We start from the raw sequence: 72,089 nt of genomic DNA on the forward strand, positions 1-72,089 counted from the left end.
CAACCAAACATTGTATGTTAGATTTCAGTACAAAAATAAAAGATTAAGCCTGTTGACTGAAAAAAAAAAAAAAACCTAAAAGTCGAGAATTATAATTTATTCAGCAGTTATTCTGAGGACTTCAAACCCAGGTTTTGACCTCTTAAAGACTTCTAAAAGACTGTTCCAATGTGTTAAAAGAAGAGCTAGGATACATAGGAGTTTTTGCAACGAAAACTAGGTAGTCAGAATATCAAAAGATTCTTATTTCAAGAAAACCAGGTTGCCAGGGGAAGGCTGGGGCAAGGAATAGTTAGGGAATTTGGGGTGGACATGTCCACACTGCTATATTTAAAATGGATAATCAACAAGGACCTACTTAGAGCAGATGAAACTCTGCTCATTGCTATGTGGCAGCCTGGATGGGGGAAGAGTCTGGGGGAGAATGGATACATATATATATGGCTGAGTCCCCTCCCTGTTCACTGGAAACTGTCACATTGTTAATGTGACACATTGTTAATCAGCTATGTCACATTGTTAATCAGCTATGCTCCAAAACAAAATACAAAGTTTAAAAAAAAAAGGAAACCAGACATCTCAAGTTAATGAATTTAGTGCTTTTCTATGTATGGGGAGATGCAAAATGTGGGCTTATCAAGATCATTGCTTTGATATGCACCTCAGCTATCTGGGGCCACCATTCCATGCTTTCTCATTTTGAGTCTCCTTCAGTTCAGTTCAGTCGCTCAGTCCCTGCAACCCCATGGCCTGCAGCACGACAGGCCTCCCTGTCCATCACCAACTTCCAGAGTTTACCCAAAGTCATGTCCGTTGAGTCCACGATGCCATCCAACCATCTCATTCTCTGTTGTCCCCTTCACCTCCTGTCCTCAATCTCTCCCAGCATCAGGGAGGGTCTTTTCAAATGAGTCAGTTCTTTGCATCAGAAGGCCAAAGTATTGGAGCTTCAGCTTCAACATCAGTCTTTCCAATGAACACTCAGGACTGAGACTCCTTAGAATGCATCATTATGGGTGGATGAAGTGACTGACTGATAGACGAAGGGGCATCCTCTTTCCATCCTGAGTTTCTTCAGAGCTCATGTGGCAGGTGGGGGGTGGCTGTAACGTGATAGCTTAATCGCTGCAACATCCTTTGTTTAGTTATGTGGCAGGCAACATTTTTCACTCTGAGTCCATTTATTCACTTATTCAGCTTCTCTTCCTCTGTGGACTCCAATAAGATTATAATTAAGCATTATTTTAAATCATAAAAACACAATAATTAAAGAACAAGAGAAAAACAATCCAAAACACATATTTCAACACATTTCTGGAACATGGAAGCATGGAAAGAATATTTTGTGCTAAAGCTGTAGCCCAAAATAAAAGAGAAGGGAGCTGCAACAGATCTGGAAAACCACTTGCTGAGCAGAAATCCCTAGATGCTTCAGATTAGAGACTGCAGGCAGAAGAAAGGGCAGGAGAAAATGGAACTGAGAGCAGGAAATTCATTGAAGCCCTGTATGTAAAACTATCAGATACCTATCTGCTCATCTAGCAACCCAGAGTCAAGCATTTCACACTTATGCCAGAAAACACCACCTTCCTCTCTCTAGTATTTGCCAAAAGAAAAGGCAACTGGTGGACTTCCCTGGTGGTCCAGGGCTTAAGAATCTGCCTTCAAGTGCGGGGGGGATATGGGTTAGATCCCTGGTCAGGGAACTGAGATGCCATATGCTGGGGAGCAACTAAACCTGAATGCCACACCCAGAGAAGCTCGTGGGCCACAATAAAGATTCAGCACAGCCAAAAGTAAAAAGACAAGGCAGCTGGCTCACCTCCTTCCAGTCAAGAAATCTCTTTTGCACAAGATGATCACCATCAGTCTTATAACTCCCTCCACTGTACATATAAATGGACTAGTGATGAGCAGCAGGAAATAGAGCAGAGGCTGCAGGTAATGGAGAAAGTCCAAGAAGCATAGAAAAATGTCCCCTAAACAAAGCGTTTTCAAGAAGCAGAGAGAACTTCAAATACAACTTTAGTGTCCCTAGGTAGGTCTTTGTATCCAAAGACCAAGAACACAAAGTTATGAAAAAAGAACAACCAAATAAACAAAAGTGTGCATTCAGAAATTAACTGAATTATCCCCCCCCAAAAAAAAGATTTCAAAATTTGAAAGATAAAGCACAGGCTCTTTTCAATAGGTTAAGAGCAAAAGGAAACAAAGAGAGGAAAATGAGAAAAAAAAAATCATCAAAACCAAAAATCAATGTAAGAAGTCCAGTTGTTAGAAATTCTAAACAGAAGACATCATTGCATGCCATGTGTTCAGTTGTGTCTGACTCTTTGTAACCCAGTGGACTGTAGCCCACCAGGCTCTCCTGCTCATGAAAATTTCCAGGCAAGAACACTGGAGTGGGTTGCCATTTCCTCCTTCAGGGGATCTTCCTGACCCAAGTATTGAGCCCACATCTCCTGTGTTTCCTGCATTACAGGCAGATTCTTTACCTGCTGAGTCAAAGAGAAGTGAAGTCGCTCAGTCGTATCCAACTCTTTGCGACCCCATGGACTGTAGCCTACCAGGCTCCTCTGTCCTTGGGATTTTCCAGGCAAGAATACTGGACTGGGTTGCCATTTCCTTCTCCAGAGTCAAAGAGAAGAGGGGGATTATCAAAGAATTAAAACAAGAAAAATTTCAGCAGTGAAAGCAGATACACAGCTTGAATCTGGTCAGGTCTACCTGCTACCAATAGAATAAATTCAAAAAGAACCATATTATTATAAAATTTCAGAACTCCAAGGGTTAAAAGATATTAAAAGACTCTAGAGAAAATTAGAATCAGAAGCACTGATGGTTTTGTGTTTGTTATATAAGCAACACAAAATAGTAGAGTGATGCCTCCAAGGTTCTGTGGGAAGCTTTTTTTCAGTTTAGAATTCTCTATCCAGACAAACCATTAATCAAGTGGGAGGGAATGATAAAGAATTTTTCAGGTAAAAGCACTGACAAATTTACCTCCATATACCCTTTCTTAGAAAGCTACTTGAGGAATGGTGACAGGTATGAGACTAATGTGCGGTGAACCTTCATCACTTATAGCAAGCCATCACTACAAAGTGTGGAGGCTGATAAGTCTAAGAAATGGCATATACGGGGTCTATTTGGAGACATGGACCTAGCCACCAGAATACCTAAAAACTGAAGTTATAAAAGTGTTATCTTCTAGAGAATGGATGTTAGGGGTGAGGGTGAAGAGATAAACCCTTCAGTACTTTTTAATTTTTTTTAACCATGTGCATATATTAATTTGAAGTAATGTTTAAATGTACTGCCAGGGGCCCAATTAAAATTTGTGTGTTATGTTCACTGATATTAACTCCATGGACTGTGCTAGGCAGAATAATGGCCATACAATGAGGAACACCTTCCTTCTCTTTGGCTCAGTGGGTAAAGTATCCACCTGCTACTGCAGAAGACACAGGAGATGCTGGTTTGACCCCTGAATCTGGAAGATCCCCTAGAGGAGGAAATGGCAACCCACTCCAGTATTCTTGCTAGGAGAAGCCCATGGACAGAGAAGTCTGATGGGATACAGTCCATGGGGTCATAGCCCAAGGTCCTTAAAAGTAGAAGAAGGAGGCAAAAGAGAGTCAGAGGTAAGTCTGACCATGGAAGAAGAGTCAGAAAAAAACAATCTTGCTGGTTTGGAAGATGGAGAAAGATGCTCAACAAATACGGGCGGCTGAAGAAACTGGAAAAGTCAAAGAAATTGGTTCTCCCCTGAAGACTCCAGAAAGGAGTGCAATCCTGATGACACCGTGATTTCAGCCACTTAAGACCCATGTTGTACTTCTTTTCTACAGAACTGTAAAATTATAAATTTTCATTTTATGTCACCATGTTTGTGGTAATTTGTAACAGTAAAAATAGAAATCTAATAAATGGACTTACACAGGAATCAATTTCTTTTGGTGTTCACCAATCTTAAACTTTTACTTTCTTTTCAGCTTTTAGCATCAGAACTTAAAAGGACAGGAGAACAAACCCTTTGTTTTATTTTTGTTTTATATTGTAGGGTGAAATAGAATAGATACACTGGCTTCTTTCTATTTATCCCTAAAGTTTTGTACATTTCCTTTTCTAAATCTTAGTTACACCTCAGTATCTTCAGAGACTGGAGAAGGAAAGGGTAACCCACTCCAGTACTCCTGCCTGGAAAATCCCATGGATGGAGGAGGGTGGTAGGCTAGAGATGATACTGAAATATCCTTAGTAATGATGTTGCTTAGTCACTAAGTCGTGTCCAACTCTTTTGTGACCCTATGACTGTATCCTACCAGGCTCTTCAGTCCATGGGATTTCCCAGGCAAGAACACAGGAGTAGGTTACCATTTCCTTCTCCAAGTGATCTTGGATCAAGGGATCGAACACATATCTTCTGTGTCTCCTGCATTGGCAAGCAGATTCTTTACCACTGAGTCACCTGGGAAGCTCCTATTCTCAGTAATAAAAGCCTTATATATCAACATTTCAAAATATTTCTCGGGTTATTCTTTCTGAAATTTTATGCTAGAGTTTTATTTTTCTGTTCAGATTTATGAAATGTGCATACAAACATACACAAAAAAGACCCAGCAAGTGTTCTAAATTTCTAACCATACCACTAAATTTTTGTGTATCATCTTTTAAGTTACAGACATTTTATCATTCTATTAGTGTGTGTTTAGCCTGTTATTTCAGGATATTTCTAAAATGTCACCTAAAGTGTTCATTGCCAAATTCAGACTTAAATTGAAGAAAGTAGGGAAAACCACTAGACCATTCAAGTATGACCTAAATCAAATCCTTTACAACTATACAGTGGAAGTGAGAAATAGATTCAAGGGATTAGATCTGACAGAATTACAGATGGAAGTTTGTGACATTGTACAGGAGGCAGTGATCAAGACTGTCCCCAAGAAAAAGAAATGCAAAAGGGCAAAATGGCTGTCTGATGAGGCCTTACAAACAGCTATAAAAAGAAGAGAGGTGAAAGGCAAAGGAGAAAAGGAAAGATACAGCCATTTGAATGCAGAGTTCCAAAGAATAGCAAGGAGAGATAAGAAAGCCTTCCTCAGTGATCAAGGCAAGGAAATAGAGGAAAACAATAGAATGGGAAAGATTTTCTCTTCAAGAAAATTAGAGATACCAAGGGAACATTTCATGCAAAGATGGGCACAATAAAGGACAGAAATAGTATAGACTTAACAGAGGAAAATGTATTAAGAAGAAGTGGCAAGAATGCGCAGAAAAACTATACATAAAAGATCTTCATGACCCAGATAACCACGATGGTGTGATCACTCACCTAGAGCCAGACATCCTGGAATGCAAAGTCAAGTGGGCTTTGCATCACTACAGTAGGAAGCATCACTACAAACAAAGCTAGTGGAGATGATAGAATTCCAGTTAAGCTATTTCAAATCCTAAAAGATGATGTTGTGAAAGTGCTGCACTCAATATGCCAGCAAATTTGGAAAATTCAGCAGTGGCCACGGGACTGGAAAAGGTCAGTTTTCATTCCAATCTCAAAGAAAGGCAATCTCAAAGAATGCTCAAACTATGGCACAATTGCACTCATCTCACACGCTAGCAAAGTAATGCTCAAAATTCACCAAGATAGGCTCCAACAGTGCGTGAATCGAGAACTTCCAGATGTTCAAGCTGGATTTAGAAAAGGCAGAGGAATCAAAGATTAAATTGCCAACATCCATTGGATCATCGAAAAAGCAAGAGAGTTCCAGAAAAACATCTACTTCTGCTTTATTGACTTTGCCAAAGCCTTTGACTGTGTGGATCACAACAGACTGTGGAAAATTCTTAAGGAGATGGGAATACCAGATCACTTTACCTGCCTCCTGAGAAATCTGTATACAGGTGAAGAAGCAACAGTTAGAAATGGACATGGAACAACAGACTGTTTCCAAATCGGGAAACAACTACGTCAAGACTGCATATTGTCACCCTGCTTATTTAACTTATATGCAGAGGATATCATGTGACATGCTGGGCTGAATGAAACACAAGCTAGAATCAAGATTTCTGGGAAAAATATTAATAACCTCAGATATGCAGATGACACCACCCTTATGGCAGAAAGTGAAGAAGAACTAAAGAGCCTCTTGTTGAAAGTGAAAGAGGAGAGTGAAAAAGTTGCCTTAAAGTTCAACATTCAGAAATCTAAGATCATGGCATCTGGTCCCATCACTTCTTGGTAAATAGATGGGGAAATAGTGACAGACTTTATTTTGGGGGGCTCCAAAATCACTGCAGATGGTGACTGCAGCCATGAAATTAAAAGATGCTTGCTCCTTGCAAGAAAAGTTATGACCAACCTAGACAGCTTATTAAAAAACAGGGATATTCCTTTGCCGACAAAGGTCCATCTAGATAAAGCTATGGTTTTTCCAGTAATCATGTATGGATATAAGATTTGGACTATAAAGAAACCTGAGTGCCAAAGTATTGATGCTTTTGGACTGTGGTGTTGGAGAAGACTCTTGAGAGTCCCTTGGACAGCAAGGAGATCAAACCAGCCCGTCCTAAAGGAAATCAGTCCTTATTGATTTCATTGAATATTCATTGAAAGGACTGATGCTGAAGCTGAAACTACAATACTTTGACCATCTGATGAGAAGAACTGACTCATTTGAAAAGACCCTGATGCTGGGAAAGATTGAAGCCAGAAGGAGAAGGGGATGACAGAGGATGAGATGGTTGGATGGCATCACGCACTCAATGGACATGAGTTTGAGTAAACTCCTGGAGTTGGTGCTGGACAGGGAAGTCTGGTGTGCTGCAGTCCATGGCATCTCAAAGAGTTGGACACGACTGAACGACTGAGCTGAACTGAACTGAAAGCGTTCATTGGATTTCGAATCTTAACGTGGATCTCTATTCAAAACCTAGCAGGTTGGTTTGATTGTTTCAAGATAGTTTTTGGTGCCCACCAGGAAGCAGGCACTTTGACTTATAACCCTGAGAGTGAGAAATGAATCTATACATTCCTCTCTCTTTCTGTTACTCATTTGTTTGGGCACATTTCAGAATCAGCACGATGTGGGAGCCTAAGAACTAAACCGAGGGGCCAGACATCTGAACTAAGGACTTACCTGAGTAACCAATCAGTTGTGGAACCTTGGCCAAATTACTTCCTTCTTTCAGAGCACAGGTTTTTCTCAAATTCTCAAGTGACAGGAGATCAGATCTGATATCCAGGATGGCCAACTGCCAGTCTCTGGCCTGGAGCAGAGATAAGTTGTCTGTCAACCAAGATTCAACCAGGGGAATTACCCATTCACAGGTCCTTGTCCACACAAAACTCAGCAATGGTGATGGAATTGATGCCACAGACCCTATTCTTTTACAGACTTTTGCTGCAATCACTTTTATCTGGACTCATTAAGTTCTGTCTACATGCAGAGAACAGTCAATGAAAACAACTAATACACTGAACAGCATAAGCTGGAGAGATTCCAATTATTCACCCATTGCAGTTTACCTTTCAAAATCTTCCTCCCTTTCACATATTTCAGAAGTTCCAAGTCCACATTTCCCCCAGTGACCTGATTTTGCAAGTGAACTATATAGTGCAGGCTACCATTCCTTTTGCTAATCACACTTTCTACTTTTCAAAGTATTATTCTAGCACTTTATTCTAAGTTAAAAATAAAAGATCGAGTTTTATGAAACAAATTTAAAATATTTTCCAATGAGCCGAAATACACTCAAAACTTGCTTAAGGAAAATTTCCTTGAGGAATAAGAAGATTTTAAAAAGTGCATTGTTGGGACTTGTCTGGTGGGAAGACTCTATGCTTCCAGTGCAGAGGGTGCAGGTTCGATCCTTAGTCAGGGAACCAAAAGTCCCACATGCCATGCAGTGGGGCCAGAAAAACAAAAAGAAAAATCGTGTTGTTACAAATACTGAAAGCTATCAAAGCCTGCCCTAGAACAACTATTTACATTTTAGGTGTAAACCTTCCAAGATGGAAAAACACAGTGTTGGTTGCAAACTGGCCCCCATAGAGAGAGGGTAAGGAGAAACTAAGGCAGGAGGCAGATCACTCCATGTCAGTTGATGGCAGCTTTCAAAAGCAAGAGAATTTATGGATGAGGTTTGTCTTGGGTGGCCAAAAAATAAATAGAAACCCACAGCCAGCTGCCAGAATCTTGGAAGTTTCCACAGAACTCTTAGCAAAGTTCCATCACATGTCCAGTCCATATGGTTCAACAACACATTACTGTCTCAAGACTGTGAACTTGAAAACAGCTCCTGCTGTGGGGACCATGCGCAGAACATACATTCCCAAGACAAAGGTGGGGGTGAGGACCCTCGAAATGCCAGGATCCAGCTCACAGGCCAACTTGTGATCACATACTCTCCACGACTTCCTTCAAGACCCATTGAAACAGTAATCAAAATAATCACAAAGTCCTCTCTTTTTCCTGAGTACATTTCAATCAGAGGACATGAGGACTACAGAATCTAGGCAGAGAAATACACAATCTTCTTTCTGGAAGAAAAAGTGTTGAGTTCCCTGCTCATCTCTTATTCTATGACTATGGTTCAGAACTACTTAGTATTCTGAACTAAGGTTCAGAAGTACCTTCAAATAGAGTCCTTTGTTTTCTAGTGGCCTTTTCATTATGAATGCTTCTTGGAAATCTATCCTTAGCTTCTTATTCTATTTTTGATTTCAATCTATTTCCTTTGTTTTCTGTTCTGTCAGCTTTCATTTCTCTGTAAACATAAATACTTACATATCTTCTTCCTCCTTCTTTGGTGTTCTTTTGTATTATCTGCTCATCTCTTTTAACTAAACTACATGTACCTAAAAGGAAAACTCCTGTATATTTAGGAGTTCATTAAGGAAATAGAAAATACTATAAAAGTTAGCACAAACTCTGTCCTCACAAAACTTACAATACAGAGGAAACAGATAATAAACAAAAATAATGATGTTGGCAAGTGCTCTGAAAAATGAATCATCAAGTGTTGCAGAAATACTTTGTTGGGGTGCTAGAAACTGGTCGAAGTGGATCAGAGAATTACATTTGAAATCTTCCATGTCTAAATCATCATCTTGAAAGCTACACTCTGCCCTGCAGTTAGAAATGTCACAATTCCACTTGTCCCTTAAGTTCTGAAATACAGGGATAACGTCTGACCTGTCCTTCATTTTTCATATATATTCATTGCCATACCCTACCATTTGCTATTATGTAAATACTAAATGGAAATACTATGGATATGATTCAGAAGAAATTTGACTTTGTCTTCATGGACAAAATTCTAAAATATTTAAGTTCAATCTCTATAAAGCACTTAGAAAATAACACATGTAAGATTGTAAAGATATCCCTTAGCATGTTATAGTTAGGCAGATTCCCTGGTTGCTCAAACACTAAAGAATCTATCCATAATGCAGGAGACCCAGGTGTGATCCCTGGGTGGGGAAGATCCTCTGGAAAAGGGCATGGCTACCCACTCCAGTATTCTTGCCTGGAGAATCCCATGGACAGAGGAGCCTGGTGGGCTACAGTCCATATAGGGCTATAGTCGCAAAGAGATGGACTTGACTGAGCAACAAACACTTTCACACTTTCATTTTATAGTTAGCTGGTTAGGGAATAAAATGCAAAAAAGTAATTTCTTTAAAATAAGCCTTGCAAAAAAAATAAAATAAAATAAGCCTTGCAAGCAGGCAGTCCTGTTTTTGAATAAGCCAAATGCTCAATTTGTATTTTCTAAACAGCAACTAACTTATTTATAAGACTGATTAGCATCTCAGACAGTTTACCACTATAATATCAAGTTTTCCTTGGTATCAGTTTTGGTCCTATTATAATGTGTCTATTTTTAGTGAAGCCATAACAGAACATTTTTGATGATCCTTTCCCCTAGAAACCTGAATAATTTTATCTGATTGCCTATGCCATTTTTCATCCATGACACCATTTTTAACATCCAGCAACAGCATTTTCAGAAACAAACAAAAAAAAGAGTGATTAAATGAAAAGAAAAGTAATTCCTCCTTTTCTGACATAATTACAGTTTTAGTTCTCTATATCAAGTACTCTAGACATTAAGCTTGGGTATCACAGCAAGGTCAGAGGCTTTCCTAAAGACTCCATTTGGTAATGATGTGTTTTCATTCAATTAACACAAAGTAAATTTATGGTTTGGGTATATAACTACTAATCTTTTCCTTCTCTAAACTGAAATTATCTTTGCTTCTCTGTGGGGGGAAAAGGTGAACTTTGAGCTAGATATATCTAGGTTTTAGGCCTGGTTCTGTCATTTACAGGCCATATCCATGGGCAAATTATTTAGCCTTTCTGAGCTTACTACTATAATACAGAGGTCATAAGACTTTACAGCAATGTTTCTCCAATTCTGCACTATCAACACTCTGTTTCAGTTAGTTCTTTGTTGCAAGAAGCTTCTCTGTGCCTGGTAGGATATTTATCAGTATCTCTGGCCTCTTCTAGATGCCATATATCCCACTGTTGGAACAATCTAACTTCTTTCCACATTTGCTTCCTGGGAAGCAAAATTGCCCCTCTTGAGGACCACTGTTTTACTGGATTAATAAGTGGGCTAAATAAAATTATTTATGGGTAATCTAGCACCTTTTGACATATAATATAGGCATAATAAAGGCTTCCCTGGTGGTTCAGTGGTAAAGAATCCACCTGCAATGCAGGAGATGCAGGCAACGCAGGTTAGATCCCTGGGTTGGGAAGATCCCCTGGAGGAGGGCATTATAACCCACTTCATTATTCTTGCCTGGAGAATCCCATGGACAGAGGAGCCTGGCGGGCTACAGTCCATAGGGTTGCAAAGAGTTGGACACAACTGAAGCGACTGAGTACACATGCACGCATATATGCACAATAAATATAACTGTTCAATTATTGATAGGTTTGGATTCTCAATAAGAATAATAACAACCATATTGTACTATATAAAAGCAAAGAATGAGAAATCAGAAATGAAAATTTTTTTTATCGTCAGGGAAAATATTGGCCATTGTTCAGAAAGGAAATAATTTAATATAAGTTTGTTTAGATTTATAAGGTTTTGGTTGTGCCTGTTTGAGGCATAGGGAGCGGGGTCCTGAATAAGCTAAAGCATTCACAATTCAACAGATATCAATGTCAACACTAGCTGGCATTTTTTTCTTTAATCCTCTGAAAATACAGCCTTTGGAATCTCAAACTAAATTCAAGCCTTAATTTCCACGTATCTGATAATGTAGAAAAGATTTTGCATTGGGAGACAGATCTAGGTTTAAATCTCAGCTCTAACTTTTAGATATGCTAAGACGTTGGGAAAATTTTTAACAATTCTGAGTTATTTCCCCATATGCAATTTAAGGAATAATAATAATACTAATTAATAGTGCTTTGTGAATACTCTGTTTTATCTGTCAACCTAAAATAGATTAGTTTTCAGCTTTCAAATAGATCACTTTTCATTCCAATCCCAAAGAAAGGCAATGCCAAAGAATGATCAAACTATTGCACAAAAGCATTCATTTCACATGCTAGGAAAGTAATGCTTAAAATCCTTCAAACTAGGATTCAACATTATGTGAACAGAGAACTTCCAGATGTACAAGCTGAGTTTAGGAAAGGCAGAGGAACCAGAGATCAAATTACCAACATTTGTTGGATCATATAAAAACCTAGAGAATTCCAGAAAAGCATCTACTTCTGCTTCATTGACTATGCTAAAGCCTTTGACTATGTGGATCATAAAACTGTGGAAAATTTTTAAAGTGATGGGAATACCAGATCACCTTACCTGCCTTCCGTGAAACCTGTATGCAGGTCAAGAAGCAACAGTTAGAACCAGACATAGAACAATGGACTGGTTCAAAATTGGGAAAGGAGTATGTCAAGGCTGTATGTTGTCACCCTGCTTATTCAACTTATATGAAAAGCACATCATGCAAAATGCCAGGCTGGATGAAGCACAAGCTGGAATCAAGATTGTGGGGAGAAATATTCATAACCTCAGATATGCAGATGACACCATCGTTATGGCAAAAAGTGAAGGGGAACAAAAGAACCTTTTGATGAAGGTGAAAGAGGAGAGTGAAACATCTGACTTAAAACGCAACTTTCAAAAAAGAAAGATCAGGGCATCCCGTTCCATCCCTTCACGGCACATAGATGGGGAAACAGTGGAAACAGTGACACACTTTATTTTTGGGGGCTCCAAAATCCCTGCAGATGCTGACCGCAGCCATGAAATTAAAAGACGCTTGCTCCTGGGAAGGAAAGCAATGACAAATCTAGATAGCATATCAAAAAGCAGAGACATTACTTTGCCTACAAATGTCAGTAGAGTCAAAGTTATGGTTTTTCCAGTAGTCATGTATGGATGTGAGAGATGAAAAATAAAAAAGGCTGAGCAATGAAGAATTGATGCCTTTGAACTGTGGTGCTGGAGAAGACTCTTGAGAGTCCCTTGGACTGCAAAGAGATCAAACCAATCAATTCCAAAGGAAATCCACCCTAAATATTCATTGGAAGAACTGATGCTAAAGCTTAAACTCCAATACTTGGGCCACCTGATGCAAAGAGCTGACTCATTTGAAAAGACCCTGATGCTGGGAAAGGTTGAAGGCAAGAGGAGAAGGGGATGACAGGGGATGGCATCACCGACTCAATGGACATGAATTTGAGCAAACTCTGGGAGATCGTGAAAAACAGGGAAGCTTGGCATCTGCAGTCCACGGGGTTGCAAAAAGTTGGACACACCTGAGCGACTAAATGACGACAATATTAATAATTGATAGTGCTTTATTAATATCCTGTGCTTCATCTGGCAATATAAAATATAGCTCAAATATTAAGCACCTGAGAACCTATTAAGACTAGAGAAACAAATACTAAGACAAAAAGTAATAGTTTGAACAATAGCATTGTTAAAAGCTATCATTTATTGTTCTGTTGTTGTTCAGTTGCCAAGTCATGTCCAGCTCTTTGCAAACCATCTACTCATATACACACATGCACACACACACACGCAGACTGCAGCACACCAGGCTTCCAGGTCCTTTACTATATCCCAGAGTTTGCTGAACCTCATGCTCACTGAATCGGTAATGCCATCCAACCACCTCATTTTCTGTCGTCCCCTTCTCCTCCTGCCCTCAATCACTTATTGTGTATCTGCTATAAAACAGGAACTGGTCTAAGAACTTGGCAAAAATTAACCTGTTTAATCTTAAGAAAAGGAAAAGGCTCTGAAATAGATACAAAACTAGTCTAACCCCCATTTTAGAGAGACACCAAGACACTCAGGAACTTGCCTAAGGTCATATTACTGGGTAATGATGAAGCTAGAATTATAGCTTTCTAACTTCAGAGCCTAAACTTCTAACCACTAAACTGCCCTAGCTTTTATCCTCACCTAGTTAGTTAATTATAGCCAGAGACTCTGCACTGGGTCCTCTAAGTTGACGAAAATAACTTTTTGGAGAGACTGTTAAGTTAAATAGATAAAACAGAGGCACAAAAATTCAGATTCCAAACTCTGAATTCAAAATCTCATGAAAGTTTGAGTCCCAATGAAGGAAAATAATCTGAATATTTAACAGACCTAGAAAGAAAAATGATTAAGAACTTACAGCAACCAAATATCTAGATCTAGGGTTCAACTGCTTAGAAAGCAAGGTTATTTTTTCTAATGAGTCATTCACAAATCTTTAACAGAGTATGGGAAGAAAAGCGCGAGCAGAAGCAGGCAGCTCTGAAATGTTCTCACTTTCTTGTGAGTCTGTAGGTTTTAATGGGAAGATTGTAAAGGAAATGAATATAAGTGAAAAAGAATGGCTTTTATTTCTTCGCAACTTCCTCATTTATTAAGAGACATATAAAGATGCCCCATCAGAAAAGAGCTTCTGATTTTGCATTACTGTAGTATACAAGAGCTTCTCTGGTGGCTCAGTAGGTAAAGAAACTGACTGCAGCGCAAGAGACCCAGGTTCAATCCCTGGGTTGGGAAGATCCTCTGGAGGAGGAAATGGCAACCCACTCCATTATTCTTGCCTGGAGAATTCCATGGACATAGGAACCTGGTGGTCTACAGTCCATTGGGTTGCAAAGAGGTGGACACAACTGAACATCTAACACTTCATTATAGTATATAAAACTGGTTGCTCATGTAGATTTTTAATCACTATCTTTGTTTAAAAAAAAAAGTTTATTAAACAAATATTTTGTTCAAATTTTGCCCAGGACAATAAAAATACAAATATTTGCTCTATCTTTTTAACACAGAGTACAAGATGTGTTGTGGTAAGTAATAAATTACATTCAGACTACAAAAAGCCTTGTTAACCACATTCTAAAGATTCGTGAAGTTTACATAGCAAATAGTGAGAGTAAAGAGTCTGTATCTGAGGGACATTTCCCAAGAAGAACTGATGTGAATTTGAAACTAAGATACAGTGAGTGAAGCAAAAGAAGTGTTAGAGAGAGACTACAAGGTAAATGGGTGGTGAAGCCATTATCCAAGGCTAAGAACACAAATGGAGAACTTCCCTGGCAGTCCAGTGGTTAAGACGTTGCCTTCCAATGCAGGGGGTGCAGGTTCAATCCCTGGCCAGGAAGCTAAGATTCCACATGCCTCAAGATCAAAGAAACAAAACATAAAACGGAAGCAATATTGTAACAAATTCAATAAAAGACTTTAGAAATGGTCCACATCAAAAAAGAAAAAAAGAAAAGACCCAATATAAGAACAGGAATGGCAGAACAGACATCCTCTGAGTGGGTAATAATGAATGATGCAATGACTTTATTTTTTGAAATTTCAGTTGGTAGCGCCTGTGGAACACCCAGGTGAAAGGAGCTGATTGAATCCTAGACATATAAATGGTCATTTGAAAAGATAGCAATCATAGGAACTTTTATTTATTGCTAGATTCTGTACTAAGCATTTTGTACCCAGTAGGAGAAATTGCTAGCTGGTTTGAAATACCAGGCCCCTTTATCTCCCTCCCCAGCAACCTTCCCCTTCATCTATACTAAGAGAACTGCTTTATGGCTGGATATAAATCAGTACCTAGCTGCTTGGGAAAAAGACTACACCTCCCAATCTCCCTTGCTGATACTACGGATGGATCATCTTGCAACTAAATTATGACCAAAGGGCTAGGAATGGATGTGTTTTCAATAGACTTTTCTTTATCCTTCCTGATGGCTAGAATGCATACAAAGGACTTCCCTGGTAGTCCAGTGCCTAAGACTGCACTCCCAATGCAGGGGACCAGGGTTGGATGCCTGCTCAGATAGCTAGATCCTGGCACAGCCAAATTAAAAATAAACAAATACTCATGTTGATGTATGGCAGAAATCAAACCAATATTGTAAAGCAATTACCCTTCAATTAAAAATAAATAAATTTTTAAAAAGATTGCTAGAATAGACAAAATAGGCAAATACTTGGGAACGAAAGGCTTACATAGTAGGGCAACCACATGAGATAGGACCTGGGTACCAGAAACTGTATAATACCACATGACCGCAGACACCTACTGGAAATTATTCATAGGAGAAAAATAATTTGCCCCTTGTTTAGACTTCTAATATTGGAATGTCTTGCCTTTTAAAACAAAACCAAATCATAACTAGGACACATACGTTATCTTACCTAATCCTCATAACAACACTGTCATCCCTATTTTTGAAGTGAGAAATGAGTCTAGGACAAGAGAGGAGAGAGGCTTACCCAAGGTCATTCAAAAAGGAAGCAGCTGAGCTAGAATTGAGTCCAAGCAATCTGATGGCAGAGGCCACACTCATTATCACCAAGCTTCAGAAAACCATCTAGCTCTCTGACCATTCCAGAGGCATTCCACACAGACAAAAATCAGATTTTCTTTTTAAAAAATTTTTATTAAATTATAATACATGCAGAGGAAAGAGAGAAAAAGAGCACATCCTTATTTTTAAACAAGAATATATTTGATCAAAGTGTTATTTTGTTTCTAGCCTATATGTTTCCTCCTATTTTATGTGCTCATTTTCCCTTGTCCCCAGATAAAGACTTTGGAAGCATCTTTTCCATGTTTGTTTATGACCCAGAAACACATTATTAAAGTACACTGAAGACTCTTTTGCAGACTCAATAATTCTGGGTCCTCATGTCTTTGTTTACAGTGAAGTCCCCAACAACATGAATTATTCCCACTGTAAATCTTTGAACAGTCTTTAATCCGCTCTCAGATTTTTTTTTTTTTTTTTTTTTTTTTTCCGCTCTCAGATTTTTACCTCCAAACTGTTGATGGTGGCACATTTAGCAGCATATATGGCTCGAGAATGAGTTTTGCACAGCACTTCCTTTGTACCAGGCCAGGATTCACGCGTTAGCCCACCCATCATACTGAAGAGATTTAAATACTTGGTGAGTTAGGAGGTTCTTTCTGTTTTTCAAAGACAAAGAGGGCTTTGTGTGACTGCTGAAAACATGAATAACTTGAAAACAAAGGGTTTGCCGATTACAATCTGTTCTTTATGTTTTCAGAATTTGTATTTGGTTAACCATAATCCACTAAAATTCTCCTGTGGACAAGGAGGCCATGGGAAAGAGTGGTGCGACAGTCTCTTTCTGGGACAGGCCCAGTGGAGCAGTGGACAGGAGGAGTGGACCCGCCTGGGGAGGTAAATTCAGAGTGGGACCGGTGCCACTGGGTAGGTGTGAGAAAGAGTAAGCTCAGAGCATGCCGCTTGCTATTGCACCCTCCCAGATTGAGAAAAGAGATCTAAGCTACAGTGAAATTCTAAAATGTATATGTTAATTCATTTCCAGATATTTGAGTAAAAAAATCCAGCAAAGGGAAATGCATCTTGGTAAGAAGGAGTATTCTTATAGGTAAAATTATTCTCGGTAAGATTTGGAAATGTGCCCTAAAGATGCTTCAGGGAAAATTAGACAGAAGGGGAAATTCTTCAACACTGTAAGTTAATTTCAGGGAAGAAATTAGCTTATGGGGTGAGAGACTGAGAGGGGTATCATTACGTGCAAATAGAGAGATAATATGAAAAATGTGCAAGTTCTGGAGATACTATCATTAGAAATGATGTTTTATTTATTTGTTTAATATAGTGGTGGGAACATGAAATTTAAACCCAAAAGTCTTGTGCATTGTACAAAGAATGAATCTCTCTAGTAAATAAGAACCGTTGCCAATAAATTTTAAAAGGCCTCTCAGACCAATGGAAAGGGAGATGAGCAGATAGTTCACAGAAAAGGAAAGACAAATGGTTCTTCTATATTTAATATAATGCCCTCTGTACTTATAATTAAAAATTAAAACTACAATGAGGTACTATTTTCTTCCCATCAGATTGGCATACATCAAAAAGTGTAATAAAGCACCACTGGCTAAACTGTGTGAAATAAGCCACTTCATAATTGCTGGTGGGAGTGCAATTGATGTACTTCTTAGGAGAACAATCTGGCAGTAGCTAGCAAAATTACACATATATCATCCTTTCACTTAACACCTTCATTTCTTGGAATTTATCATTAATATATACATACACAATATAATATAATATCAAAGCCTTGAATATCATCTTTCACACATGTGAGATTACAAATGAAAGACTGATATTCAAGGCTTTGATATTGTAGCATTTCTTACTATGACAAAAGATTTGAAACTATTTAAATGACCATCGGTAAGAGCCTCGTTAGGTAATTAATGACTCACTCAAACAATGACATAGTATTTAGCCATTCAAAACAAAAACTAAAGATAAGTTATTTATATAGAGACTAAGAATGCATAAAGTGCACAAATAGTGAGGAAATACACAAAGTTAATAGTGAAAAAAGTAAGGTGTAGAAAAAAGTGTATGGTATATTAAGGTCATCATAAAAAATGTTAAGGGGGCTTCTATTCACTTGTCTGTGCATAAAATATCTCAGGATGGCAGCGAAAGGACTCACACTAATAATATTGTCCCAAAGGAAAGTGAGTGGATGGGAGACAGCTGTCAGAGGGAACATTTCTCTGCATAGCTTTCTGTACCTTTTAAATGTTAAAGATGTTAAAGTACTGTTTTTTAATAAAAGCTAAGTTCAAAATCATCTAGGCTTGTACCCAGCTTCCCCAAGAGTTCTTCTAATTCTTGAAATACAATTTTCCTATTTTGAAATTTTCCTGTCAATAAATGGTATGTCTTGTCTATCACATATTATTTCAAGGAACCAATGATATAAAAGCATTGTATAAACTATCAAGTATTATACAAATGCAAAAAACCCACAAAACCCTGTGTTTACACATAATGGTAGTGATTGAGACTAGACCCCTGCTATAAAACATATAATGATATTTCTAAAAGGTTTGAAGAAACTCAATGCTGAATGTTTAAGAATGTTACACAAATTCAAACTCATTTGTTTGCTAATTGTTAAATTCTGGCTCCTCAGAATGATTTTTTTAGCCTTAAATATAAATAAGAATTCACTTTATGGTAACTGTATTAAAAAATAATTATGTGTAACTCAGACAATACATGTAGTGTACTAGGAAAACCTGTGATCTCAAAAAATTCTACTGTGAGGATTTGCTTAGAAGGGGGAGAACTTTTGTAGAAAAAACAAGTGTCCCAATTATGAGAGTTCAAGTGTATAAATGCTGATTTCCATATATTTAACCTCCCTAAAGAGAAATAAATACCCCATATACATTGTAAAAAGGGACTGCCATATACATTGTAGAATGGGACTGCCAAGTAGGACTCATTTTTCTTGCCAACTCCTGTGGCCTGGTGATGTCTTCCAAGATCACTTTGTTATATAGAATTCTAAGGCAAAGTCTAGACTCACTAGGAAAGAATACTTCAATAATTATGTCTGCCTCATACATAAGACTGAGGAAGAGTGGGAGGGACCAGACACAGTCACACTCGCTTTGCATGTTTCCCTGTGCTTCTCCTTCTTTCTTCCTTTATATCCTATCCCTCTATAATTTCCCACAGAAAGATTTCTAGGTAAGAGAGTTACATTATAGAAGGATTTGTAAAGCTTGATACTGAGAAAGGAAGTGATGATCTACTAGATCATCCCCTAGAAGATCCCCTAGAATTCCTTAGCAGCAGGAAAGAATGAAGAAATGGAAGAAGAGGTTGTCTGGAGCTTAGTTAGATGTTTTTAGCTCTGATTGTTAAATTAAAATGTGTAAGAGTAGGCAAGATACACATGACCTAGCTGATAGAAAACATAACTAGAACATAACTAGATTTTATTTACATATAATGGTTTTTCCAGTAGTCATGTACAGATGTGAGAGATGGACCATAAAGAAGGCTGAGCACCAAAGAATTCATGCTTTCAGACTGTGGTGTTGGAGAACACTCTTGAGAGTCCCTTGGACTGCAAGGAGATCAAAGCCGTCAATCCTAAAGGAAATCAACCCTGAATATTCATTGGAAGGACTGATGCTGAGACTGAAACTCTTAATACTTTGGCCACCTGACGTGAAGAGCTGACTCAATGGAAAAGACCCTGATTGTTGGGAGGGGTTGAGGGCAGGAGGAGAAGGGGACAACAGAGAATGAGATGGTTGGATGGCATCACCGATTCAATGGACAATAATCTGCAAAAAACAAAACAAAACAAACAAACAAAAATAATCTGCACAAACTCTGGAAGATAGTGAAGGAAAGAGAAGCCTGGTGCAGTCCATGGGGTGGCAAAGAGTCAGACAGGACTTAGCAACTGATAACAACAAATCAAGGAAGTTTGAGAATTGCCAAAATAGCAGTTCATTTCAAACAGTATGAGAATCCACAGATGTCAAAAGAAAGATGATCTCTTTCTCTGTGTAAGTTTCCAAGCTAGGAGCTACAAGAAGGTGGGCAATATTTGTGAGTCAAATGAGTTTTCAAAATGACATTAGATATCTTGAAAAATTCAGTTTAACAGAGCAGGACATGATGAAACTTTATGGTGATTTATTGGCAACTGAAATACTTCGGGCAGGTGTACCCAGGCCTTGCTCTGAGGAGGGTATCAACATGCTCAGGCCTTAGAGAATGGATGGGATTTACTGAAATAATAGGGGCTCTTGGGGAGGTTATTGAAGGTGAATGGAAGAAACAAGATTGAAAAAATAGGTCACTATGTGCTCCTGATGATCAAGTGAAGGAGCTTAACTGTCCTGCTGCAAATCACAGAAATCATTTGAAGGTTTTTGACCAGGACAAAGAAATTTTCAAAGTAGATGGAGGTTATGCTGATAGCCATATCCAAGGTCGACTGGAGGAGGATAAAGAAACTTGGTCTGGTATGTCGGTTAGTGGATTATCGGAATAGTCCTGGCCAATGCAGTAGAGGTCTGGATGGGGCTGACAGCACTGGAATTGGAATGGAGACAACAATGAACATGTTTATAAGAGACACTGAAGAGTGAAATATGTGTGTGTGCTCAATCCTGTCCATCTCTTTTGAGACCCCATGGACCATAGCCTGCCAGGCTCTTCTGTCCATAGGATTTTTCAGACAAGAATACTGGAGTGGGTTGCCATTTCCTCCTCCATGGGAGGATTGAACTGTGGGGTGGGTACCCATTCCCTTCTCCAGGGGATCTTCTTGACCCAGGGATCAAACCCAAGTCTCCTGCATTGACAGGCGTATTCTTTACCACTGATCATCTGGGGAGCCCAAAGTGTGAAATAGGCAAGGCCTAACACTGCTAGGGCTTCCAAGTGACTCAGTGGTAAAGAATCTGCCTCCCAAGCAGGAGACTTGGGTTTGATCCCTGGGTCAGGAAGATCCCCTGGAGAAGGGAATGGGTACCCACCCCACTATTCTCAGCTGAAAAATTCCATAGACAGAGGAGCCTGGCAGACTACAGTCCATGGGGTCACAAAGAGCCGGATACAACTTAGTAACTAAACAACAACAAGGATCGCTGCTGAATATGAAGGCTGAGAGATATTAATGAATCAAGGCAGTATACTGGGAGAACAGGAAGAACCTTTTCCCAATAAAGAGTCAGATCCCCCTTCTGGGTGAGCCAAGAGACTTAGTGCTATTCTTCTGTCATAACAGTTATTATTCAGTTTTGCAGTCTCTATTTATCTACCTCTCACTAGACAGTGAGCTGCTTGAGGGTAAAAACCATGCTTTAGTTGTGCTATCTCTGACACAGAGGTTTTTGTATGTGTACAAAATTGGAAGAAAGGGAGTGGGGAAGGAGGAATTTGTTTCAGAGGGAGAGATAAACGATGGACATTTATACATGGAGAGGTGGAAGTAACAGTATATCATTCAAAATAATGCATTTATATTTTACTTAATCATATTATATTTTTTTCAAAGATTATCTTTATTACCATCCACTCAGACAGTACAACCCATGGTATGGCACACCCAAAACATCCATTCTCAAAACCAAAATTCTACCATAAGGCCAACCTCCCAGCAGCCATGACTTCCTAGTCCTATCGGAGGGAAAAAGTTCAAAGGTTCCAGCAAGGTTTCTGGAGACCTACTTAATAACAATCAACAAAGCCTTAAAATGTGCCTAACTTTGACCCTCCAACTGGGTGTTATAATGTAAACATGGCTACATGAAAAAGATGATCATGATAAATTAAAAAGATAATACACGGGTGGAGAGGGAGGTGGGAGGGGGGACTGGGATGGGGAATACATGTAAATCCATGGCTAATTCATTTCAATGTATGACAAAAACTACTGTAATGATGTAAAGTAATTAGCCTCCAACTAATAAAAAAAAAAAAAAGATAATACAAAAGAGATAAGAGTCAGACAGAAGCTCATAACAGCAAAAGTGTTTTGAAACAACCCTAACAAGCCCCAAATTGGAGATTGGCTAATCGCATCTCCACATTCTGGCTAAACAAATTATGGAATATCTATACAAAAGAATTCTCTGTCATCATTACTGATGATGTAGCAGACTATCAAATAGAAAGATACTTCCTAGTCAGTAAGTGACAAAGCAAACTACAAATTACAAAAGGAATACACAATATAACCTCTTTTGGGTGATAGTATAACGTTGTTGAAAGGCTCCATACCAAAATATTAACAGTAGTTATCCATGGATTGTGGTCTCATTGGGTGATATATATATTTTTTTACTTTTATTTCCAATTTCTTCAATAGACAACTATATATTTTGTAAAACACTATAAAGTCCAAAAGGACACAGACTTTGTCATATTCATTTCTGTATGTCCAGGACATAGCACAAAATATTGCTCAGAAGTGTTCCAGTACTGTTTTGTTGAAGGAAGAAAAATATATTTAAATACGTTTTTGTTTGTTCGCTTTGTTTTGTTTCTTTTTGGCCACATGGAGAGGCATATGGAATCCTAGTTTCCCAACTACTGATCAAACCCACATCCCCTGCATTGGAAGCAGGGAGTCTTAACCACTGGATCACCAGGGAATTCCCCTAATACATGTTTCTATTTAGCGGCTGCTGCTCTTCAGTCGCTAAGTCCTGTCTGACTCTGTGATCCCATGGATCCCATGGAGCCCACCAGGCTCCTCTGTCCATGGCGTTTCCCAGGCAAGAATACTGGAATGGGTTGCCGTTTCCTACTCCAGGGAATCTTACCCACCCAGGGATCAAACCCACATCTCCTGCATTGCTAGGGGATTCTTTACCACTGAGCTACCAAGGAAGCCCCAGATTATAGTAACCATGAACAAGGGTGAAATAACTGGAACAGCAGGAAGTGGTATTGCTGCATTTCAGTCTAGAAACATGCACTAAACATTCACAGGAATATGTTTGCATTCCATGCTCATTTTCCTATTATCAAACTCCATCTATTCTTGCATAAGTACCAGATAGTAACCCATTCCACATAGCCACATCTGTCCAAATAGTCACTTACTAATGTGTAAAGGAACCCAGAAGGAAAGAAGCATAAAATAAATAAGTGAATTACAGAGAGAAAAAAAGTAAAAAAAAAAAGACTGTGTAGATTAATGATTAAAACAAAAAGCATGATAAAAAAAGGGAGAGAGTAACTAGGGAGGAGTTCATTTACCAGTCACTGGATTAGCAAATTAATAGTCACTGGGACTATAAACAGAATGGATCTCTTTTCTTATTAAACTTGCAATTTCAACTCAATCGAGATGGCTTCAATATGAAAATATAGGAAGTAAGACAGTATAGCACAAATGAACTTTAGGTTCAAATGGAAACAGCTTCACAGCTTGGCTTTTAGCTTATTAGCTGATATACTGGACAAGCAAATTTTCTGCAACTTAGTTTTAATATATGTTTAAAAAAGTAAGAGAAACAGTGTACAAAGTATTGATATGTGAAGTGTACAGCTGCCAAGAAAGGACTCAAGAGGTGGTATCCATTAACTGTGTTCATCTATGTTACCAATAAGCCACTAATCAATGTAAGGGAATAGTATTAAAAAGAAGCTACTGCCTTTAAAAAAATAAAAGGAATTAACTGGGGTAGGGAAAATAGTGTCTCTGGTGCATTTAAGGTAAGGCACATGCAGGCAGGCACAGATTATACACAGGAAGTATTTCTGATTTGATACTGCTCAAGGTGAAATTTTGTTTTTTAAGCAAGTTTTATCAAAACAACTTACTGCTTTCTTTTCAAGCTTTATGAATTAAAAGAGTTTATTCCAAGACTGTTCCTTGGGAGCCCCACTCAAGGAAATCCCACTCTCAGCCTTCCTGGTACAAAGTAGGAGCTCCAAGAAATTCCCGGGACAAAAAAGAAGGGCTGAAATTAAAATTAACAATATAAAGGGACATGAAAAAGCCAGCAGGAGGAAGTACAAAAAGAAACTTTCCTGATACCCATGTGACTCCCAAAGAATCTTAGAAAAGAGGAGTAAAAGGAATACAGTTAAAAAGAAGCAGCTTTAAGAGGAAGGCATATATTAATAATAGAACAACAGGGCAGGTTTCTATGATGATTCCCTAACAGGGTTATATTCAAAAAAGTTTATGAGCTGTTATTCAGTCTGTGTCTGGCAACAAGCAATAATAATCACCTCTGTTTAAGCAATGTATAGAAGAAAATTCTTTAATTTGGAACTTTAGTATACAAGAAATTAAGAAAGAAAAGATTATGTAAAATAAATGAAACTGTAGAAATATGCATAAAAATTTTTCACAAATATAGGAATACAGGAATTCCCTGGTGGTCCAGTGGTTAGGACTTGCTGCTTTCATTATGGCTGGGTTCCATCCCTGGTTCATGGTTGGGGAACTAAGATACCACAGGCTGCGAGATATAGCCAAAAAAATAAATAATTAGTTATTTTTTTAAATATATAGTATACAGATCTGGGGTTACTGAATTGTCAGTCAGCCTCCCTCCCCTTCTTCCACCCTTTATCCACACTGAGGATGAGCATCATTTCAGAACTCAATGTCAGTCCTGTTTATTTTATTTTCTTTATCTGTCCTTACTTAAATTATTCCCCTCTTGAATTTCAAATTGGTCCTCACAATTAGATTGTTCAAACCAAGACCATACACCACCGACAGTTTTTATTGTCTACATGGTATGGCTTTATTTGACTGTCTTCACTAGCATGACTTTACTATTCTCTTCCTCAACACAGCATTACTATTCCAGGAAGCTTTACCCAGGGAGATAAAAAAAAAGGTGACTATTTATTCTCAACATTTTTGAAACCCTCACCTCACACCTTCACCTTGCTATGTATACCAAACCTAAACCATTATATCAAAATTGTTACCCAATTCTAACCAAGCCCTTGTATTGAAAGACCCATCCTCAGCTAGACTCAAAATCATTGTCCTCCCCAGGATTCCCCCATGGCTCAGAGGTGAAGAATCCACCTGCAATGCAGGAGCCACAGGAAATTTGGTTCCATCCCTGGGTCAGAAGATTCCCTGGAGAAGGGCATGGCAACCCACTCCAGTATTCTTGCCTGGAGAATTCCATGGACAGAGGAGCCTGGTAGGCTACAGTCCATAGGGTGGCAGAGTCTGACGGGAATGAAGCAACTTAGCATGCGTTCAGGCCCTCCCCACTCCAAGACTTTATTAAGACTTTGTCAAGATTCAGAGCTTTCTTGCCATGGCAAGCAACAAACTCAGCTTTGCTTTAGCGATGCTAAATGTTGGTGGTAAAGCAAAGCTAAATGTTGGTGTTATTTCTAGGGAGCCAGCATTCACTGTATTTGCTCAGGCCTTTGGGCAGCTAACTCTATTTCACAACAGGTTTGATGAGCTTCAGTCCCTAGCATGACAGCATCCACGCTCTGACTTTTGACAGCTGTCCAAAGAAATCTGCAAAGGGACCACATTTTAGTCAAGCTTTAAAAATACAATCAGAACTTTAGCCTTACTCAAGTGTCAACGCCACCTTAAATCGTGTCTCCTCAACACACTTATTTCTCTCTCTTCCTTAATTTGCAACAGTTTACAACCAAAGGCTGTAAGGTTGAAATGAGGAAGGGGCGAGAATGAAAAGTAACTGCTTTTAAAATGGAGGAACTACTTTAGGATTTTAATTTTCCGGAAGGGGGGAAAAATTCCCCAGAAAGCTTTCCAGCCAGGAAACATCTGAACTCCTTACAAATTAGAACTCTTAACCTAGTTTCCACCTAGACATGATTTGTGGGCTTTTTTTTCCTGGGTGGGGGTGGGTGGAGTTGTCAGTATAAGTTACCTCGAAGTTTGTCTCCAATTCTAAGCCTGATTCAAAATTGGAGAAAAAGCAGTGGAACACACCAAAATTCTGGATTCTTCCCACCCTCTCCACCTCCAAAGAAAAGAAAAAAAGAATTCCTGCTCTGCTCTCTATTTCACTCTCCATTTCTGCGATGACCTAGTTCTTCTGCAAGAGAAAAATTGGCACCGGGATGTGCCAATGTGAGCAAAGGTACTATTCCGGATTTAAGGTACAGCAGTGCCTGAACCTCCTGACCTCCAATCATTTGATAACTTCTGGGGGACTCAGGCCCCTGGACTGGAGCAAACAAACCGCTGCAGCAGAGACTGACGAAGTGGGCCAGGCCCTGGGGTAACAATCCCCACGGCAGGGAACCGCCGGGGGCGGGCCGGCCTGGAGTCTCGGGTTTATCCTCAGTGACTGGGACACAGCTGGCTTTGAAAAAGGACATTAAATATACAGCACCACAGTTTGGTCTCGGGCCCAGCCTCTGGTCGGTGGCGCCTCGCCATTCGTCTTCGCCAGCCAGGCCCTGGCCCCGGTACCCTAGATAAAAGGAATGCCCAGCAGCTCGCAGTCACACCTGTTAGGTGCGCAGTGCCTCCGCCCCAGCCAACGCCTCCTGCCCTGCCGGGGAGCCGGGTGCAGAGCCGGGGACGCGATGGGAGAGGCAGGGCCAGGCCTTCCCCAGCGGACTCCGCGGGGCTCAGCGCGCAGGGCTGGTGCGGGGAGGGAGGGGGGCAGCGAAGGAGGGAGAGGTCGGTCGACCCGGGCAGAGAGAGCCATGGGGAGGGCCGGGGGAAGGGGCGTCGCTGCTCGCGTTACGCTCCCACAGCCTGCAGCAGAGGCGGCGGGGCTGAGCCGCGGAGGAGATGGGCTTTGCACCAGCGCCTGCATTTCTCCTCGCGGCCCCGGCTCCACCGCCCCTCGCCGGGCCTCGGCGCCCGATAGGCCGCGCAGAGTGAGCGCTGGCGCCGGCCGGCGGCACCTCGCCGAGGACTGCAGGCGAGGGTGCCGCGGGGTCGCGGCGGGGGCACTCCGCGAGCCGGGCGGCCCGCGCTTCCCCAGAACGCAGCAACTCCGGCCGCCGCCGGGCCGCGGCCGGGACCGAGCTCCCCGCGCGCCCCCCGGGGGCCAGCCGCGGCCGGAGGGCGGAGCGGGACTCGGCCTCTCCGCCCAGCAGCTCCGCGCACCCGGCGGCGGTGGCGGCGTGGGATCGGGCGCCCGTGCAGCCTCCGAGTCGATGGCCGGCAGCGACGCGAACGACCAGGGTCCCGCGCGGAGGGGCGGCGCGGCGAGGCGTCCGGGGGCCCCTGGAGGGCGGGGAAGCGAGGCTGCCGCCAGCTGCCCGGAGCCGCTGTCCACTGCTGAAGCGCCGGCCGAGGGCGCCGCGCTGCCCGCTTGGATGCGCCTCTACTTCTACGGGATGCACGGGGTCACCCTGGACGTGCTCCTGTCCGCGGCGCGGCGCTTCGCTCGCCGCCCGGACCTCCGGATGCTGGGCTTCTCCTCGCCCTACCGCTGCCTCCTGCACTCGCTCACCCACTTGGCCCTGGAGAAAGTCTACTTGCAGCAGCGGCGCTGCCCCAGCGCCTTCGTCTTCAATTTCCTCCTCTACCCCTCGGCCCACGTGGGGCTGCAGACCCTGGCTGGCGCGCTGCTCCGCCGGGTCGGCGGGCCGGGGGGCGCAGCGGCGCCGGGGGCGCTGGACTTGGCCGTGCAGTACATGCTGGCTCTGTATCACTGCCAAGTATTCCTGAAGCGCTTCCTGCGCTTGCGGTACCAGCGGCGGCAACAGCTGCGGGGCGCGCCCCCAACCCCTGCCGGCGCCCGGGCCCCAGCGACAGCCGGTGGTCGGCGGCGGCGACCTCGCGGTCCCAGGGGCGCCGGGGGAGCCCCCAAGCAGGGGCTGCCGGACCCGCTCCGCTTCCTTTTCTTCGGAATGCACGGCTTTTTGGATGAGATCTTCTTCACCTTCTTCTTTAACCTGCTGGGGCCCGGGGACGGGACGAGCAGCGGCCACACGTCGCTCTGGTCCTTCTTTATGTACGGCAGCTGTAGTTTTGTGGTGGAAAAGCTCTATTTCCACCTCCACTACAGTCGGGGCTGGGGCACCTGGAAGCGAGTACCCTTCTACGTGATCTTCATCTACGCGTGGGAGTTGTCCTGGGGCCTGGGACTCCGCACTTGGGGAGCCTGTTCCTGGGACTATTCTCACTATCCGCTCAATTTCATGGGCCTTATCACTCTGATGTATTTACCTGGTTGGATTTTCCTTAGTGTGTACCAGGACCTACTTTCCAATGTGTTGTGGCGGGTGCAATACGTACCTACTAACTAAGACCAAAAAAAAAGGGGGGGGGCACTGGATTGTCATGAATGAAGGCGATTTATTTTTACACAATAAAACGGAGGTTTTTTTTTTTTTTTTTTTTTTAGCCTTTTAATTTTTATACCTTTTACTAAACTTTTCCAACCTGTTTTATTCGACATTTTAGTTTTTCTATTGGGAACGTATGCATAATACTATAATACTTTGAAATATTGCTGGAAATGTAACTCCAAGTACTTAACTCATCAGTATTTTAAAACCCTCGCTAGTCCAAACAGCAAACCATCATACCTTAACATCAGAAAGTTGTAGTATTCACTTATTTGCACTTATTTGGCGTAGGTGGGTGATAGTTGCTAATTTTTTTTATTTTTTAAGTAAGGTAGTTCTTCAACTCAGAGACCAGTGATTTTTACAAGATTTGGGGAAGTTTTTTGATTTAATGATTTGTTTACTTTCCTTTTAATCCAATGTCATTTTAATTTCCTGCCATGTTTACCAGTGACTGCTGAAATCCAGTGTGTTGTACTCCTGAAACTACAATTAATAGCTTTTAAAGTGCCTCTGTATAGCACACAAATGAAAAGAAACTGACAAATTTGAAAACACACCCTATGAATCGATTTTTAGATAAGAAATCTCTAGCAACTCAGATAGGTAACACTGTGTTAAGATATGACCTCCTTCCTGGAAATGATTGCTTTCCAATGTGGATTAACTTTAAACGCCAAATGTGTTAACTTTAATCAGATCTTGTGTTATCTTTGGCTGTAAATTTTAGTCCTTATGCAATCATGTAAAATGTCTACTTTACATGTGCAAGGGCCATGCAAAATTATACCACCCTTAATAGTGTTCTAACCATAAGGACTCTTTTCTATATGGGGTTTCAAGAGTAGAAGCAATCCTATGGAATAAAATGAACTAGAACATTCACCCTAATTGCACTAGCCCTAATTGTTTTTGGAGAATACAGATATGTGTTTTCAGCCTATTTCTGCCATGGCTTACTTGTAAACATTTTTCCGTTTCCTTTGGGTCCCATACAGAGTTCCTGGACTAAAGTCCAATGTAATAATGTTCATTATAAATCAATGATAGCTCTTTGGTGACTCATTCTTAAAGTCTGGAAGCTCCAAAGTTAAATAAGATGATGTGAATCATTTGAGAAATCATATCTAATCAATTAATAATGTACTTTAAATTTGTTTGCTGTGTTTTTATTATATTTAGAAAAGACAAGTAGAATTGAGTATAGCTCATCCAAGGATGACTAATACCTTCTCAGTTATAAAGATAATTAGGAAAGCTTGAAGTGTATACAAATGAATATATATTCCTATTCAAATTAGCTTGCCTACACTGTAAAAGGGCTTCCCAGGTGGCACTAGTGGTAAATAACCCACTTGCCAGTGCAGGAGGCATAAGATATGCAGGTTTGATCCTTGGGTTGGGAAGATCCCCCAGAGGAGAGAGCATGGCAACCCAGTATTCTTGCTTGGAAAATGCCATGAGCCGAGGAGCCTGGCAGGCTACAGTCCATAGGTCACAAATAGGTGGACATGATAAATGACTAACACTTTCACTTCACAGCAGAACTTTTGGGAGATCAGCTCAATTCTGCTTCTCCTCTTCTCTGTCACGCTGGTTGTTTTAGCCAGTCAAAGCTTGAGTAGAAACTGCTGGAAGAAAGTTAAATGTTTGCAGAGAGTAAAAGTGTCACATTGTGCAAAAGATTTCTGAAAACCTGGGAAGAGAAATAAAATGTAAATATAGACACTAAAGTTAGTCAGATGCTGGACAAAATATTTGTAATTCAAATCTGTCACATGTGCATGAGTCGAAGTTAAGTGTGGCTTGGCTCCACACCACATATTCCAGTGAAGGCATAACCAAATCCACAGCTTCTGGAATACTGGCTAATTGTATATATTCACCCTGCTCTCATTCATATGCTGTTCCTTCTGCTTGCTTAAACTGCTAGCCAGCATTCTCAGGTCAGTCATCAGGAAGGAACAAAGCTTGCTATTTTGTTTGTTTTGCTTTTCATGTTAATCCTATTTAAAGGAAAGGTCAAGATTTTTCATTGATTCAGTTCATCCAAGAAATAGTTATTATGAGCCTGCTATTTTTCAGATGCTTGCCTGGACTCTGTGACTACAGCCATGACCCAACATAGACAAAAATCTCTGTCCTGATGGAGCTCACATTAGAATGTGAGTACATTGCTTTATATGAGATTATGCAGATTTGCAAGGCTACTGTTTTCGTATTAGTAATAGGTTATGAGAGGCAGATGGTGTCAGGGTTCTCATCAGGGCTCTCCCTGGAATATCAATCCATCAGTCTCTAAAACAAAAGCCCATTAACATTCCCTGGTGCTAGTTCTACAAAGAGCCCTGTTCATTTGTATTCAGGAAGTAATTAGCCTGTCTGTTAATTCAGCACCTTGCTTTAAGGCTTCTCATTCTGTGTTTACTCAACTTAAAAGTAACATTTGCTGCAATTTTTGAACCTTTCAAGAAAAAGCAGGGAAAGGAAAGAACCATCAGGCTGATCAACTTGGTTACTCAGTAGTAGTTCAGATATAGAAATGATAAGGCAGTACAATATTAACTATTACAATAATAGCTAATATTTAGGTATAATATTTAGGTAGTGCTTACCACCTACCAAGAACTGCACTATTAACATATGTATATACTTTTAAATAAATATATGTATATATTTATGTATATCTTAAATGAATATATTACATACATCTCATATATATGTATTTAATGTTAAGTAATACATAATATTTTAGGCTCATATATGATATAAATTTAAGATACAACAACTCATATATGATATATATACCTTAAGTATGTGTGTGTGTGTGTATGTGTGTGTGTGCTCAGTCCCTCAATTACGTCTGACTCTTGTGACTCCATGGACTGCAGCCCACCAGGCTCCTCTGTCCATGGGATTTTCCAGGCAAGACTACTGGAGTGGGTTGCCATTTCCTTCTCCAAGGGATCTTCCCAACCAAGAGATCAAACCAGGTCTCTTGCGTCTCCTACATTGGCACAAACACACGCACGTACATATTTACTTAAGCCTCTAACAACTCTTTCTCATGAGGACAGTGAAGCTAAGCCCAAAGAGGTAACTTGGTTAAGTAATCAAGCCATACAGCTATTTAGACAGAATCCAAGTACACTGGACTCTAGGCTCTGTTCTTAACAGAAAGCTTGGCATGCCTCAACCTGCTGACCACAGTGATTTGGGATCTCCTGTGGATTTCACCTTACAATCTGTATTTTCTCTTCTCTGGCACTATCATAGATGCAAGGGCAGCTATATAAAAGTTAAATACTAGTAGCAAAGATATTCTTTCATGTTGCCTTTTTAGTCTCTGGAAATAACAGGGTGCTAATACCAGGATGCCTAACTGCCAATCAGCCTAGCTCTAAGTCCCAGATGACAGATTTTCTAGTCAAGCAGTGCTCTGCAGTAGAGTTCCTCATCTGAAGTCAGATGATCTTGAATATAAGAATACTATATCAAAATGCAAGATAACATATCACAAGCAAGAAAAAATATATATAATGAAGACTCTCTTCTTTAATATAGCATTCAGAATGAGCGTCACTGTAAGAGCTAAACAACCCCAGAATTAAAATTTTTTGCAGAGATATTTGTTCTGCATTCAGTTAATCACCTTAGAGTTGAAGAAAGTGTTTTCTTTTTTTTTTTTTTGCCACATGGCATTTGGAATGCTAATTCCCCCACTAGCGATTGAATGCACTCCATCTGCCTTGGAAGAACAACATCTTAACCACTGGGGCTCCAGAAAAGTCCCAAGAAAGGTCTTCCTGGAAAAACATGAAAAAAAAGTAATAATTGTGGTTCTCATTCCATGTTTAACTTAGGCAGTGCTGAAATTTCTTACATAAAGTGCTTTAAATTTTAAATCAATTCTATCTCAGCTTTCAATCTAAAGAGAAATTTTAAGTTTTTCATGGTATCAATTAATATAGATGTTCCTGTGTTAAACCAGGACTCCAGCAATGTTGATAATCCATTTCAGTATTTCACACATTTCACTGTACTTAACTTTGAATATTTCATTACAAATATTTGACATTTTATGTTAAAGTCAGCTTAGAAAAATATGATGTGCTTTGTTGTTTAAGAATTATGAATTGGTTAATCCTACCCCTTTAAAAGATAATAATTTCTACTGTTTTGAAATAGTCTCCGCTGGCTTGATGGACCTGGTTCTATTTAAAAAAGACGGTGAGGAAGAATTTTGGTAGATTACTTTGGTTCTCTCTCCATTTCCAAAGTACATAAAAAAAAATCACTATATTTGGAAAGGAAGTTATACTCATGATACAGACTTTGAGTGATAAATAAGTCATTGTATTGTCATATTTGACAGCATTTTAGTAAAATTGATGCTTGCTTGTATTAAAAGACTTTAAAAAACACTTTACCTTTCAATTTTAAATATAATATACTATCTCCAGTATACTTTCTAACAGTGCTTAATAGAACTAAGATCCTTTACTCAGAAAGGGTAAGATGAAACACCCTTTCCTTTTCTCCATCAAACACATGCTTCAGTTTATGCTGGAAGGAAAGATGGCAGTAACAATGGTTCTTTTCTGTTGCCTTTTTTTTCTTTCTATTCTTAGATGTGGTACCAGAAGAATATACAAAAATAGCACTTGTCTGTGTGAACCTCTGTTCATTAAAATTGACTCTAATTTTTAACATGGAGACGTGAAGCTATCATACAGGCAATGACTTCCAGTTGCTAAAAACCCAAGATGTAAATTAAACTGTGATGTGTATACATTTTCCTTTGGATATTTTTTCTTAATATAAGGAGACTGTAAATATGGAGATTTTTACTATAATCTTTGAATTCTCTTTGCATAAGTGGTCAAACAAATGACCAGAGTGCTCCGAGGGAGAGAGACAGACACAGACAGGTTGATCCTTGACGTACAGAGAAGTTCAATGTTCATCTTAACCTCTTAAAAATTCTATTATAATCCAAAAGTCACATGGATCAACTTTCCCATTTAGAAGAAAATATATCTTTACCACAATTAAGAATTAAGGATCTAAAGAAACCATGAAGATTAATAACGTCCAACCTTCTATCCAAGACTGGAATTCCTTACGTCTCTGACAGATGGTTTCTCAGCTCAGCTTGGACTATTGACAGTATTAACTGTGTTTTTCATGCAAAGACTAACTGAGGGGAAAGCTGTCAAAGCTGTGTTAATACCCACCCCAGTCTATTTGACTTCTCAAAGTTTCCAGGAACTAACAAATACTGGTCAGCCAGATTGTGTTTGCAGTGAAACACTTTTTGAGATGGTCTTTTCTCTTTATTTAAAAGAAAAAAAAAAATCAATGTTTCCTTCTTTTACCATAATACTCACCATCTACTTATTGTATATTTTCAAATGATGCCTTATTCACTAAGTCTAGGCAACAGGACCTCGAGAGATTTGAGTATAATTAAAATTACTTCAGGAGAATAAACAAACAAACACTGGCTGCAAGCAAAGGAGTGAAAAATTAAATACTAGGAATCCTCCTTGTGTCATTGGAATTTAAACTGGTTCATCCCAGGAAAAGCCTTTGGTTGCTGCCCAGGTCTACCTATGGAATATAAGCTGGGAGAGTTTCCTGGTAGCTTCTCTGAAGCTACCAGCTTCATCAAGAAAGGCATTGAGCAGACACAGGTGTGACAGAAGCAATTAGCTAACCAGAAAGGATGACAGATACCATGGATCAATTCTCTCATTCAAAAAAAAAGTTATGATATTAAGCAGAAAACTAGCCTCACTTTTGATGGGTTTCCTTCAAATATTTATGTTACATGCAAGGTGTTTTATTAACATTTATACTCCATGCATGATAAAAATAAAAGTAATCTCAAAGGATCTCAGTTTTGAAACTTTAAATATCTGAAAATAATATTGAGAGAAACAGTCAGAAAGTTTGTCATATCATTTTGATTACCCACTAACTTTTAGGAACAAAAGCTAAACTGCATATGCTCTTGTTCATTTCTGAAGAGGATCTATTTTTAATCTTAACTTTTTATTAGAAACAATGAGCAGACAGGAAGAAAAAATAAATAAAAGAGTTCCCTGGAGTATATCAGAACCAGCATTCAGATTTCAAGTATTTAAAAACAAGGGTTTAACAAAATTTATCATTCTACTTACTTGTAATGATGATATTTTCAGCAAGCAAAACAGAAACAAAAGAACAATTAGGGCAGAAATAAAATATACATTGAAAGGGATAGTATTTAATCGTCTTAGAGAGTCCTTGCATTATTTTTCTTTGGCTAGCTAAAATGATTCACATTAGTAAATTTATTTAGGTCTTTATACCATGTAAGACTTGAATTAATGAAGAAAATTTTATGTTTATGGAGTACTGCACATGCTAAGTTTGGTTGGGTACCAAAATGTACACTTTATTGTTCAGTCACTGAGTCCTCTCTGACTCTTTGGGACCCCAAGGACTGCAGCATGCCAGGCTTCCCTGTCTTTCACTATCTCCTGGAATTTGCTCCAACTCATGTTCATTGAGTCAATGATGCCCTCCAACAATCTCATTCTCTGTCTCCCCCTTCTCCTCCTACCCTCAGTGTTTCCCAGCGTTAGAGTCTTTTTCATTGATTCAGTTCCTTGCATCAGGTGGCCAAAATAGTGGAGCTTCAGCTTTAGCATCAGTCCTTCTAGTGAATATTCAGGGTTGATTTCCTTTAGGATTGACTGGTTTGATCTCCTTGAAGTACAAGGGACTCTCAGGAGTCTTCTCCAGCACTATAGTTTGAAAGCATAATTCTTTGGTGCTCAGCCTTCTTTCGGCTTCCTAGTAGCTCAGCTGGTTAAGACTCCACCTGTAATGCAGGAGACCCCGGTTTGATTTCTGGGTCAGGAAGCCCCCCTGGAGAAGGGACAGGCTACTCGCTCCAGTATTCACGGGCTCTAATGCCTCAGATGGCAATGCGGTGCGGGAGACCTGGGCTTCATCCCTCGGGCTGGGAAGGTCCCCTGGAGGAGGGCATGGCAACCCACTCCAGTACTCTTGCCTGGAGGATCCCCATGGACAGAGGAGCCTGGTGGGCTGCAGTCCTTGGGATCACAAAGAGTCGTACACAACTGAGCAACTAAGTACACAGCCTTCTTTATGATCCAACTCTCACACCCATAAATGACTACTGGAAAAACCATATCTTTGACTCTATGGACTTTGTTGGCAAAGTGATGTATCTGCTTTTTAATACACTGTCTAGGTTTGTCATAGCTTTTCTTCTAAAGAGCAAGCATCTTTCAGTTTCATGGCTGCAGTCACCATCCACAGTGATTTCAGAGACCAAGAAAATAAAATTTGTCACTGTTTCCACTTTTTCTCCATCTACTTGCTATGAAGTGATGGGAAAGGATGCCATGATTTTAGCTTTTGAATATTGTTTTAAGCTATCCTTTTCAGTCTCCTCTTTCATACTTTATTGTTATTGATACTTATTTGATGAAATTTCTGAGTTTGTCTTTTCTGAAATTATATTATTGGATATACTATAAAAATTTTAATAAAGTGTCATTGATGTGTGTACCCAATGCACAGGTAAACAGTCTAAAGCTTATTGAAATGTAAAGTTTTGGACCTTTAGAGCTTGAGAAAATAACTAAACTCCAGTTAATTCAACTCCCAGCCAAAAGAATTAGTTCTTCTAGATTATCTTTTATAGGAATCTGTCCATCCTCTTCTTGATCACTTCTGATGATAGAGCTCTTTGTACTTATTCAGATCTCCCAGGCCAACTCATTTCTTTGTTCTATACCTTCATAGCTGAAAAATTCTTACCAGAAGGACCCCCATCTGTAACTTTCATTTTTCCAACTATTTCATCCATAGACTAAACAAAGATTTCCAAGTGTGTCTTAATCATCTTACTCCAGGCTAGACATTCAAGATCCTTTAGCAATATATAAATAAAATATACAGTAGTAAAACTATTACCTACTTTGATCTAAACATTTTGTTTCTGCAAATGTAGTACAAAAGTAAGCATTATTAGCTTTTTTAGCAGCTCAGTCACATCATCGTTTCTGTTAAATTTTCATGCATGTACATCCTCTATGTTTCTCTCCTATAGACTGCCATTAACCCAGTGGTCCTCTTCATGCTCCTGTGCATTCTGATATAAGTAATTGGCCTGGATCTGTGCTTGTCCCATATTCATTACCAGGTTTGAAAATGAATTAGAAATGAAGGTAAGTAGAGTGAAGAACAGAAAAGTTGCCATTGAATTCACTCTTCATTTCTTTTGTCCCTCCTCTTCCAGTTTCAACTTTTGGGAGCAGACATATGTCATTCTTTGTGTTTTCTCAACACTTAGCAGTGAACTTAGCACAGAGCAGGTGCTCAAAATTTTTTTTGGTGAATATATGTGAATTCTCATGCCAGACATTATTCAATAGTGGAAACAGGAATTAGGATTGCTGCCAGGTGGCAACATGTGACTTCAACAGGACATTTATTTATGGAACATAAATTAGACCCACCAAGTACCTAGAGAAAAATTTAGAAATTGCTTAGTCTTCTTATAGTCTTCCTTCTTTCCTGAGCAACTTCTTTTGTCAGACACAGAATTCAAGTAGTTCTCTTAAAGAATTTAGCCATATTATAATTTTTTTAAAACTTGTAAGCTATTTACAGAACTTAACTATCCTTTAAAACATTATTTCTGAAATATGAATTTTTCTAAAAGCTGATATACACATAAACTGGTTGGTAGTGCTGCTTTTATCACATGACACTCCAAAAAAGAAGGAGCTACCCAGTTTGCACCTTATTGATGTCTTTATTTTCTTCACTGTTTTTGCTGATGACCTTCTGGATTGGGGCAACTTTTGAACAGAAATGAAAATAAAATTCAAACTTACATGTTTTCTCAGTCGCTTCAGTTGTGTGTGACTCTTTACGACCCTATGGACCATAGACAGCCTGGCTTCTCTGTCCATGGGATTCTCCAGACAAGAATACTGGATTGGGCTGCCATTTCCTTCTCCAGGGAAAACTCAAACTTAGTTAAAGTTATAAAATTGCCTCTAGTGTTAGGTGGTAAAGATTTATGTTTTATTATCTATGAATCTGGTTCACTTCTTGCTATATTTCCAACCTCAAATATTAATATTATTGGCAGATTGTAGTCAGGGCTTTCCTGAAAAACAAAACTACTAGAATGTAGATAGACAGATAGACTTATTATAAGAATTCGGCTCACAGAATTATAGAAGCTGGTAAGTTCTAAGATCTACAGGGTGAGTCTGCAAGCTGGAGATCCAGAGAGCCACTGATGTAGTTACAATCCAAAGACCAATGGGTTCGAGAACCAGGAAGAGCTGATGTCTCAGTTCAATTTGAAGACAGGTAAAAACCAATGGCTCAGCTTGAGTGGGAAGAATTTCCTGTTATTCAGAGAAGGTCAGTCTTTTTGTTCTGTTTGGGTCTTCAACTGATTGGATGAGGCTCACCCACATTAGGAAGGACAATGCACATTATCTACTGACTTAAAGATTAAACTCATCCAAAAAACCCCCAGCAAAGCACTCAGAATAATGATAGACCACATATCTGGGCATCCAATGGTCCAATCAAATTGATACATAAAATTAACCATCACATAGATCAACACATTTGAACCAAAGGAGTTAAAATAAGCATAAGGAAAACTGAGACAAGTCCATTCATTCATCTAGTCAACAGCTATATAAATGTGTGCTGTGTTAAAAAGTAAGAAGACATAGGCAATTATTTTTTCATAGAGTGGAGAATGTGAATTTTAAAACAAAAGTGTACTACAGAAAGATGCTGCAGGTGGAAATAATGGTGCCGCCACCTAGGCGAGAAAGCATGTTGGGAAGATTCCAGCTGGAGGGCCCAGCATGCTCAAAGACCTGGCAAAAGTGAGTATCAGAGGACTGAGTAACTCAAAGCCTGTTGTATCTGGTTGAGCAGAGTGGTGGGGGGAAGAGTGAGACCTGAATCAGAGGGGTAGGCAAGAGCCAGGTCTTGAAGATTTATGGAAACACTAGAGTTTGGAGGACCATTTCCTAAGGATGTTGACAAGTTAATTAAGGGTTTTAAGCAGGTAAAGTCCTTGTGGTTTGCATTTTGCAACTTGCATTTTTAAAAAGAAAACAGAGATCAGAGAGGACAAGATTACATGTAGAAAAAGATCAGTTATGAGGCTGTTATACAAAAAATCAAACAGATGATAGAGACCAGCATTATGACAGAGGAGATGGACTAAAATATAGATTCAGAGATAATTGAGAGTCAGAACAGACAATGAATAGTGATAAGATGGTTGTGCCAATCAAGAGAGAGAAGTAGAGGCAACCAGCCAGCTAAAATTGTAGACTCAGAGCCCTAAGGACCTCTGAAAATAAGTAAAAAGTAGAAGCCTGCAAGAGATACGGAAATAGATGATCAGACAGGCAAGAGATTCTAAGAATGCAATAGTGTCAACAACAGAAGAGAGGAAGAGAAGGATGTGTTCAGGCCATCTGTAAAATTAATCATCAGAAACCACAATTACATAGAGATGGGAGCTTCCACACCCTGCAAGGAGAACAGAGCTCACTGGGAAAAAGAAAGACTCCTCTCCTTGCAAGGACTCAGCCATCGAGAATCAATGGATTCTTTGTTCACTCAGGCTCTCCCAACTGCCTTTCCCCTCTGTGAAAATTTCTCCTTCCCTTGCCATGTGGCGACTTGCACATGGATGGCCGTGGTGGCAGACCCTGCATTGTGATTCTCTGCTGAACCTGAAAAAAAAAATCTATTCTTTTCTGGAGAAATATCTGACAATATATTTGTTTTAGGTCAACACATCAAGTTCAGCCTAAAATTAAATTTAAGGACAGAGTTAATAACCAGTGTATTTCAAGATATACAAGGAAGAGAAATAAAAGCACAGAAGGAAGGATGCTAGATTATGCTATTTCTTTTCTAAATATGGCATGTGTTTGCTCATTTAATTCTCACAACAACCTTGTGACATAGATACTATTATTATCTTGGTTTTTACATATGCTATTACTGCCACATGGGAGAGTTAACCATCTTGCCCAAGGCTTGCAAGTGATAGAACCAAAATTTGGACTCAGACAGTCTAGATCCCAAGCTGCATTCCCTATACACCCACACAGGCAGGTGGAGGCAAAAGGTAGAGAGGGAAAAACTCCTAGCACTGGCCTTGCACTGGATTTGCATGCTGCCCAATATATACAATCCGATAAAGAACCCAGAGAAAGTCTGAAGTCAGCTCTACTCAAAGAGAATTTAAATCTATATGTCATGACTAACTTTAATTCTTGATTCATTCATTCATTTAGTAAAAATTTATCGAGCCCGTACTAGACAATAGTGCTTCCCAGGTGACTCAATGGTAAAAAATCTGCCTGCCCAGGCAGGAGATGCAGGTTTGATCCCTGGGTCAGGAAGATTCCCTGGAGAAGGGCATGGCAACCCAATCTAATATTCTTGCCTGGGAAATCCCATGGACAAAGGAGCCTGGTGGGCTACAGTCCACGGGGTTGAGGAAGAATCAGACATTACTTAGTGACTAAACAACAGCAACTATTAATAGGCAGTGAGAATGCTGTGGGATTAAATGTCAGCAAGTCTGACATAGACCCTACCATGATATCCCACCTTATTGTATCAGTCAGCTCAGGATGCCATAACAAAATACCAGAGATTGGCTGACTGAAGCAACAGAAACTTACTTTGTCAGTTCTGGAGGCTAGAAGTCTGAGACCAAGGTTTGGTAGGATTCTTTTTTAATGAGAGCTGTCTTCCTAGCTTACAGATGGCTGCCTTCTCACTGTCTTTGCATGGAGGACAGAGAGCAAGCTCTCTCCCTCTCTTCCTGTAAGACACTAATCCTATTGGATTAGTGACCTCATTTAACCTTAACTACCTCTATACAGGTTGTATCTCCTAATAGAGTCACATTGGAGGTTGAGGCTTCAAAATGTGAATCTGGTGGGTAACATAATTCAGTCCATAGCACTTACTCTTTTTTAATTCCCAAATGATCCTATGTGATTATTCTAGTTACTACTGATTATTATCATTATCTACAGTTTATAGATGAAGTCTATAAATTGGTGCTGGAGAAGATTCTTGAGAGTCCCTTGAACTGCAAGGAGATCAAACCAGTCAATCCTAAAGGAAATCAACTCTGAATATTCATTGGAAGGACTGATGCTGAAGCCGAAGCTCCAGTACTTGAAGGCCACTTGATGCGAACAGCTGACTCATTGGAAATAAGACCCTGAGGTTGGGAAAAATTGAAGGCAAAAGGAGAAAAGGGTGGCAGAGGATGAGACGGTTGGATCGCATCACCAATTCAGTGGACATGAGCTTGGGCAAACTCTGGGAGATAGTGAGGGACAGGAAGGCCTGGTGTGCTGCAGTCCATGGGGTTGCAAAGAGTCAGACATGACTTAATGACTGAGCGACAACAAAAAAAACATAGCTGAAGTCATTGAAACTTACCTGCCCACACAGGTAGTAAGAGACAGGAACGAGACTCCATTTCAGTATTCTTTTTTTTTTTTTTAATTTTGCTACACCCGCATGTGGTATTTCAGTTCCCTGACCAGGGATCAAACCTGGGCCCTCTCCTTTGGGAGCACAGAGTCTTAACCAACTGTACCCCCAGGGAAGTCCCTCAGTATTCTTTTTAGGCAACATTATCTGTCAGAAAGTTCACGGCTATATCTTTCGATGGGGAAGAAGAACATCTGAGAAAATAAAAAGGAGCTGCCTCTTAGTTTTCTCCTTCTAGTGTTACATAATAGAGTCATCCTCATTGCTTTTATTTTTTTTTTTTATGATTATTCTCTCTAGGGACAAGTTCTATTTTGTCCAGTCCTAATTTTAACCTTTCTTACTAGTTGTGCACAAATTTTTAAGTGAGCCCCTCCCCATTTTTATTTTTTTCTTCAAAGTCTGTCTATCTGTTACTCAGAAAATTAGCTCTCTGGAAACCTCTCAACACAGACGCTGTGTCTCCAGGCCTTTCTGAGAGGCTGAGACAGAGGCCCTAGAGGGCAACTATACTTGGAGTCAATTTATTTAACTTCATAGAAACTATTTTTAGATTGGCATTTAAAATACTTGGGTATTCAAGAGTACAAAATCAATTTTCAATGTATTGAAACTATTATTAGGTGACTACATTTCCATTAAGTTTATAGGGTATTTATTTCCATTCACAGACATGAATTCCTAATATTATTTCTAGGTGATCTATAAATAACTCCAGATATACTTATCTATGTGATGCTTTGCTTTTGATGGCATAAAATAGAAAACATAGATAACAAGGCATTGAGTTTTCTTTGCCAAATGAAATAGTTTGTTTTTTTAAAAATCCAGAAAATGGCATATTACTTTGGAAAGCTGCATGCAAATCAAGTAACTCAGACAGTATCAAAAGGAAATGGTGATCTCCTAAGCAACTGCCGTTTACAGTGTAAAGGTTCAGTATGTTCCTTCTTCAACTAAAGCACAGCATAGTGAAGGGACGCATCATCCGCGGGTCTCCCCTGGTGTTAGAAATGATCAGCCTTCCAAAAGCACTAAAAATAGCCTGAGTGAAAACCTCTTGTCAAAATAGCTAGATGAACTTTTCGAGGCTTAATAAACTCCAGATTTCTAAATGTTACCACACAAATTATATCCTTGGGATAATATAATTATTTCAATGTTAAAAAAAAATCTCTTAGGCATCAGCTCAATGCCTTTAAACAGTTTAACAAGGTTGATTTAGAAAAAAAACAACAAAAACTTCTCAAAATGGAACAGGTCAGTGACTGAAAGCTGGCTCTTCAAAATGGCCTTTCTACAAAACTACTTTTTTTTTTCTAGTAGCGAACTTTCTTGAATAGGTCCATTCACCAGAATAGTTAGATACTGAAAATAGTTGAATCTTGAATGAGTCCATTCACAAACTAGTTAAATGTTGATAAATAGTTGAATAATCAACTTACTCTGAACCAATGCTGTCCAATAGAACATTCCACAGTGAGAAATGTTTAATATCTTTTCTGAACACGAGCTTCCCTGGTGGTTCAGACAGTAAAGAATCCGCCTGCAATGCAGGAGACCTGGGTTTGATCCCTAGTTTCAGAAGATCCCCTGGAGAATGGCATGGTCACCCCCTCCAGTACTGCTACCTGGAGAATCCCCACGGACAGAGAAACCTGGAGGGCTACACTGCATGGGGACGAAGAGTCAGACACGACTGAGAAACTAAGCTCACATACACTGTCCAACGTGATAGCCACTGACCACATGTAACTAGGGAATAGCTTAAATGCTGCTAATGGACCTGAAGAGCTAAATTTCAAATTAGATATAATTTTAACTAATTTACATGTAATAAACACATGTGGCTATTGGCTACTATATCGAGTTACACAGTTCTATGCCATATATATTAGTTTTATCATACTATCATAAAAAAAGGACTATAAACTAAGCATATGTCATATAAATTTCAGAAACACAGCTTCTTCAACTTTCATAACTTTTCTATAACCTGTTTTGTGGAAGAACTTGGTACCTCAAGCTATGCATTTAAACAAAACATTGAAATGGTTTCAGATGGAGACACATTTGCATGTCTGGCCTTCAGTTATACTAGGGGAGGCTCTTCTGAACACCACTGCATTTCTGATTCTTCTTATGAAACTGGGAGGAAATTGGAAAAATGGAGAATAAAGGAATTTTAAAGAATAAATTGACTGGAAAACTGAAATTTAAACAGGGTCCTCTGTATCAACTTATAGCAAAACTCTTAGGAAAAAATTCTGACATAAGGTCTTGTGTTATTTGAAAGAAATGAGTGTAGTGCAAGTTTCACACTTCAATGTGAATAGATATGTGGAGATGGAGTGAAGGGAAGGCTGTAAAGAAAGTCTGTCATTGTTCAGAAACAAAAGGATGTGCCTTCCCAACATCTGATGGCACTTTTTTAGAGCCCTTAATTTCTTTCCTCCCTTTCTTTTTAGGAACCTGAGACTTTCCTCTGATTCTGCCTTCTGCTCTCCCTGTTCCTACTTGGGGCTTTCCATGGAATTCATTCAATTAAACAGGGTGCCAAACGCTTGGGCTTTGCCATGATAAGTTGCTATTTGATTAATGAACTTCTGTGGGCTTCCCTCGTGACTCAGATGGTAAAGTGCTTGCAATGCAGGAGATCTGGGTTTGATCCCTGGGTTGGGAAGATCCCCTGGAGAAGGAAATGGCAACCCACTCCCGTACTCTTGCCTGGAAAATTCCATGGATGGAGGACTGTAGGCTACAGTCCATGGGCTCTCAAAGAGTCGGACACGACTGAGCAACTTCACTGGTTCACTGCTGGTATCAGTCCCAATGGCAATTGAGATTTAAATTAATCTTATCCTTTTGTGTTCAGTACTCCTTGAATTCTTCCCTTATTGACCAAATAAATGATAATATAAAATCTTCACACAGAGATTTGACCGTGTGGGCCTGCTCAGTCACTCAGTTGTGTCCAACTCTTTGTGGCCCCATGGACTGTAGCCTGTCAAACTCCTCTCTCTGTCCGTGGGGTTTACTAGGCAAGAATACTGTAGTGGGTTGCTGCTTCCTTCTCCAGGGAATCTTCCCGACCCAGGCATCAAACCTGTGTATCCTGCTTTGGCAGGAGGATTCTTTACCTTGGAGCCAGCAGGGAAACCAGAGATTGAGCAGGTAAATTTAAAGTTGAGTATGTAAATGTGTAAACTGACTCTTCAGTTCACTTGCAGAAACCAACACAACATGGTAAAGCAGTTATCCTCCAATTAATATTAATGATTAAAAAAAAAGAAATTGGCTTCAATTAAAAAAGGAAGGGTAAGCTATGATTTTTCAGAGATGAAAAATCATTCCATAAATAGCATTAGCCTTTGTTATGTGTTTTGTCTATTGTGTGGGAGAGTGAACTTTCTCTCATGGACCAGGTCTAACCTCATTTAAATTCCAGGAGGCATTTCTTGATAGGAATTTTTAAGTACATTTTTGCCTATTGGGATTAGATTTTAAAAAAACCCTCATAAATAATACATATATCTATCTCAAAATCCCACATTTATAAGATTTCTTTAAAAGTCTGTTTGGAATCATGCTGTTTATTGATGAGAGTGGGTATTAAGTACCCTTTTTCTGTAACCACAAGGGCATTTTTTACCAACGAATTCTGCCCTAGATCAAACATAAGAACAAGAAGTTCACGGGGATAGGGAAGGAGAGCAGAGGGTGTCCTCTTGCAGGATCAGGGAGAGAGGACATCAAAGCGGGAGTAGCTGCAAGGTAAGACTGCAGTAGGGCTCAGGAGATGGGCAAGGTGTGTGGTCCAGGCCAAGACTGGAGTGGTCCTGTAGATACTGGTGTCAGCTGAAACAGGAGGGTGAGCCATCTGTAAGCAGATGTGGGTTTTAGAAAGACCACTCTGATTAGCAGGGAGAGACTAGGGAATGACAGAGAAACCAGGAGGTCGATGTGATAATTCCGATAAGAAATGCTGAAGGTCTGAGTTAAGGCTGTTGCAGAGTGGACAGGAGAAAGTTACTCGGAAAGTAGGTCCTGAAAAATTAATGGATACAGCAAAAGAGGGATAGGAGGGGTTGTGACAGTAAGTTTTTAGTCTTGGGTATGTGGGAGATGAAACACTGCATCATTCTCAACCTTTTTTTTCTTTTTCTCTTTTTTCTTTATGTATATATATGTATACACATATATGTTTTTACCGAGATAAATTAACATACAATATATTAATTTCATGTGTAAACATAATGATATATATATATATATATATATATATATATATATAGCGCAAAGTGATCTCCACAATAAGAACAGCTAACATCTGCCCCACAGATAGTTACACATTTTCTTTTTCCTATGATGAGACCTTTGAAGATTTACTCTCTTAGCAAGTTGTAAATATGCAGTCTAGTATTATTATGGTCAGCATGTTGTTCATTACATCCCCAGAACTTGATATTCCTGTCTAACTAAAACATAATCTTCTCACGACTGACAGAACTGCCACATGTGAAAACTTCCCCTGCCTTTGTTGTACTCTACATAAAACAGAGAGCTTGCATAATTTATTTTTCTTATCTTATTATCTCAATAAACATTCACTGCGCCAGTTTCTGGCTTACTTCCTGTTTTAAAATGTTTTGTCTATATTGTGTAATATTTAAAGAACAAAGGTACCCAACAACCTTGGTAAGGTACTGGTTCAGTGTGCGGTAAGATTGAAAAAGAGCCTCAAGGTACCTGTGAATGGAAAATGTCTAACGTTGAGTCACCGAGGTTACAAACCTGCTCCCTGGAGGTGCCCGGGCGCCTTAGTTTGGCCCACTCCCCAGAAAGTGCAGCTGTCGAAAATATTCTAATTAGCACGATGATCTGAATATTTTCACACCCACCAAGAGGCACAAGGCAACTTCTAGCAATTGCAAATGAAGTGGCTTTAGAAGTAATCTCAGCCCAGGCAGATCTGAGCAATTTCAATTTGTTCCCAGGAGAGAATAACCAAATTAAAAGATTGGTGCTAGCAAGTTCCAGGACCTGGGCTCAGCAAATAAGCTGAAGCAGTGCTTCCAGCAAGGCACACAGACGGTTGATTCCCAGTCCTCTACAACTCTCCCTCAGGCAGCTACAGGCTGGGTTTCAGAGTGTATAATTTTAGCAGAAGAGGTAAGACACCCCTTCTAGTTGCAGTTTGCAGGGAAGCACTGTGATAAGAGCTAAGTCAAGGACACTACTCCAGGAGGGCATAGATGTACTGTGTGAAATCCCAGGTCTAATGACTCTGAATCCTATTTATTTTACTATCCTATTAGTGAACTCCTATTTTTCTACCCCAGAGAGATGGTATAGGATCTGACTCTGAGCCTGTCGCCAGCCACTATGGATTACAATTTACTGACATACCAACCTAAAACGAAGAGTCCCAGTACCTGTCCTATTTCCATATTGTCAAAAAACAAAAACAAAAGTGAAAAATCCGCTTAACTCCAGGCTATCGAAGTACAAATAAGAAAGAGGGAAGGGTCGGTCGGAAAGATCCCCAGGAAGAGGAAATGGCCACTCATTCCAGTATTCTTGCCTGGAAAATTCCATGGACAGAGGAGCCTGGCAGGCTACAGTCCATGGGATCGCACAAAGTCAGATGCGGCTGAAGCAACTAAGCACAGCAAATAGTATTTAAAATAACCTTGTTTTCTTTTTTTTTTTTAATTAGTTGGAGGCTAATTACTTTACAATATTGTAGTGGGTTTTGTCATACATTGACATGAATCAGCCATGAATTTACATGTGTTCCCCATCCCGATCCCCCCTGCCACCTCCCTCTCTGCCCGATCCCTCTGGGTCTTCCCAGTGCACCAGATCCGAGCACCTGTCTCATGCATCCAACCTGGGCTGGTGATCTGTTTCACCCTAGATAATATACATGTTTCGATGCCGTTCTCTTGAAACATCCCACCCTCGCCTTCTCCCACAGAGTCCAAAAGTCTGTTCTATACATCTGTGTCTCTTTTTCTGTTTTGCATATAGGGTTATAGTTACCATCTTTCTAAATTACATATATATGTGTTAGTATATTGTAATGGTCTTTATCTTTCTGGCTTACTTCACTCTGTATAATGGGCTCCAGTTTCATCCATCTCATTAGAACTGATTCAAATGAATTCTTTTTAATGGCTGAGTAATATTCCATGGTGTATATGTACCACAGCTTCCTTATCCATTCGTCAGCTGATGGGCATCTAGGTTGCTTCCATGTCCTGGCTATGATAAACAGTGCTGCGATAAACATTGGGGTGCACGTCTTTACTGTATCTGTCTAGTGGTCCCTAAAGAATGGTTACTTTAGCATGTCATAGTAGCATATTTTAAAATATGCCTTCTATAAATTTGTAAAGTATGGGCATGGTTTAATTTTAGGAATATTAATTAGGATTAAAATTGAATTGTGTATTTTTATCACTCAAATATTGATGTGGTCTAAGAGTAAGATATTTTAATGCTCCACTTTAAGGTTCAAATGAGTGAGCTAAATTTTATTTTTTGTAACATTTCCTTTTTCAAATGGATATGCTCACTTATATGACACAAAATTCAAAACCTACAAAAAGAATTAGAATAATTAGCAAAAAAAACCCACAACAAATTGAAATATTTTGATATATTCATTATTGCATTGAAATATGATTTTGATGTCACATATTTTCTGTAGGAATTCATGGTTAGAAATGTCAGGCGAGTATATGCTCCTCGGTTTTTGTCTCATCACACCAAAAATTTGGAGTGACGGACATTATTAAAGCCCTCCTTGGCGTGTCACAGCTCTCAGGTCTTGGACAGACCGTGTTATAGCTCTCAGGTCTCGAATGAACTGTGCTATAGCTCTTAGAGAAATCAGTGTTACAGAAATAAGGAAATTGTTTATAGTAGGGGAACCAAACTTTGCTACTCATAATGCCCCTTTGGCATGAGGGTTAATTTAGACTGATCATTCTTAAGAAACAGAAAACTGGAAATTTTTCTTGCTACTTTCCCCTTAACTGGCTAAAAAAAATTGAGATAAGTAACCTATTTTGAGGATAGAGCTATCACCAGAAATATCTGCAAAGACTAGGGATTAGGTATGGTGGAGAAAACTTTGAAGGGCCTAGAGATCAGTCTCCTGTGTGAACCATGGTCTCTGCAGGGCCCAGCAAACATGTGTTTACCAAACATTTGCTTTTCCATCTCCCTGTGAATTGCCTTTCTCCTCTCTGAAGCCCATAACCACAAAACCAACATTCTCTTAGGTGAGGGTTCTTAAGGCAACATCCTCTTATGCTTCAGGCATTTTTTTCAGTTATTCAATTCTCCCATGTAAATGTGTTATTAAACTTCTGTTTGATTTTCCCATTAATATCTCTCATGTTAGTTTTCTCAGGTGGCTCAAGTGGTAAAGAATCTGCCGGCCAATTCAGGAGCCACAGGAGATGCAAATTCAATCCCTGGGTCAGGAAGAACCCTTGAAGGAGGAAATGGCAACCCACTCCACTATTCTTGCCTAGAAAAGCCCATAGACAGAGGAGTTTGGCAGGCTACAGTCCATGGGATCACAAAGAGGTGGACATGACTGAGCATGCACACATGCTGTCTTACGTCAGTTCAACTCATAGGCCAGCTGAGAGTAGAGCCAGCTGCTCCGTCCTGGCCCTGTGTCCTTCCTGCAGGAGGAGGAGAAAGGTTTTTTGAGCACAGAGCTATGTAGTCATGTTGAAGCCACTCATTCTGGAAAACAAACTCACTCAGAAGGACAATGCAGATAGTGGAGTGCAGTTTATTATACCAGAGCCCCAAGGCAGAGTCTCCTCTTAGCCAAGGGCCCCGACCAGTTTTGCGAAAACCTTATATACCCTAAGTGTATAAGGTTCCCTGAAGCTAGTCTGAACAAAGGAAAAAGAAAGATACAATTAAAGTTAACCATGATCATATGCCTTAAGCCTAGGTAGTTAACAGTGGACAATTATCAATAGGCCTAGGGTCATACCTCAATAAACATAATAGAAAATATGATTCTATTTGGTTACACAGATAATTAGGGGTATTAATTAGGGTATTCTTTTAGGCAACCCAGAGCCCTGGGGCTCTTCCTTCTGGGGGCCTGGTTTTCCATTTGGTATGTCGTTTTCATAGATACTGGGCATATAGCTCAAAGTCCACAGTCTGGCCCAAGAAGGAGTCCTGCTTTCAAGATGGAGCCTGTTCTGTTTCCTCGTTCAGTCAGAGCAGTCAGATAGGTTTCCGCTGCCTTTTCTTCCCAGTGAATGGATGAACATGGAACCCAGCTCTTGCTCCCAGGTCCCTTTCCTGAAAATGGGCTAATAAATAATCATCCGCCCCCTTTACTATGTATTTATTTTTTGCCTGCACTGTGACTTCGTTGCAGTGGTCAGGCTCTCTCTAGTTGCAGTAAGCAGGGCCACTCTTCCTTATGGTACGCAATGCAGGCTTCTTGTTCTGGTAGCTTCTCTTGCTGTGGAGCACAGGTTCTAGGCTCATGGACTCAGTAGTTGTGAAGCATGGGCTTAGTTGTCCCTCAGTGTATGGAATCTTCCCAGACCAGGGATCAAACCCATGTCTCCTGCATTGGCAGGTAAATTCTTAGCCACTGAATCACCAGAGAAGTCCTCTTATCTTACTCCTAAACAACCAGGATGGAACTCTTGATATTTCAAAATTGTAGAGACAGCTAGTTTGATAAAACATCTTTTTCAAAATTCTGACCCTGAGAGAACAGAAGTATTCCTAAGGAGGAAGCTTGAAGTTATAACTCTTATCATGTCCTTGAAAAGTGAACTAAGCCCACATCACCTGAGCTTTAGTTCAGAGTAGAACCTAAAATTGAAAGAGGAAAAAAGGAAAAAGATGCTTTTTAAAACTCAAGCAGACAATGAAGGAAACTATAAGCAGGGTGACAAGACAGCCTTCAGAATGGGAGAAAATAATAACAAATGAAGCAACTGACAAAGAATTAATCTCAAAAATATACAAGCAACTCCTGCAGCTCAATTCCACAAAAATAAATGACCCAATCAAAAAATGGGTCAAGGATCTAAACAGACATTTCTCCAAAGAAGACATACAGATGGCTAACAAACACATGAAAAGATGCTCAACATCACTCATTATCAGGGAAATGCAAATCAAAACCACAATGAGGTACCACTTCACGCCAGTCAGAATGGCTGCTCTCCAAAAGTCTACAAACAATAAATGCTGGAGCGGGTGTGGAGAAAAGGGAACCCTCTTACACTGCTGATGGGAATTCAAACTAGTACAGCCACTATAGAGAACAGTGTGGAGACCCCTTAAAAAACTGGAAATAGAACTGCCATATGACCCAGCAATGCCACTCCTGGGCATACACACGGAGGAAACCAGAATTGAAAGATACACGTGTATCCCAATGTTCATCACAGCACTGTTTATAATAGCCAGGACATGGAAGCAACCTAGATGTCCATCAACAGATGATTGGAAGAAAGCTGTGGTACATATGTACAATAGAATATTACTCAGCCTTAAAAAGAACACATTTGAATCAGCTCTAATGAGGTGGATGAAACTGGAGCCCATTATACAGAGTGAAGTAAGCCAGAAAGAAAAACACCAATACAGTATACTAATGCATGTATATGGAGTTTATAAAGATGGTAGCAATAACCCTGTATGTGAGACAGCAAAAGAGACACAGATGTATTGAACAGTCTTTTGGACCCTGTGGGAGAGGGTGAGGGCAGGATGATCTGGGAGAATGGCAATGAAAGATGTAAATTATCATATGTGAAATGAATCACCAGTCCTGGATCAATGCATGAGACAGGGTGCTCCAGGCTGGTGCACTGGGATGACCCAGAGGGATGGGATGGGGAGGGATGTGGGAGGGGGGTTCAGGATGGGGAACACATGTGCACCCGTGGAGGATTCAAGTCAATGTATGGCAAAACCAATACAATATTGTAAAGTAAAATAAATAAATTAATTAATTTTAAAAAATTAAAAAGAAATAAATAACTTTGGACTAACTGGTAAGCTTGACAATGTGGAAGTCATGTTGAGAGATTGATGTCATATGTAGGGGGGTTTAATAGTAGTTAGAAATAAAAATGAAAAAAAATGAGGCAATAACTGCCTTATTAAAAGCAAAATTTATATGAAATGAAAACTGTTAATGTGATAATCATAGTATATCACTTGACTCAGCAGCAAACAGTCATAATGGTGTAAATGCTGAATATTGATATGAACAATGTAGGGTAGCAGAATTTGCCACTCAAATATATGCCTTTTTGGCAAAAGGATTATTTTAAGCTGGTTATTTTTAAGAAACTGCAGATACAGGAAGAAATCTGAAAACTGAGTAGAAGTTACCCTTTTGTAAGACATTTACCTGTATAAGAGAACTCTCCGATACTATATGATATCACTTATGTGGGTGGATGAATGCTCAGTTGTATCTGACTCTTTGCAACCCCATGGACTGTAGCTTGTCGGGTTATATGTGGAATCTAAAAAATAGTACAAATGAATTTATTGACAAAATGGAAACAAAAACACAGATACAAAACAAACTTATGGTTACAAATGCGGAAGGGAGGGAAGGATAAATTAAGAGTGTGTAATTAAGTTACATACCACTATATAAAAAACTATAAGGATTTATTGTGTAGTTCAGGGAACTATAATCTGTATCTTATAATAACCTATGATAGGAAAGAATCTGAAAAAAAAAAATATATATGTGAAACACTTTTCTATACACCTGAAACTAAGACAATTTATAAATCAACTAATACTTCAGTTAAAAAAAGATAAACCTTCTTTATCTTATCCTTATCCTTATCATTTGTAAGGATATCTCCCTCACCATATCAGGAAGAGTATGAGAAATTTCCCTCTAGAAACTTCTATCAGTGGAGAAGGGAATGACTTAGATTTGCACAACATTCTTATCCTTGTTTACTGTACTTTCATTGCACAACAACCTTACCCTTGTTTATTGTACTTGGTACTTTTCCTGGTAAACCACCATAACTTACTCCCCCCACTCCCAGCTTCTTTTGTCTTTAGCTGAAGATGGTATTTAAGGCAGTGGCTTTGGTAATCTTGGTGAGGTATTCAGTTTTCCTTGACCTCCCCCATGTTTTCAGGAGGTATGCATGTTACTAAGCTTTCTTTTTCTCCTTTTAATCTGCCTTTTGTTAATTTTATTATTAGACCAACCTAAGAACCTAGAAAGATAGAACGAATATTTTTTTTCCCTAACACAAAAATTATGCTACATCTACATTGAAAAGTAGAAGCAAAGGGAACATCACAGCTCTGTATTTACATTTACCCTCATTTCTAAGGAGAGGGAAATGGCAACCCACTCCAGTACTCTTGCCTGGAAAATCCCATGGACAGAGGAGCATGGTGGGCTACAGTCCATGGGGTCGCAAAGAGTCGGACACAATTGAGCGACTGCACATCAAGTTTCTAAACGTTATCCCTTTAAAAAAACGCTTTCTTTTTTATATGTAATTTTATTTATTTGTTTATTTATCTTTGGTTGTGCTGGGTCTTCATTGCGGCACCCAGTCTTCTCTAGTTCGGGTGAGTGACGGCTGTTCTCTAGTTGCAGTGCACAGGCTCCTCATTGCAGTGGCTTCTCTAGTTGCAGAACATCGGCTCTAGGGTGTGTGGTCTTCAGTAGTTGCAGCTCCCAGGCTCTAGAGCACAGGCTCAATAACTGTGGCTCATGGGCCTGGCTGCTCTGCAGCATGTGGTATCTTGCAGTATCCGGGATCAAACCCATGTCTCCTCCATTGGCAGGAGGATTCTTTACCACTGAGTCACCAGGGAAGCCCTCAAATTTATCACTTTTGACATTTGGGGCCACATAAATCCTTGTTGGAGGGGCTATATTGCACCCTGTAGGATGTTCAGCAACATCCCTAGTCTCTATCTACTAGAGGCCAGTAGCACTCTCTCCAGTTCAAAATCACCAATCTGCCCTAATTAAAGAGTGGTAATATAATGTCTAAAACTATTGAGGTTTTGAGGATGTAAAAGTGTGTTTCAATTACTTATTTTGCACCATCTACTCCTCATTTGGGAAGTATCCCTTTGAATAATGCATTCTCCTGAAGATTGGAGCTTAAGAGATGGCCATGTTCAACTACTCTGCAATAAAATTTGGATTTATCATTCATTTATACTAACAATCCTTGTGTTTACAATAATAATATGGCATTACAGGTTTGTTTATACAGGCTTATTGGCTCTGAACTCCCTAACAATGTTTTTCTACCTCTGGGATTGGGAAAAGCACATTTCACATGGGAAATTTATTTCCTACTTTCGGGGAGACAGGGAGATCTAAGTGCCCCTCTTACATGGGCCATTTAGTTATTTTCATTTAAAGTAATTAATATGGGGGGTGGTGGTGACTTCACTGGAGGTCCAGTGGTTACTCGAAATTAAAAAAAAGTAAGTGCTATGAACTGAATTATGTTCCCCACCAGATTCACATTTTGAACCCTCAACCTCCAATGTGACTTTATTAGGAGATACAACCTGTATAGAGGTAGTTAAATGAGGTCATAATGGTAGGGCTTTACTCCGATAAGATTAGTGTCTTGTAAGAAGAGAGGGGGAGAGCTTGCTCTCTGTCCACCATGCAAAGACAGTGAGAAGGCAGCCATCCGCAAGCCAGGAAGACAGCTCTCATTAAAAAAGAACCCTACCAAACCTTGATCTCTGACTTCTAACCTCCAGAACTGACAAAGTAAATTTCTGTTGCATGGTATCTGATGCACATTTCCTTAGTTTTTTTTTTTTTTTTCTTTTAACAAATGCCCAAATCACCACCAAATGGAAGAAATTAATGAATTGATGACCACAAGCACATAGCTCCCAGACCTACTGTCACTTAAGGATTGATAATGGTAACCCCTGTTACCTCACCATCAACCAATCAGAGAGTTGTGCATGAACTGACCTCATACCCTGGGACTCCCCCTCCCCAACCTTGCCTTTGTGAAAAAGTCCTTTCACAAAAACCCATCAGGGAGTGTTTTGAGTACTAGCTGCCCTGGACTCCTTGCTTGGCACTCTGCAATAAATGTTGCACTTTTTTTTTCACCACAATTGGGAGTCAGTAAATTGGCTTTACCACATGCAGGTGAGCAGATCCAAGTTTGGTTTAGCAATGTGACTTTTATACTGTGCTTTTCACAGGGTGTCCAGGTCAGAATAGAGGCAGAGTAGGATAGTGATTGTCCTTCCCAGGTGGCACTAGTAGTAAAGAACCTGCCTGCCAATGCAAGTGATATAAGAAATGCATGAGTTCAATCCATGGATCAGGAAGATCCCCTGGAAGAGGGCATGGCAGCCCACTTCAGTATTCTTGCCTGGAGAATCCCATGGATAGAGGAGCCTGGTAAGCTAAAGTCCATAGAGCTGCAAAGAGTCAGAGAGGACTGAAGTGACTTAGCACACAAGCATACAGGTCAGTGATTAAAACACAGGTACTGGAATAAAATCTTGTGTTCAAATGCCCACTTTATTACTAGTCATATGATTTTGAGCAGGTTACTAAACCTCTTTGTGGAGGGCTTCCATGCCCTCCTTTGTAAGACAGGGATAATAACAGTGCTTACCTCATGGGGTAGATGTAAGGATGAAGTGAAATAATAGATGCCAAACACTGAAAAGAGTGCTCAGGATATACAGATGTATCAAGAGAAATGTCTTCTTGATAGAATATTAATTATGGAAGACCTACTTTGTGAAGCTGAAAAGGAACATGAAACGAGTGTGGCAGAACATTGAACACCAGATAAGCAACCCCTACATTGATCTACCAAAGCTCATTTAAGAATGATGGTTTTCAGGGACTTCCCTCCCAGTCCAGTAGTTAAAACTCTACACTCCCAATGCAAGGGGCACAAATTCAATCCCTTGTCCAGGAACTAAGATCCTGTAAGGAGTGGCAAAAAATAAAAAATTAAAAAAAAAAAATGGTTTCCAATTCCCTCATTCTAAATCCCTTGGCCTCCTCCCCATTTAGAAATCAAAGCTATTGACCTTTCCTCCTTCACCAGGATCCTTTGAAGTGCATGTTTTACTCTAATCTTTAGTGGAGCTTCGGGGCCTCAGTAATTCATCAGCTCCTTTTATCATGCCACAGCATTTCTGATCAAACAGAATTTGAGGAGAAGGCAGAATCCATCCTGTCAAACAGTAGACAAAGAAACTCTCATAATAGCTCAGTGTTCTCACATGGCCTCAAGTCTTAGGTGTCCTGGAATGCTCCTAATCTGTAGAAAGGCACCAAGTGTCTTGAATATAGAAAAGAGACACATAATAAAAGGACAAGCTTGGCTGTTAAATGTATCCGTGTCTTATAAAGTCAGAATTGTACTGATTGCATTTTTAAAAATGCTTTTATAGTATGGGTCGGTAGAGGGATCAGCACATTTTTTTCTGCAGAAGGTTAGATAGTAAATACTAATATTTCAGGTTTTTTTGGACTATATAGTCTTTGTCTCAACTATTCATCTCTGTCAGTATAAGGAGAGCAGCCACAGGCAGTAATAAACAATTGGGTGTGACTGTGTTGCAATAATGTGTTATTTACAAAAGCAGGTGGAAAGCCGGTTTTGACCCAAGGGGCATAATTTGCCAAACACTAGCCTAGTAGAGTTTCTCAAACTTGAGTCATGTCTGTACCACCTTCATCAGTTCCACCTTCATAGTTACTTCTAAATCTATGCACGTCTATAATCTTGCTGATTATAAAATTATCATTCTATTTTTAAATAAAGTGAACGTTGCTCAGTGGTGTCTGACCCTTTGCTACCCCATGAACTGTAGCCTGCCAGGCTCCTCTGTCCATAGAATTCTCCAGGTCAGAATACTGGAGTGGGTAGCTGTTGCCTTCTCCAGGGGACCTTCCCAATCCAGGGATCGAACCCAGGTCTCCCAAAATGCAGGCAGATTCTTTACCAGCTGAGCTACTGGAACAAGTAGACTGCAAAATATAAATATTATTAAGTAAAAGGAAAATTAGAATAGCTTGCACTAAAAGTGAAAGTGAAAGTGAAGATGCTTAGTCGTGTCTGACTCTTTGCAACCCCGTGGACTGTAGCCCACCAGGGTCCTCCGTCCATGGGATTCTTCAGGCAAGAATATTGGAGTGGGTTGCCATTTCCTTCTCCAGGGATCAAACCCAGGTCTTCCGCATTGCAGGCAGACTCTTTAACCTCTGAGCCACCAGGGAAAGGTTACCTTAAAAAATAAACACAATTAAAACAAAGCATCACAATCAAAATGCTAATGAGGAAATCAACAAGGTAGCAGAGTAGAAGGATATGACCTCACCTCAACAAAAACACCAAAATCAAGTTGAACAATAATAAACCAAAAAATGCTGGAACCTACCCAAAAAGATACCCTATATCCAGAGACAAATAAGAAGACACAATGAATTGATAGGAGGAATACAATTGCAATAACATGCTAACTGACATTTCTAGAAGTGAGGTTTTACCTATAAAGACAAAGGTCCCTAACAGAGCAAATCTCAACTGTACGTTGCTCATTCCACCTTAGCCATTGTGGCCTTAAGATCTCTCCTTACATCATCCCCATCATTATAGCACCTGTTGTTCTTGTTCAGTCGCTAAGTCGTTTCCAACTCTTTGCAACCCCACGGACTTCAGCCCACCAGGCTTCTTTGTCCTTCACCATTTCCTGGAGTTTGCTCAAACTGCATAGTCCACTGAGTCAGTAATGCTACCCAACCATTTCATCCTCTGTCGACCCTTTCTCCTCCTGCCTTCAATCTTTCCCAGCATCAGAGTCTTTTTCAGTCTTTTTCTTTTTCAGTCTTTTTCACCTTCGCATCAGGTGGCCAAAGTAATGTAGCCTCAGCGTCAGTCCTTCCAATGAATATTCAAGATTGATTTCCTTTAGTATTGACTGGTTTGATCTCCTTGCAATGCAAAGGGCTCTCAAGAGTCTTCTCCTGTACCACAGTTCAAAGGCATCAATTCCTTGGTGCTCGGCCTTCTTTACGGCCCAACTCTCACATCCACACATGACTACAGGAAAAACGATAGCTTTGACTACACGGACCTTTGTTGGCAAAGTGATGTGTCTGCTTTTTAATACGCTGTCTAGGTTTGTCTGCAGACACCATATGCAGCGATTCTGGAACCCAAGACAATAAAGGCTGTCACTGTTTCATGTGCATGAGCTATTTTGCCCACCCAGAATGTTTGTCCCTGCTTCTTTACCTGTTTACCTCTGTCAAGGAGGAAGACATTTTCTTCTACCCCTCCAGGTTCTTCTGGCTAGTCTAAGAACTAAATTGACAAGAGACAGATTAACAGGAGAAAGTCAAACAAAAGTTTAACAACATGTATACATGTGGAGACCCTGGAGAATTGAGTAATTCACTAAAATGGCCAAAGCCCTCACCTTAAATACCATCTTCAGCCAAATACAAAAGAGGATGTTGGGTATAGTGGTTTGGAATTTCAAAGGGGAGGAAGCCAATTTACACTGCGATGAAAAAGCAAATGTTTGGTAAACAGATGTTCACTGGACTGTGCAGAGACAACGGAACACAGAGCAGACTCTCATCTCTAGACTCTGCCAAGTGTTCCCCACCACACTCAGTCCAGAGTCTTTGCAAACATTGCTGGTGGTTGCTCTACTCTGGGAACAAGACCTCAGTCTAAATTCTCTTAGAGAGTTCCCTGATGGTTCATTGGTCAAGAATTTGCCTGTCAATGCAGAAGACTTGGGTTTGATCCCTGGTTCAGGAAGATTCCATATGCTGTGGGGCAACTAAACCTTCCAGTTACAACTTCTGAAGCCCATGCTCCCTAGACTGTGCTCCCCAACAAGAGAAGCCACTGCAATGAGAAGCCTGTGCATTGCAACTAGAAAGTAGCACCCACTCTCTGTGACAAAAGAAAAGTCTGGTGGCAACAAAGACCCAGCAGAAACAAAAATTACTTTTTTTAAAATGGATTAAAGGAAGTGTTGTTTTAATGAAAAGCATGTTGTTAAATAAAAGCTGCTTCACTAGTTTCAGTCTTGATTCAAGTGTCTCTTCTCAATGGGGCCCAGTCTGACTACATTGACAATTGCAATCTGCCAACCCCTCCTCCAGGAACTCTTGACCACCCTCTCCCCAGTCTTTTTTCCACTTTCCAGAACACTTACTGCCTTCCAACTTTCAATGTGTTGATTGATGATTTATTGTTTATCTCTGCAATAGACTTTCCACAGGAGGAATCTTTGTCTCTTTTCTTCACAGACACATCTCCACTGTCTAGAACAGTACATGGCCATATTCAAACTCAATAAATACATGCTGGATAGAAGATTTAAAGGCAACATAGATTACAAAATTCCTTCTTATAGAAACATTATGAACTACAAACATTTAACAAAAATCTGAACAAAAAGAGAGGGGAATAACAAATGTATAAAAGATATTATCTTAATATCATACCTGGGGCAAAGGAGCAAAAAGAGTTAAACTATGGCACTAAGAAGCAAGCTGGGTTTACTTCTTGGTGCATGTCTAGGCAACATAGGAATAGTCCTACAGAGGGAAAAATCAGACTCTAATTCCAATTTCCATTGTGATTTGCATGTAAATAGCAAGATACTTTTCCATTTATGAATCTGAAATTCTTAATTCAATATGAGATGTTTAAGTGGAAATCAATATTTTGTCTTCATAACGCACATTTCAGAATTAAGCTTATGCTGTCACCTTATTACTGTAGAGGCCACATCACTGACTCAGCGTTAAATCATCTAATTTCATTAAACTAATGTCAAAGTTAATAGAACATGGAAACCTTATATATATACACACACACACACAAAATATCTTTACATGATTTAAAAATATGTCTTAAAGCTAGAAAACTACAACATATATAACTTTTCTTTTAGTGTATTTTTTTAAAGACGTATGCAGTCTCTTCCATATGTGAATACATATTTCTTTTCAGAAATTGGATGTAAACAATCAGCCTTGTTTTACAAAATAGGTTCTTCTGGGCATTGCATGTTTAAATTGGTTTATACAAAATCTTAAACCACTTTAAATGCTCAAGAAACTCATTATTAAAAGAAACCTTCCAGTGGAAAGAGAATTAACTTAAACACCTGTTTTCCTTTCATTTTAACCCGATTGGGGATATGGTATGCTAATTTTGCTTCTTTCCTGTTCTCAGAGCAATTGAAAAAAGAAATTGTTTCATGTTTGGATTTAAGCAGAGAGTAGAAAAGGCAGCTGTAAATTACCAATATGAATGAAAAAAGCCTTCAACTGATGACAACTTTCATTTTGTTGACACATAGAAACTTTCCCTTGCTCTATATAGGTAAATGTTTTCTCTTTCATTATGTGATCTTTATATTTAACGTTCCAAACCAGTATCTCTTCACTCTTATTCAAAAAGGCAACACATCTCTTTTGTTTAATACCAGCCAACACCCCAACTGGGAACAATGAGGGCTGGTCTTCAGAGTTCTTCCTTTTATGTCAATAGAGTCCCACTTCCATGACAATTGTGAAATAATTAGTGATGCCAGAAAGCTGTAAAATTGTTTAACTCTGTTAAACATATTCCTTTAAAATATCCTGTTAAAAATGATACTGTATATGTATATAGTACAAAAAAGAACTCAATGAACCATTCATTTACTTAACATTTCAACCTTCTACTTTCATCAGGTAGAAAAATGTTTAGTAAAATTGCTTATTAACGATTTGTTGAAATAATATTAATTTGCTGTGTTTCTTGGTCATCAAAAATTCCAGTTACCATTTTTTAGAAAAGAAAGGGCACTGAGTTGAGAGATAAAAAGTAACCACTGGGGTCTCAGCTTCCAGCCCATCTATACATTTGATGTTCAGTCTTGGACATGTCATTTGGTCTTGTTGAATCTTGGTTTCTTCATCTACAAAACAAAAGAACTGTACTGTATTATCCCTTAGGGATTTCTCACTGTATAAATCATCCAAATATTAGTTTTTAAATTCATTTTAAAATTCCCAGAGAAGCGTTATTAACAATTACCCTAGAAATATTATTTTATTTTTAAAAAACTTTGTGATACATAGGCACAGTTTTACATCAGTTGTGCAAATGGAAGAGGAACTTGTTGACAGGAAAATAATTGGATTGGAGCCATGGACACCCAAGAGTAAAACTCCCAGATTCATGCTTCACAGTTCCTAAAGTTACCAACCTGTACAACTTTAGATGATATAAGCAGATCAAGAATCTATATGAGGAACTTTCCTCATGGTCCATTGGTTAAGAATCTGCCTACCAATGCAGGGGACACAGTTTCAATCCCTGGTCCAGAAAGATCTACCTGCCAAGGAGCAACAAAGACACTGTGCCACTAATACTGAACCTGTGTGCTGCAGCTACTGAAGCTTGCATGCCTAGAGCCTGCACAACAAGAGAAGCTACTGCAAAAGACCCAGTACAGCCAATAAATAGATAAAGAAAAATAAATTAAGAAAAAATCTATATGAAAATTTTTTTTAAATGTATGCCCCCAAGGTACGACATGGTGACTGAACAAGAGCAACAATAGCATTTGTTTATACTTATGATTTTAATTCTAAAGCCATAAACTGTTCTGTATAGAACTCTTAAACTGTAACAGTACACAAAAGGAAATTGTACCCATAGAAAATACATCAGGAGTGAACTGCAATGATATTTTGGATAATTACATGTGTTAACATAGTTTCATCAGTTGTAACAGATGCACCACTCTGGGGGAAGCTGTTAATAAAGGAAGAGGCTATGTGCGTATGGGGGCAGGGAATATATGGGAAATCTCTATACCTTCAATTTTGCTGTGAATCTAAAGTGTTCTAAAAATAATAATATCTTAATTTTAAAAAGGGAAACTGAAATTCAGTGTAATTTCTGTGAGTATAATTTCTGTTTTGGAGTAAATTATATGAAATCATATATGCTTATTTATTTGCTTAAGAACTGATCCAAAAGAAATTTTAATTTATTTTACAGTTCTGCATTGCTTACATTTTTTCAACATTTCATATTGTTAAATTTTTAAATTAATGCTAAACCAAATTTGGGCTTTCCATGTGGCTCTAGTGGTAAAAAAAAAAAAAAAAAAAAAAAACACTTGTCAATGCTGGAGACTTAAGAGATGCCAGTTTGATCCTCGGGTTGGGAAGATACCCTGGAGAAGGAAATGGCAACCCACTCCAGTATTCTTGCCTGAAGAATGCCATGGACAGAGGAGCCTGGCAGGCTACAGTCCATGGAGTCACCCAAAGGGCACCAAATTATAAATTGTTTTATAAGAGTATAAACTTATGTCAATATTGAGTCCATATTTCTACTAAACTGGCCTTTAAATCATAGCCCATAGGCAAAGAATCCCATAAACCCAAGCACTTGCCCTATTTTGGTATTATATTAATAGATTTCTTCTTATCTATAAAGAACATTAGGGACATTGAAAATAATTACAATTAGAATCAAAGAATATTAGTGATTGGAAGGTGCTAATAAAAGCCAACAATTATTAAGTGTTCAATATTTGTCATCTATCTTTCCAAAGGGTTTTTCTATTGCAACTTGTTTTGTCCCCCACAATATTATTGTTAGACCCATTACACAGCTAAATAAATAGAGAAACAGAGTTGGAATAACATAACCAAGGTTACCTGTAGTAAGTGGTAGAGCTGGGATTTGAAGCAAGTTATTGAGCTACAGACCCTTATCTATTAACCACTTACTAACTAGCATTCCTTCCAGGGGAATTCTTTTGGTGGTTTAAAAATAGACAGAACACATCATAAGGCGATCTTTTTTATAGGAGCAGTTTTAGGAATTTGAGAGTTTTTATTTTTAATTATACTGAACCCAAGTCTACTTCCTTGTATTTTGTACCCAGTAGTCTTGGTACATCTGTCCAGAATGACATAAAACAAGTCAGAGAATCAGAAATCTTTGAGTCATAAAGAATCATAAAAATTACACTGTTAGGACATCTTTCATATACTTCTTCATATAAATGGAATTCAGAGAGAGCTACCATATCTTTCTGTTTTACTCTTGAAGCTTCATTTTCCCTATTTATTCAACCTGGTCTCATTCTTTGGGAAACACAGTTCAAAGTGTCTCTGTTTTAACTTTTTATTTTATATTGGAGAATAGCCATTTAACACCATTGTGATAGTTTCATGTGGATCACAAAGGGACTCAGCCATACATTTACAGGCATCCACTTCCCTCCAAACTCCGCTCCTATCCAGGCTATCACATAACATTGAGCAGGGTTCCCTGTGCTATACAGTAAGTCCTTGTTGGTTATGCATTTTAAATATAGCACTGTGCATATTGTTCTCAATTTCTTTGACCTGAGCTCATTCTTTGGAAAACACAGCAGATTGTCAACATTTTTCTTTTTTTGATGGGCAGAATTGAATTTAGCATTCCAAATTTGGTATATGCCAAAATCAGAGAAATTATTTCTTAATTCAGGTAATGATATGGTTTGATAGAAAGGACTTTTCTGTCCATATGTGTGTATCTCATCCTAATACTGGGCTAGTGTGATATGACATAATTATCCTATTAATGCCGAAGTGCACTGTCATACCAATCACATGAGTAGACATTGGGGTCTCATGGTAATGAAATCATCATTCCAGTGTCAAAAATCCATGGAATAGAAACGTTCTGGGAATAGAATTACAACACAGAGGAAAATTTACAATGAAAAATAGATGGACCATCTTCCTTGTTCCACTTTGGGTCTTTCTGAAGGGTTCAGAGGGCTCTTGGCTGAAGAGGCAAATGGGTGGTTAGCAAGGAGAAACAATGCTATGGCTGGACAGGAGGTCACATGAGGGGACCCTGGGGAAAGCCAGAGTTCTGTTTTCTGAGAAAAGCCAACCTGGAGACTAATTATTTATGGTAGTCTTTGGGAGAAACTATCTCCAGTTTCCTGGAACCTTAAATTATGGCTTGTGCTAGAGTGAGGACAGATGGGGGTACAGCTTGTTGGTGCCAGAGCCATCTCTTTAAGGTAAGAGAAGAGTTGTGAAGTCCAGCAGCACTGCCTGTCTGGAGCCCCTCTGTCCATTGCCAAGCCTGAAGAATCAGAAAGTTATTCCATTAAGAGAGCTGGTGAGTTTCCCTGTAGCAGGCTAATCTTTTTAGCTTTTCAACCGTTATGTTACACTTTAAATTCACGATAAACTTCAGGTCAACTGGGCTTACCTGGTGGCTAGTTGTTAAAGAATCTGCCTGCAGTGCAGGAGCTATGGTTTGATCCCTGGGTTGAGAAGGTCCCCTGGATAAAGGAATGGCTACCCATGCCAATATTCTTGCCTGGAGAATTCCACGGACAGAGATGCCTGGCAGGTTCCAGTCCATGGGGGTATCGAAGAATCAGACACAACTGAACAACTTTCACTTCCGGATCAACTAAAATGCTCAGAACATTTTCAGATGTCTCCATTGTACATATACTGTATCTGTTCAAATTATATATTTTAACCAAAAAAAAGAGCCCGTAGTTTTTAAATTAATTTTTTCCCAAATGTTCCAGCATGTCAAGATCTTAGTTTGATTGATTATAGCGCTAGTGAGCTCTATCAACTTCAGTCACAATTCAAATTAAATGAATGTGTTAGGATACATCTTCAAACAAACCATTTGTTAAAAAGATAAATAAGATAGGGTCAAGGACAGAAACTTGTTTCATTTTTTTGACCAACCTTGAAATTAATTCAGTTAATCTTATGGTATGTATTTCATCATCACATCTTCAAGAATATCATAGGAAGCTTGTCAAATGCCTCACTGCACTTAAAATATACTAATCTCATAATCTTACTTGAAAAATTAAAAAAGAAAAATAGGTTAGTTTAGCATTAAACATACCTTATGGTTCTTGTGATCAACGGATTCCTTTCTAAAATACCAACGTCTCTATTCAGTACTTGTTTGCACTTTTTGTTAAGAATCATTTCAGTACTAATAGAATTCACACTGTTAGTTTTTGAAAATATCAACAGCATTAGTCCATCAATCCATTTTCTCCTTATGGAAGAGAAAAAAACAAGCAACATATCAGAATACTCTTCCATAAACATTCTCTTTTGCTGGTTCTGGAGATTAGCCAACTGCAACAGTGCGATAGCTATGACAAACATATTATCAGATATGCTTCCTCTGTCTTGATAGCTCCCAATACAGATGACCCACCCAACAAAGTGGGGAGTATTTTTTAACGTGTTGGCTGGTTTAGTTTATGCATTCTTTGGACCCATCCTCCAGTATTCTGATTCAGCTTTCTTCAAGAGGGATCCAGAAATCCCCAGGTACCTCCAATGAACAGTTGAGTTCAGGAACTATTATGCTCATTTGTGCCTGCTAAGTCACTACAGTCGTGTCTGACTCTTTGCGGCCCCATGGACTGTAGCCTGCCAGGTTCCTCTGTCCAATATTCTAGGCAAGAATACTGGAGTGGGTTGCCATGCCTTCCTCCAGGGGATCTTTCCAACCCAGGATCAAACTGGCAACTTTTACATCTCCTGCATTGGCAGTCAGGTTCTTTACCACTAGCCCCACCTGAGAAGCCCATCATGCTCATGCCTACATTTTTTTTTTCTTGGATATGATGCTGCAAATTATTTAGTTAGAGAACTAATATGATTACCATAATTCATAGATTTCCATGACATTTCTGAGCATTTTAAACATTTTGAAAATTGAAACGTATCTTACCATTGATGTTTCATGATTTCACTGAGAGAATTTTTTCTTTCTTTCTTCCTGATACTTAACAGAAGTAAGAAAAATAAAAATTAACAGAAAGAAAAAAAAAAATCTTCCTGATACTTTGCAGAAGCGCGGTGGCTGCGACAGACCGCGATGAAGAGCGGTGAGAGACGCTACCCCACGCCCGAGGCCAGGTGCAGCGGCCGAGAGGAGCTACCCCACATCCGAGGAGCGGCAGCTGCACCGGCGCAGGAGGGCCGAGAGGAGCTACTCCACGTTCAAGGTCAGGAGGGGCAGCCGTGAGGAGATACCCCTCGTCCAAGGTAAGGAGCAGCGGCTGCGCTTTGCTGGAGCAGCCGTGAAGAGATACCCCACGTCCAAGGTAAGAGAAACCCAAGTAAGACGGTAGGTGTTGCAAGAGGGCATCAGAGGGCAGACACACTGAAACCATAATCACAGAAAACCAGCCAATCTGATCACAGGACCACAGCACAGCCTTGTAGAACTCAATGAAACTAAGTCATGCCGCGTGGGGCCAGCCAAGACGGTAGGGTCATGGTGGAGAGGTCTGACAGAATGTGGTCCACTGGAGAAGAGAATGGCAAACCACTTCAGTGTTCTTGCCTTGAGAACCCCATGAAGAGTATGAAAAGGCAAAATGATAGGACGCTGAAAGAGGAACTCCCCAGGTCAGTAGGTGCCCAATATGCTACTGGAGATCTGTGCAGAAATAACTCCAGAAAGGATGAAGGGATGGAGCCAAAGCAAAAACAATGCCCAGTTGTGGATGTGACTGGTGATAGAAGCAAGGTCCGATGCTGTAAAGAGCAGTATTACATAGGAACCTGGAATGTTAGGTCCACGAATCAAGGCACATTGGAAGTGTTCAAATAGCAGATGGCAAGAGTGAACGTCAACATTCTAGGAATCAGTGAATTAAGATGGACTGAAATGGGTGAATTTAACTCAGATGACTATTATATCTACTACTGTGGGCAGGAATCCCTTAGAAGAAATGGAGTAGCCATCACGGTCTACAAGAGTCCAAAATGCAGTACTTGGATGAAATCTCAAAAATGACAGAATGATCTCTGTTCGTTACCAAGGCAAACCATTCAATATCATGGTAATCCAAGCCTATGCCCCAACCAGTAACGCTGAAGAAGCTGAAGTTGAACAGTTCTATGAATTTTTTTAAAATTTCTTCCCGATACTTTCCCAAAGAAAGGCAAAGCCAAAGAATGCTCGAACTACCGCACAATTGCACTCACCTCACACTCTAGTTCTCCAAGCCATGCTTCAGCAATACGTGAACTGTGAACTTCCAGATGTTCAAGCTGGTTGTAGGAAAGGCAGAGGAACCAGAGGTCAAATTGCCAACATCTGCTGGATCATCGAAAAAGCAAGAGAGTTCCAGAAAAACATCTATTTCTGCTTTATTGACTATGCCAAAGCCTTTGACTATGTGGATCACAATAAACTGTGGAAAATTCTTAAAGAGATGGGAATACCAGACCACTTGACCTGCCTCTTGAGAAACCTGTATGCAGGTCAGGAAGCAACAGTTAGAACTGGACATGGAACAACAGACTGGTTCCAAATAGGAAAAGGAGTATGTCAAAGCTGTATATTGTCACTCTGCTTATTTAACTTATATGCAGAGTACATCATGAGAAACGCTGGCCTGGAAGAAGCACAAGCTGGAATCAAGATTGCCAGGAGAAATATCAATAACCTCAGATATGCACACGACACTACCCTTATGGCAAAAAGTGAAAAGGAACTAAAAAGCCTTTTGATGAAAGTGAAAGGGGAGAGTGAAAAAGTTGGCTTAAAGCTCAACATTCAGAAAACTAAGATCATGGCATCTGGTCCCATCACTTCTTGGGAAATAGATGGGGAAACTGTGGAAATAGTGAAAGACTATTTTGGGGGGCTCCAAAATCACTGCAGATGGTTATTGCAGCCATGAAATCAAAAGACGCTTACTCCTTGAAAGGAAAATTATGACCAACCTAGATAGCATATTGAAAAGCAGAGACATTGCTTTGCCAACAAAGTTCCATCTAGTCAAGGCTATGGTTTTTCCAGTAGTCATGTATGGATGTGAGAGTTGGACAGTGAAGAAAGGTGAGCACCGAAGAATTGATGCTTTTGAACTGTGGTGCTGGAGAAGACTCTTGAGAGTCCTTTGGACTGCAAGGAGATCCAACCAGTCCAACCTAAAGGAGATCAGTCCTGGGTGTTCATTGGAAGGACTGATGTTGAAGCTGAAATTCCAATACTTTGGCCACCTCATGTAAACAGTTGACTCATTGGAAAAGACCTCATGCTGGGAAGGATTGAGGGCAGGAGGAGAAGGGGACAACAGAGGATGAGATGGCTGGATGGCATCACCAACTTGATGGACATGGGTTTGGGTAGACTTTGGGAGTTGGTGATGGACAGGGAGGCCTGGTGTGCTACAATTCACAGTGTCACAAGGAGTCAGACACGACTGAGTGACTGAACTGAACTGAACTGATACTTAACAAGATGGTGCACCTTACAATTGATGGTGCATTAGATTCAATGATACAGAGTTGTGGAATATCCCTGGCAGTACACGGTTAAAGCACTGTACTGCTAATGCAAGGGGCTCTGTTTCAATCCCTGGTTTTGGAATAAGATCTTGCAGCTTGCCACACAGCATTGACAAAAATAATAATACAGTTGTTCCAGGTTGTAAATTAATTTTACTGCATTTCCCAGTCACAGACTTATCTTTAACCTTTAAGTACTTGGGAAATAAATTTGTAGTCACCAGGGGGAATTTGCTGAGAACATGTAAGAGGAACCACACATTTCCTTATGCCTACTGGAAAAATCAACACTGTTTGTATAGTAAGAAAAGACAATAGTTTTGGGAAGCAAAAACTGAGAAAAAGAAATGAGAGGGATCTGGGAGGAACTAAAGGCTATTTCAAGCTCTGAGTTTTACATGGCCACAGGTGAGTGTTTATTGATAATAATTTGAAAATTATGTTTAATAAATTACAGAGGAAAAAATTTTATTGCTATGTAGCAGCCTTTTGGACGTGAACTTGGGAGAATTCAGGGAGATGGTGAAGGACAGGGAGGTCTGGCAAGCTGCAGTCCATGGAGCTGCAAAGAGTTAGATATGACTTAGCAGCAACAGCAGCAGTCTTTTATTTTCTTACCCTCAGGAAAGCTTCCTGAATAGGAGATACAACAAAAATAAAACTAATACACAGAGGCCAGACTGTGGACCACTTGTGCACTTGGGAGTAGGGTATACAATGAAACAAGTGACAGGGTCACAGCAGGAAAAATATAAGTACTGACCTGCATCTTTAATTGTAAAAGAAGGAAACAAAAGAGTCAATTAGTATCTTCTGGCAGAACAGGAACTTGGGAACATGACCCTTTCAACTCGACTACTCTATCAAGGTCCCTCTTTGGACCCCAAAGCAAAGTGGCTTTCTTGAACCTTGGAAATTCAGACTTTTAAAAACTGTTGACATCTTTTCAGTAATCTAAGAAACTTAAGTGTCTTCCAGTTACGTGATGCTAACTACATTTCTGTGACAAGTCTACTCTTTTTTTCACTTTATGGAAGCAATTTTTTTCAGCAACAATATAGTTTATCTTGGGAAGAAAGTTTGACCTCAAGCAATCTCCCTTTTATTTCCTTCCAATGATTCAAAAAGAAATAAAAGCAACACAAAAACCAATTTAAATTGCCTTCTCAAGAACATGGCAAAAATCCAAGACTGCCGTCAAATCTTGCAATGGTCTTAGTTTAAGGATCATTAAAATACATCTAAAAAAACAAATCCAGCTTAGCAAAAAAAGCAAAAATCTTTTACTATAGATTCCAGATACCCACTTGGAGAATTCCATGGACAGAAGAAACTGATGGACTACAGTCCATGGTACAAAGAGTTGGACACGACTGAACCACTAACACCTTCACTTTTTTCTTTCCACATATATAAACAGAAAGCTGTATAGGTATTAGAAAAAACAAAGCAACATTGTTCTTAACTTTCCTCCATTTAGTTAGCATTATTTAACACCAGTAGAGGGTCTTCGTGGTGGTCCAGTGGCAAGACTCCATGCTCCCAGTGCTCCCATGGGTCCTGGGTTTGATACATGGTCAGAAAACTAGATCTCATAGGCCACAACTAAAGATCTCACATGCCAGCAATGGAGACTGAAGATCTAGCATGCCGTAACTAAAACCTGACAAAGCCAAGTAAATAAATAAATATTTTAAAAAATAAAATGAATAAAATAAAACCAGTAGATAAAGATGACACTGAAGAGCAATGGTCTTGTCACTAAATGGCTAAATCGGATATTTAAAGAGGAAAAAAATGATTAATCTTGACCCTACCTTTCACATAGGAAAATTAACTCTAGGTCAAATGCAGGCCTAAATATGAGATATAGAACAATAAATCTTCTAAGCGATAACATAGAATGTACTAATGACCTTGGTCTAGGCAGAGATTTCTTAGGCAGGGCACAAATCTACTACCCTTATGAAAAAAAGATTGATAAATGGGGCTATGTTGAAATTAGGAACTTCTATTCTTTGAAAGAAAGTATTAAGATAAGAAAAAGTGAAAGCCATCAGACTGGAAGTGAATCTCTGGTGGACATTTAGGTTAGATTAGTGCTGCTATACTTTGGTCACCTGATGTGAAGAACTGACTCATTGGAAAAGACCCTGATGCTGGGAAAGACTAAAGGTGGAAGGAGAAGGGGATGACAGAGGATGAGATGGTTGAATGGCATCACCAACTCAATGGACATGAGTTTGAGTAAGCTCCAGGAGTTGATGATGGACAGGGAAGCCTGGTGTGCTGCAGTTCATGGGGTCGCAAAGAGTTGGACACAACTGAGCAACTGAATTGAACTGATTGAGTGCTGCTATAGACATTCTTGAATGTGTCTTTTGGTGCACTTCCCATCCATTTCCTTGTATATAAAGTAGGAGTGGTTTATTACATAAATTAGCATATGTAGTCATACAACAGAATATTTACATCAATAAAAATATAAATACTAGTACAACAATAGGAATGCATCTCACAAAAGCAAAGATGGAGGGAAAGGCAAGCACAAAAGAATAAATACTGTGTGATTTTATTTATATAAATGTGTAAAATAGAAAAATAAATCTATAATCATAAAAATCAGACAGGAATTACCTTGCTTCTATAACATAAACTGATCCTGTACAATTTGATGAATTGCAACTTTTCTTCAGAGTTGGCTGTTACTGCTAACTTTTTTAATATTAAAATTTTCATTAGGAATTATATTTCACGGTTGGCTCTGACCATAAAATAAAAAATTTAGCAGTTCAGATGTTCAACAGACTATAGAACTCAGTTTTTACTCATCTCTGTAGGGAATCCATATTATTACATTCTCATTTGTGTTTGATGGAAAAGTAAAAAAGAAAACACAGAACTTCACAATAGAAGTACACTGGCCACCAACAAAGGCAGTCCCTGGTATAATATTACTCTTCAGAGGCCCCTCCATAGCATAAAAATGGGCTATGGGACACCTGCAAGGAACCTATTTAGTGGAGTATCTTATTGCCTTCAGACCACTAGAGATCCCAACTCTCAAATCAGACATAATCTCAGAAAGATAAATCAATCTGCTATTGAGAATGTATTAATACTTCCACTGGAAAAATGTTCTCAGAGACTGGAATGTAGTTGAGCAGACCCCTAACATGGAAGACATCCCATTAACATTGAGAGGATAGTGGCAACTTTTCATCCTTTTGAAAACTGAGGACCAGAAAGGAGCAGTAACCTTGCCCCTATCACAATCAGTAGTGGCTTCCACATCTCCACTGATCTTAAAATACACACATCTTTAATCCTAAAATATTCTTTATTAAATGCAAATGATAAACTATACCTGGTAATTTTATGATTCTAAGGAATTATTAGCAATGATAAAGCAGAAATCATATAGAAACTGAATGGTTGATGGATAGAAACTAAACTTTGGGTGATGAGCATGCTTGAGTCTATAAAGAAGCCAAAATATAATGTTGTACACATGAAACTGAAACTTATATAATGTCATAAATCAGTGTTATCTCATTTAAAAATGAAAATAAAAAGGAAAAGGTTTGGGGACTTCCCTGGTGGTCCAGTGGTTGAGACTCCAAGCTACCAGTTCAGGGGGCCTGGGTTTGATCTCTGGTTGGGGAACTAGAGACTACATGCTGCAACTAAGAGTTCACATGCCGCAACTAAAAATCCCACATGCCGCAATGAAGATGTCACATGGCACATCTAAGACCCTAACTGCCAAACAAATAATCAGAGAGCCAATAGGAATTTGCTGTGTGACTCAGGGGCTCCGTAACAACCTAGAGGTGTGGGAAGGGGTGGGAGGTGTGAGGGACGTTCAAAAGGGAGGGGTATATATGTGTGTGCCTTTGACTGATTCGTGTTGACATTTGGCAGAAACCAATGCAATATTATAAAGCAATTATCCTTCAGTTCAAAATAAGTATTTTTTTTTTAAAGAGATGGTTTGGAAGCGTGTCCATTTCTCACAACTCTACATACCCCAGATACCCAATCCACTTTCTGGAAGCAAGGGGTCCCTTAACCTGATTTCCTAACAGAGACTGGGGAGGCTCATTTATGAGCCACAAACAATGGCCATGTTGAAGTTGGAGGTGAAGGTACAAGAGACAGAGAAGCAAGAAAAAAGCACCTTAGGACAGATACCCAGAGACAGGAGGGGAAGGAAGAGTTAGGAAGTAGAAGCAGCTTAGCCAGTGCGTACAGCGAGGTCAAGCCTGAGGTAGGCTAAATAGGCTTCCAAGATGGCTATGGGAATGACGGAGAAAGTAGGGAAAAACAGAAAGGAGGGGAAGAAATGAAAAACAAAACCTATGTTCGACTAATGAGAAGATGAGTGTTGGTGGTAGAGCATTAAACCAGGTGTAGGAAAAAGAACCTGGTAGTTTCTATAGATTAAAGATAAAATCTTTTCCAATATATATCAGTTCTTCTAAACTGAGAATTATAAGCCCCATCATAACCGCAAGAAAGCCAGCTAATTTCTACAAACAAAACAGCAAAACTCTTATGATGGATAGAGGAAATCTATATCAGTGACAGAATGGGGAATCCAAGTTTTGGGGAGATAATTTCCCACCCCTGCCCCTTCCACTGGGGGCTTCCCTGGTGGCTCAAATGGTAAAGAATCTGCCTGCAATGCATGAGACGTGAGTTCAACCCATGAGTCGGAAAGATCCCCTGGAGAAGGGAATGGCTCCCCACTCCAGTATTCTTTTCTGGAGAATTCCATGAACGGAGGAGTCTGGTGGGCTATAGTCCATAGGATCACAGAATCAGACATGTCTGAGAAACTAACACACACACACACACACACACACACACACGTGCCTCCCATTGTACCCACTAAACTCCGGGAGCTAGATACTACATGCTGCACCTAAGAGTCACATGCTGCGGAGCCA

At 39.6% G+C, this 72,089-nt stretch overlaps 1 protein-coding gene across 1 annotated transcript; it reads left to right on the plus strand.

Moving 5' to 3' along the window:
• Positions 1-26,485: 26,485 nt before the first annotated feature.
• On the plus strand, positions 26,486-29,269 carry TMEM229A (transmembrane protein 229A). Its single transcript, XM_020890906.2, has one exon. It carries the CDS (start codon positions 26,514-26,516, stop codon positions 28,068-28,070), a length of 1,557 nt encoding a protein of 518 aa, XP_020746565.2. The 5' UTR covers positions 26,486-26,513; the 3' UTR covers positions 28,071-29,269.
• Positions 29,270-72,089: the final 42,820 nt, after the last annotated feature.

The sequence above is a fragment of the Odocoileus virginianus genome, chromosome 1, assembly GCF_023699985.2.
Source record: "Odocoileus virginianus isolate 20LAN1187 ecotype Illinois chromosome 1, Ovbor_1.2, whole genome shotgun sequence".
In the NCBI taxonomy this organism is placed as follows: Eukaryota; Metazoa; Chordata; class Mammalia; order Artiodactyla; family Cervidae; genus Odocoileus; species Odocoileus virginianus.

What these genes read in the sequence shown, in the direction of transcription:
- TMEM229A (XM_020890906.2), top strand. Translation starts at nt 26,514, where the DNA reads ATGGGGAGGGCCGGGGGAAGGGGCGTCGCTGCTCGCGTTACGCTCCCA.